The sequence below is a fragment of the Salmo trutta genome, chromosome 7 (assembly GCF_901001165.1).
Source record: "Salmo trutta chromosome 7, fSalTru1.1, whole genome shotgun sequence".
Lineage (NCBI taxonomy): Eukaryota > Metazoa > Chordata > Actinopteri > Salmoniformes > Salmonidae > Salmo > Salmo trutta.
Window position 1 is genome coordinate 56,926,927 of NC_042963.1, and position 67,057 is coordinate 56,993,983.

General features: G+C 39.7%; 1 protein-coding gene and 1 long non-coding RNA gene across 2 annotated transcripts; one reads left to right on the forward strand and one right to left on the reverse strand.

Moving 5' to 3' along the window:
* Positions 1–21,773: 21,773 nt before the first annotated feature.
* LOC115196601 (uncharacterized) lies at positions 21,774–23,415 on the reverse strand. Its single transcript, XR_003878882.1, has 2 exons — positions 23,331–23,415; positions 21,774–21,875 (listed from the first exon to the last, which is right to left on the reverse strand). It is a non-coding gene; the product is annotated as an uncharacterized LOC115196601 (long non-coding RNA).
* A 5,742-nt stretch (positions 23,416–29,157) lies between these two features.
* Positions 29,158–54,723, forward strand: LOC115196562 (mucin-5AC-like). Its single transcript, XM_029757397.1, has 29 exons — positions 29,158–29,310; positions 29,442–29,504; positions 29,632–29,834; positions 30,035–30,102; positions 30,745–30,859; positions 34,942–35,032; positions 35,249–35,352; positions 35,518–35,734; positions 36,083–36,208; positions 37,948–38,065; positions 38,323–38,461; positions 40,027–40,134; positions 40,492–40,561; positions 40,827–40,964; positions 41,236–41,400; positions 42,978–43,072; positions 43,344–43,470; positions 44,275–44,378; positions 44,750–44,901; positions 45,078–45,127; positions 45,247–45,347; positions 47,066–47,217; positions 47,315–47,453; positions 47,611–47,718; positions 51,171–51,350; positions 51,490–51,729; positions 54,045–54,201; positions 54,360–54,488; positions 54,646–54,723. The coding sequence occupies exons 1-29, from the start codon at positions 29,241–29,243 to the stop codon at positions 54,657–54,659; spliced, it is 3,543 nt and encodes a 1,180-aa protein (XP_029613257.1). The 5' UTR covers positions 29,158–29,240; the 3' UTR covers positions 54,660–54,723.
* Positions 54,724–67,057: the final 12,334 nt, after the last annotated feature.

Genomic DNA, 67,057 nt, shown 5'->3' on the forward strand with positions numbered 1-67,057 from the left:
GTTGAATGCAATCCCTCAGTTGGACTGATATGCCACAACAAGGATCAAGGCATCCCACCAATATGCTACAACTACGAGATCAGAGTCAGATGTTGTGTTGATGTTTGTAGCAATGTGACAACTACCACCTCAGAACGGCCCACAACAACCATTACAACTTATACCACTACCCCAACAACAACACGTACCACTACCCCCACAACAACTACTACCATTACCCCAACAGCTACGACAACTACCCCAACATCAAAACTTACCACTACCACAACAACTACTACAGCTACCCCAACAATAACTCCTACTACAACCCCAAAAACTACTACCACTACCCCAACAACAACTCCTACAACTACCCCAACATCAAAACTTACCACTACCACAACAACTACTACCACTACCCCAACAACAACTCCTACTACTACCCCAACAACAACCCCTACTACTACCCCAAAAACTACTACAACTCCACCAACAACAACTCCTACTACTACCACAAAAACTACTACAACTCCACCAACAACAACTCCTACTAATACCACAAAAACTACTACAACTCCACCAACAACAACTCCTACTAATACCACAAAAACTACTACAACTCCACCAACAACAACCCCTACTACTACCCCAAAAACTACTACCAAAACAACAACTCCTACTACTACCCCAAAAACTACTACCACAACAACAACTCCTACTACTACCCCAAAAACTACTACAACTCCACCAACAACAACCCCTACTAATACCACAAAAACTACTACCAAAACCTCAACAACAACCCCTACCATTACCCCAACTACTACCACAACAACAACTCCAACTCCTACTACTACCCCAAAAACTACTACCACTACCCCAACAACAACTCCTATTTCTACCCCAAAAACTACTACCACTCCACCAACACAAACCCCTACTACTACCCCCAAAACTACGACCACAACCCCAACAACAACTCCTACTACTACCCCAAAAACTACTACCACTACCCCAACAACAACTCCTACTACTACACCAAAAACTACTACAACTCCACCAACAACAACTCCTACTACTACCCCAAAAACTACTACCACTACCCCAACAACAACTCCTACTACTACACCAAAAACTACTACCACAACAACAATTACAACTCCTACTACTACACCAAAAACAACTACCACTACCCCAACAACAACTCCTACTACTACCCCAAAAACTACTACAACTCCACCAACAACAACCCCTACTAATACCACAAAAACTACTACCACAACAACAATTACAACTCCTACTACTACCCCAAAAACTACTACCACTACCCCAACTCCAACTCCTTCTACTACCCCAAAAAGTACTACCAATACCCCAACAACAACTCCTACTACTTCCCAAAAACCTACTACCACTCCCCCAACAACAACCCCTACTAATACCACAAAAACTACTACCACTACCCCAACAACAACTCCTATTTCTACCCCAAAAACTACTACCACTCCACCAACACAAACCCCTACTACTACCCCAAAAACTACGACCACAACCCCAACTACAACTCCTACAACTACCCCAAAAAGTACTACCACTACACCAACAACAACTCCTACTACTACCCTAAAAACTACTACCACTACCCCAACGACAACTCCTACTTCTACACCAAAAACTACTACCACTACCCAAACAACAACTTCTACTACTACCCCAAAAACTACTACAACTCCACCAACAACAACTCCTACTACTACCCCAAAAACTACTACAACTCCACCAACAACAACCCCTACTAATACCACAAAAACTACTACCACAACAACAACTACAACTCCTACTACTACCCCCAAAACTACTACCACTACCCAAACAACAACTCCTACTACTACCCCAAAAACTACTACAACTCCACCAACAACAACTCCTACTACTACCCCAAAAACTACTACCACAACAACAAGAACTCCTACCACTACCCCAAAAACTACTACCACTACCCCAACAACAACTCCTACTACTACACCAAAAACTACTACAACTCCACCAACAACAACTCCTACTACTACCCCAAAAACTACTACAACTCCACCAACAACAACTCCTACTACTACCCCAAAAACTACTACCTCTACCCAAACAACAACTCCTACTACTACCCCAAAAACTACTACAACTCCACCAACAACAACTCCTACTACTACCCCAAAAACTACTACCTCTACCCAAACAACAACCCCTACCATTACCCCAAAAACTACTACCACTCCCCCAACAACAACTCCTACTACTACACCAAAAAGTACTACCACTACCCCAACAACATATCCTACCACTACCCCAAAAACTACTGCCACTCCCCCAACAACAACTCCTACTACTACCCCAACTACTACCACAACAACAACAATTACAACTCCTACTACTACCCCAAAAACTACTACCACTCCACCAACAACAACCCCTACTAATACCACAAAATCTACTACCAAAACCCCAACAACAACCCCTACCATTACCCCAACTACTACCACAACAACAACTCCAACTCCTACTTCTACCCCAAAAAGTACTACCACTACACCATCAACAACTCCTAAAACTACCCTAAAAACTACTCCCACTACCCCAACGACAACTCCTACTTCTACACCAAAAACTACTACAACTCCCCAAACAACAACTCCTACTACTACCCCAAAAACTACTACAACTCCCCAAACAACAACTCCTACTACTACCCCAACTACTACCAAAACAACAATTACAACTCCTACTACTACACCAAAAACAGCTACCACTACCCCAACAACAACTCCTTTTACTACCCAAAAACCTACTACCACTACCCCAACAACAACTCCTACTTCTACCCCAAAAACTACTACCACTACCCCAACACAAACCCCTACTACTACCCCAAAAACTACTACCACAACAACAACAACTCCTACCACTACCCCAAAAAGTACTACCACTCCCCCAACAACAACTCCTACTACTACACCAAAAAGTACTACCACTACCCCAACAACAACTCCTACCACTACCCCAAAAACTACTACCACTACCCCAACAACAACTCCTACTACTACACCAAAAACTACTACCACAACAACAATTACAACTCCTACTACTACCCCAAAAACTACTACCACTACCCCAACAACAACTCCTACTACTTCCCAAAAACCTACTACCACTCCACGAACAACAACCCCTACTAATACCACAAAAACTACTACCAAAACCCCAACAACAACTCCTACTACTACACCAAAAACTACTACCACAACAACAATTACAACTCCTACTACTACACCAAAAACAACTACCACTACCCCAACAACAACTCCTACTACTTCCCAAAAACCTACTACCACCACCCCAACAACAACTCCTACTACTACCCCAAAAACTACTACAACTCCACCAACAACAACCCCTACTAATACCACAAAAACTACTACCACAACAACAACTACAACTCCTACTTCTACCCCAAAAACTACTACCACTCCACCAACAACAACTCCTACTACTACCCCAAAAACTACTACAACTCCACCAACAAAAACTCCTACTACTACCCCAAAAACTACTACCTCTACCCAAACAACAACCCCTACTACTACCCCAACTACTACCACAACAACAACTCCAACTCCTACTACTACCCCAAAAACTACTACCACTACCCCAACAACAACTCCTTTTACTACCCAAAAACCTACTACCACTACCCCAACAACAACTCCTATTTCTACCCCAAAAACTACTACCACTCCACCAACAAAAACCCCTACTACTACCGTAAAAACTACTACCACTACCCCAACAACAACCCCTACTACTACCCCAAAAAGTACTACCAATACCCCAACAACAACCCCTACTACTACCCCAACTACTACCACAACAACAATTACAACTCCTACTACTTCCCAAAAACCTACTACCACTCCACCAACAACAACCCCTACTACTACCCCAAAAACTACGACCACAACCCCAACTACAACTCCTACTACTACCCCAAAAAGTACTACCACTACCCCAACGACAACTCCTACTTCTACACCAAAAACTACTACCACTACCCAAACAACAACTCCTACTACTACCCCAAAAACTACTACCACTCCACCAACAACAACCCCTACTACTACCCCAACTACTACCACAACCCCAACTACAACTCCTACTACTACCCCAAAAAGTACTACCACTACCCCAACGACAACTCTTACTTCTACACCAAAAACTACTACCACTCCACCAACAACAACTCCTAATACTACCCCAAAAACTACTACCACTACCCCAACAACAACTCCTACTACTACCCCAAAAACTACTACCACTACCCCAACAACAACTCCTACTACTACCACAAAAACTACTACCACTCCACCAACAACAACTCCTACTACTACACCAAAAACTACTACCACTCCACCAACAACAACACCTAATACTACCCCAAAAACTACTACCACTACCCCAACAACAAGTCCTACTACTACCCCAAAAACTACTACCACTACCCCAACAACAAGTCCTACTAGTACCCCAAAATCTACTACCATTACCCCAACAACAAGTCCTACTACTACCCCAAAAACTACTACAACTCCACCAACAGCAACCCCTATTACTACCCCAAAAACTACTACCACTACCCCAACAACAACTGCTACTACTACCCCAAAAACTACTATAATTACCCCAACAGCTACTCCTACTACTACCCCAAAAACAACTACCACTACCCCAAAAACAACTACCACTGCCCCAAAAACTACTACCACCACCCAAACAACAACTCCTACTACTACCCCAAAAACTACTACAACTCCACCAACAACAACCCCTACTACTACCCCAAAAACTACTACCACTCCCCCTACCACTACCCCAACTACTACCACAACAACAACTCAGACAAGGACTACCTCTGAGGAAATGACAACAGCCACCACCAAAGTATCTACCACAACAACAGGCTTCACTGTAGTCACAAATCCACCGAAATCACCCGCACCTCAAGTGCAAGAAACAACTTTGACAATACAGACAGAAAAAACTACGACATCAAACCCTACAACAACCCCAACCACAAATCCTACCACATTATGTTTTTGCACATACAAAAATCTACATTTCCCTGCTGGTAAGTGATAGTTTCCTTCATTAAAATGATAAATTCTGACTACATAATGCATTCATACACTTCATTTAATATCTATTCATTACTAATAATATGTTTTTGTTTAGGTTCCTTGATATATAATGAGACTGACGGGGCAGGCTGGTGTTTCACCTCCTACTGTAACTCAAGTTGTATTGTTGAGAAACAAGCCAGACCATGTCCCTCTACGACCCCAACTACAGTCAGCACTGTCTCAACTACAGTCAGCACTGTCTCAACAACAACAGAAGCTACACATACTACACCATCTACATTGTCCCCGACTACACCTTACATGGGCTGTGAATATGTCATTCCACCAAGAAAGGTAATGAAATAAATTAAACAGAATAATTGTGTTTCTTAGTTCGTAGTGTTGTGTAGTACATAGTGTTGTGTAGTTCATAGTGTTGTGTAGTTCATAGTGTTGTGTAGTTTAAAGTGTTGTGTAGTACATAGTGTTGTGTAGTTTATAGTGTTGTGTAGTTATAGTGTTGTGTAGTTTATAGTGTTGTGTAGTTCATAGTGTTGTGTAGTTCATAGTGTTGTGTAGTTCATAGTGTTGTGTAGCTCATAGTGTTGTGTAGCTCATAGTGTTGTGTAGTTATAGTGTTGTGTAGTTATAGTGTTGTGTAGTTATAGTGTTGTGCAGTTCATAGTGTTGTGTAGTTCATAGTGTTGTGTAGTACGTAGTGTGTTTACTTTCAGGACTAAAACATACATTTTCAACTTTAGGATGGTGAGACTTGGAAGACAGACAACTGCACTACTCAAACTTGCCACAGCGGTGTAATTACCACAACGTATGTGGTCTGTGAGTCTGCAGAAAAGCCTGTGTGTGAAAATGGATTCCCACCAGCTAAAGTCTATGACGAATCAGGTTGCTGCTATCACTATGAATGTGAATGTAAGTTCAAAACTTAATGTTTTTATTTATCTTCTCTCCTTCTACAAATACTTATTTCTCCAAGTTTACTTGTTTTAAAGACGTCCTCCAGTGATTTTTGAACATTTCCTGTTGGAAAGTGATATCCCAAGTGTAAATACAGTAAAGAAATACAATATGTTTTGAACAAAATTGTGTTTTTTTTTGGACACAACTGCAAACTTCAAGGAGTTGGTCTGATCCAGGCGCGCAACTTTGGTTTTAGAAGTGGGGGGGACATAAGTATTATTATTATTATTTTCATCCAGTTGGATAAACACACCAAACAGCCTACTCGACCACTCAGAGGCATCCTCATGGTCCTAAAGCACAGTGTTGCCTTGTTTTGAAACACATTCCAATGATAAAACTTGGAGTGGAACAAAAATGCAATTTCAGAATGTGGGGGCGACATGCTCCCTGTAAACCCACCGTCCCCCCATCCCCAGTGAACGTTGCACCCTTGGTCTGATCTGATGGTGACATTGTGATGTTATCAGCTTGAGCCATTTCATGAGGATACCTAGACCACCTGTTGTGTTCAGTAAATCAGGTGTTAAATGAGGTGAAAAGGAGACTGGGGTAGGACATTAAACTCTTGTATTGATGAGTGATCTATCTATTTGCTACCTTTTTCTGTTCCATCTCTCAGGTATATGCTATGGATGGGGAGACCCTCATTACGTCACATTTGATGGCCAATATTACAGTTTCCAGGAAAACTGCACCTACGTTTTGATTAAAGAAATAGTTCCTCGACAGAACTTCAGTGTCAACATCGACAACTATAACTGCGATCCGTCTGGACATGCGACCTGCCCTCAGTCTCTGATTGTCTATTACAAGTCCTATAAAATTGTTCTTACTCCGAAGAGATTAAACGTGACAACAAATATGGTAATTATAACTGTGCTTTTGTACACATTTATACACTTTTATAAAAGTGCACTTTGATACAGACATTCTTTGATATAGACATTCTTTGATACAGACATTCTTTGATACAGACATTCTTTGAGATAGACATTCTTGGAGATAGACATTCTTGGAGATAGACATTCTTGGAGATAGACATTCTTGGAGATAGACATTCTTGGAGATAGACATTCTTTGATACAGACATTCTTTGATACAGACATTCTTTGATACAGACATTCTTTGAGAGAGACGTTCTCATACCACTTTAAGACTTACAATAATCTATCTTCATATTTTGAAATGTATTATTTACTTTTTGTAACGTGGGGGTATTGATTAATAGGAATATCTGATCTTGTCGACTATGACAAATGTAATTTTCAGTACTACACTTCAGTAGTTACAAATAGTTATTTAACAACATTACATATTGGTTAACCACTTTGATGATGCCATCACGTTAACTCAAAAACCATCATCAAGGTATCTGAAACAGTCCCATGACATTTCAAAGATTTTCATTTTATTGACAAAAGATTGACTGACTACCAACTCTTGTTGTGACTTCATTTAGTTCTGGAAACCATATCTTATCTACAGTATTGTAATGTTATTCTGTTCTCTATTCTCATTCATTATGTCATGTTTTTCCTCATCATTCACAAGGTTTACATCAATGGAAAACAGATCTTCCCGACCTTTTCTAATGAAGACCTCATGATCACCAGCACTGGGGTAGAGTTACTGTTGAAGATCCCTGCCATTAAAGCAACAGTGATGTTTAAGTCCCTTATGTTCAGTGTAACCCTGCCAAACTCCCTATTCCACAACAACACAGAGGGGCAGTGTGGTAAGTATGTAGGCATTGTCTACATCCCAAATGGTACGCTGTTCCCAATGTAGTGCACTCCTTTTAACCAGGGGGAATAGGGTTCCATTGTAGTGCACTCCTTTTAACCAGGGGGAATAGGGTTCCATTTGGAATGCACCCATAATGTAGACAATAAACACTTTAAGAATGAATCAGAAGAACAGCTTGTAGTACTCTGTGAGTAAACTGAACATTTGTTGCAATGATTTGATGTTATTTTGTTGCATGTTATTGCTTTTCCATGGCATTAAAAAGTTCACTGTACAGTTAGAATGATAGCATAACCAGTTAAAATATAGTGTAGGTAGGCTTAATGTTATAAGCGTTTCTAACATCAAAGAACTTGTGTTTATTCTCATTCCCATATTTATTTTACCTTTATAAAGGTACCTGTGACAATAACAGGAAAAACGATTGCAGATTACCGAATGCACAGATTCATCCATCATGTCCTGGGATGGCTCATGAATGGAAGATTCCTGATGATAAAAAACCCTACTGTGATCTGCAACGCCCTACCCCACCTACCCCTACGCCTACGCCTCCACCCTGCCCGTCAGGAAAGACATCAATCTGTGACATCATACTTAGCTCGTAAGACGTGCAACCTTGTAATAACACAGAGAGACAGCTATATTACAAAGGGAGTCTGATTGAGGTTGCTATGACACTGTATACATGCAAGTCTGTAAACTTTCCGGTAAAGGCATGGGTTGTTTTTCCAAAACTTAGTACCAAACTTATCTTGCAGACTTGTTATTCCATATAAAATATGTCATATTCTTAAGAACTTCATAGATGCTTCACAAATAATTTAACGTGTAAGGCATACAGTAATCAATATTTGTAAGAGATCTGTTGTGACATCTTATATGCCCCATTTGGGTTCGGCCTATATAATAACTTAAATGTGTTCTTTATTTTGGAAGGGTCTTTAAGCAATGCCATGACGTTATCCCACCACAACCCTTCTTCGAGGCCTGTAAATTTGATGTCTGCCACATGCCAAATATCTCAATCGGCTGCTCCAGCCTGGAAGCCTACGCCGTGAGGTGTGCAGCAGCTGGAGTCTGTATCGACTGGAGGAACTCAACTAATGGAAAATGTGGTAGGGAAGGACTTTCATATCAAATAAAGGTTGTGTCACAAATGGGATCCTATTCCCTACATAGTGCACTGCTTTTGACCAGAAAGCGGCCAAAAGTAGTGATCTATGTAGGGAATAGGATCCCATTTGGGATGCAGACAAGATCATAACACGGTTTTAAATAATTCTAATAACTTTAAGATTGATCAAAATTAATTGTATTTTGGCAACCTGCATTTACAAATTGAGTTCTTACTGTTTTGTCTTTCATTCCATCTTGACCATATTACAGAACTGACATGCCCTAAGACCAAAGTGTATAAGGCATGTGGCACTACTATCCAGCCAACATGCAATTCAAGGTATCCATCTCATTCCCATCTCATCTCATTCCCATCTCATTCCAATCTCATCTCATTCCCATCTCATCTCATTCCCATCTCATCTCATTCCCATCTCATTCCCATCTCATCTCATTCCCATCTCATCTCATTCCCATCTCATTATTTTACCACACGACCTAATGGACATACATTCTTAAAGGTTTCCATTATATTAAAAGTTTCTAGTCTGTAATGAATTGTTTTCTCTTGTCATAGATACAATGACAAATATGTGCATTCATGTCAGGGCGCACAAATGACCCGTGACTTTGTATGTGACTCATTCATGGAGGGCTGTTTCTGCCCTGAGGGTACCGTCTTGTTCAACACATTCTCTGACACCTGTGTTCGTGACTGTGGTAAGGATATGTCAGTTTGAGGAATACATTGTTTAATTGTGTCTCAAAGTACTACCATGTATGACTTCAAATCTTATTTTCCCTTCAAGGATGTACTGGACCTGATGGAAAACCCAAACAGGTAATAATGTGGATGTATACCACAATGAATCTGTCAGAATAAATAGTTCAACAGCTCACTTCACATTATAGCCCACAAAAACATTCTGTATAGAACCCCAATTATTTTAAGCAGTTTACTAGTTTCATTGGGGCTTGTTAGTGGTCCAAGCCCTGAAGAGGCTGGAGCCCTATTGTTATTATCAATCAATCAAATGTATTTGATAAAGCCCTTTTTTCATCAGCAGTGGTCACAAAGCGCTTTACAGATACCAAGCCTAAAACCTCAAAGAGCAGGCAATGCAGAGGCAGAAAGAGTGGCTAGGAAAAACTCCCTAGAATGCAGAATCGTAGGAATAAACCAAGAGAGGAACCAGGTTCTGAGGGGTTGCCAGTCCTCGTCTAAATAAGTTTGAAGTTTCTGCTAACAGTGTTTTTTGTCCCAACACAGTTTGGTGAGACTTGGTACAGTAACTGCCAGAAGTGCACGTGTAATGCTGACATAATGAGTGTCCAGTGTGAATCAGTGAAATGTCCGCCACAAGAAATTGTTACCTGTAAGAAGTACGGTGAGGTGTTGGTCAACGAGACGGTGGACTGCTGTCAGATAAATAAATGCGGTGAGTAGAGACAGGATTTGAGTTGAGACCAGATAGAGGCACCTTAACGTGCCAGCAGGTTAGCTGGGTACAAGTCTGTGTGTGCTAAATGTTTGGCATATGACAAGGAGTACAAGGAGTGGAATGTTAGCACAAAGCAGGTCTTCATTCTAGCTACTTCATAAAGCCTTCATAAGCACTACATAAATGTGTTACAAAGCATCTATAACATGCTTTATAAAGGGTTCATAAATGTGGCATAACTCTGTGACATAATCACCTGACTGTGAATAGTGTAGCTTGTCCCTGAGCTGGTTTCTTACCTCTCTTTCTGCTGGAGGTACTGCATGTTGATTCCAACCTTAAAAGTAACATGAAAGAAATTTAGCAGGTGTGTTAGGAAATGCCTTTGTCACACCAATTCAATTACATTTAAGGGCTTTATTGGCATGGGAAACAAATGTTAACATTGCCAAAGCAAGTGAAGTAGATAATAAACAAAAGTGAAATTAACTATAAAAATGAACAGTAAACATTACACTCATAGAAGTTCCAAAAGAATAAAGACCTTTCAAATGTCATATTGTGCCTATATACAGAACAGTGTTGTAAAGATGTGCAAATTATTTGAAATAACAATTGAGATAGCGACAATATGAAATCTAACTCAACACTTAACTACTATAATACAATAAATCTAGGTTAACTAACTTGTTTTTCGATCTCCAGTAGCAGCACAAGTTAAGAATTAGATTTGCGAAATCATTACATAATCAGCGTAGTACGTCTCATCAGCATCACTAAAAATAAGTACCTCCGGGTCAAGCAATATTGATACATTTCAAATTAAAAGTCCCCTACTTAATAGTAGAAAAGGGTCAATAACCATTCATGATATATGATACATTATTTTTTAAACATGAACTGATTCATATTTGTACATTTTTAAGAACATTTGTATAAAATGTCGGTTTTAAAACATTTTCCAAGGTGAAAGAAAATGCCCCCAAAGGAATATATATTGGCTTAAAGCAAGAACTAATCTGGGTGCAGCAGTAAAAATATTGTAGAGAACACTCAGTAGGGTCAGTAGTGTATGTAGAACGTAAAATATGGAGTCATTTCATGGGGCTCTGAATAATTCAGAGTATTGCTGGCCTTTTACTCCATTTCATTGCGGCTGACTCACATCACATGTGCCTTACTGCACTACAGAAAACCCTCTAACCAATCAACAGTGCAGGGCATGCTCACTGAATTAAAGGGCAACTAAGCTAAAAAATTGAAGCTTCTTAGATTTTTCCCAGACCTCAAAAGTCATCCCCTGATTTGGTTTAAGCATTGTTGTGAACACAGAAAATCACATTTAGTCATGTTTCTATTAAAATGGTGAGGAAAAAAAACTCATGTAAACCAGAAAAAAAATTGAAATCCGATACCTGGAAAAACAAAATCAAGAAAACAACAGCATTTTTCTGAAGTAGGCAAAAAATAAAAACTGCAGCATAGCATTTTGGGGGAATTTGAGGTCAGGTTCAATACTGACTATGCGAAGAGGGAAATAGTTTGGGCCATCCTAGAAATGTTTTAGAGTAATATAATATATACAATTTAGCAAATGCTTTTATCCAAAGCATGAATACATTTTTACGTATGGGTGGTCCTGGGAATCGGGCACAATATCCTGGTTTTGCAATACTCTATCTAGATGCATGACAGGGTAATACGTTGTCAGTTGAATTATTCATAAGGCCTTTATTAAGCAGTGTTGATGCCACCGTTTAGAAAGCACAGGTTTGTCTAATTTGACACAGTGGGTTATGTCATACAGTTATGTCACATTTATGAACCCTTTATAAAGCATGACATATGGTTATAGATGATTTGTAACACATTTCGGTAGTGTTTATGAAGCCTTTATACTGACCATGTCATTGGACCATGTCATTGGACCCTGTCATTGGACCATGATATTGGACCATGATATTGGACCCTGTCATTGGACCATGTCATTGGACCATGTCATTGGACCATTTCATTGGACCATGATATTGGACCCTGTCATTGGACCATGATATTGGACCATGTCATTGGACCCTGTCATTGGACCCTGTCATTGGACCCTGTCATTGGACCCTGATATTGGACCCTGTCATTGGACCATGTCATTGGACCATGTCATTGGACCATGTCATTGTACCATGTCATTGTACCATTTCATTGGACCATTTCATTGGACCATTTCATTGGACCATTTCATTGGACCCTGTCATTGGACCCTGTCATTGGACCCTGTCATTGGACCATGATATTGGACCCTGTCATTGGACCATGTCATTGGACCATTTCATTGGACCATGTCATTGGACCATGTTATTGGACCATGTTATTAGACCATGTCATTGTACCATGTCATTGTACCATGTCATTGTACCATGTCATTGGACCATGTCATTGGACCATGTCATTGGACCATCTCATTAGACCATCACGCACCATAATTTCAAAACTGTGTATAGTGATAAAACAGTGACTTAATATTTCATGGTGCAGGTGTCATGATGGTAACGTGGTGCAGGTGTCATGATGGTAACATGGTGCAGGTGTCGTGATGGTAACGTGGTGCAGGAATTGTGACTAACTTAACTGTTCAACAACTGTTATGTCTCAACCATTGTCTGACTCTTTTATTGTGTCTTCTCTCAGTACCCAAACCTGTTTGTGTCTACAATAATACTGAATACATGGTGAGAAGTAACACGTTTTTGATATCACTCTGCACAAATATATTTTTGCAGGCAGAACAGAGCAGTATTACAATAAATCATTTGTAAATTGTGTATAAAATAAACCTAAATATTGATGTGTCAATCACAGATTGCCCCTTTAAGTAATCCTGAGAGCCACTGTGGCCCCAAGCTTAATTTTTGCTTCAGTACATGATACTAACTCTTGCTTGCACTCTCCAGCTTGGTGAAAATGTTCCCAGCGGCACCTGTGAGGAGTGCAAGTGTGGCCCTAATAAGGATCCAGTTTCCAAGCTGTATGTTGTAGACTGTGTCCAAATCAACTGTTCCACCACCTGCCAAACGGTACTGTACTTGGGATAATTGCAAACTCGGTTTAACATAAGTGAAACATTTTGCATGGTAGGCTATACAGTATAATATTCCAGGTATATATGAAGGAAATCCACTAATGATGTCACCTTGTTGATTCTCCTCCAGGGTTATGAGTATGAAGTCGTACCTGAGAAATGTTGTGGAACGTGTGTCCAGAAGGACTGTGTTGTAGTTCTCCCAGATGCCACATCTCACATCATTCAGGTGACGTTGATTAGATAATGCACCCAAATTAGATTATTTTTAATATCAGATATCTTTGTGATATCTCAATGGGACGAATTATATCACTAATGAGATCATTTAAATGCTTACAAATGTTCATAAATGCTTCTTAAATGATCATAAATGTTAAAGGTGTAAATACTTAAGAATTGTACTGCTTGTTTACATTTTCAAATAATGAAGAAATTATTTCTGAAAGTTTATAAATGATTTATCAATGCTTATTTATTGAAGTTTTTATAATGTACAGTATTAAATTACCAACATTTCTTTTGTTGCTACTTGACAGCTTGGGAAGTTTTGGTCGCCCCCTAGTGACCGTTGTGTGAAGTATGACTGCTCAAAAACAAAAAAACAGCTCATCGTTGTGAAATCCAAATTGGAATGCCCAGTGTTCCGTCCAGAGGACTGCGTCCCTGTAAGTAGATGAGGAAACTGGTTGAATGTGTTTGTTTGAAGTAAAGTAACTATACCTAAATATACTGGTTGCTTCATTTGATAGTAACTTTTAAGTTATATTGAATTTACACCCGAGTAGCATATTCATAGATGATCATAGTTTTCCATTATAACATCTATACTGTGTTCTCTAGCTCAGTAGACTGTAACTAGTCATATCCAAATTGAGCTGAACGCTATTCTTTTTGACAGGGAACTGAGAAAACTGATGCAAATGGATGTTGCACAACCTGTAAGTTAAAACAATATACTGATTCATTTATAAATATTCATGATTGTGTGAAGTTGTATTTTTTGTTTATACATCAGATCTACTAGTCAAATATAACCTCTTATGAACCTGACCTCTTATGAACCTCTTATGAACATAACCTCTTATGAACATAACCTCTTATGAACAACCTCTTATGAACATAACCTCTCATGACTTAATAAATCAATGTTCAGTTTCTGTCGATGAAACTGAATACAGTTATGATGTGATATACTTTTTCAAGTTGCTCAAAGTCTGTGCACTTTACATAGTAAGGGGGAAACTCACCACTTTAAAATTCCCTCCTTAACTCTGTCTACCTAAACAGGCACTTTACGTAGTCACTGTGATGTGACTAACACCACCACCTACCTAGAGGTGAATAACTGCAGGTCTACTGTGCCGGTGGAAATCTCAGCCTGCGGGGGATCCTGTGGAACGTCTTCTATGTGAGTATAAACTCTAAGAACACACACGCCAAAAAAGCACATAGAAACAAATGCAACATGCATTTGGGTCTTGCATAAATTTGTACTTGGGGAATTGGATTGAAGGGTGAGAAATCAGTGGGAGCTGACCTATAGCAGAATAAATGTAATACTGTTTCTAACAGTGTTGTTTGTGTGTCCTGTTTGCTAGGTACTCTGCAGAGAAAAACACCTTGATGCACTCCTGCTCCTGCTGTCAGGAGATGTCTACCAGTGAGAGGAAGGTGCAGATGCTCTGCCCTGACGGGAAGAAGATCATGCAGAACTACATTTACATTGATAAGTGCGGCTGCCATGACTCTGAGTGTGACAAGAAGAACCACGTAGATTAGGCCTTGAAGAATGAAGTCTTTTGATTTGTTCTTATTTACATTAACTGCATGGAATATTAAATACTTTTATCTAAAGGGAACCAATAGGGGCTGTCTAATTATCATATAGGCTACTTTCATGAACTGTATGTCCTTTCTCTCTACACTATCATAGACATTATGCAAACTTATTAAACTGATGAAGAAGCATGAAGTCATTATCTTGTTTTATTTCATATTGTCAAGTGCATCAATGTGTGACTAGGTAAAAAGTACACATAGTATTTAATAAAGAACACATTCATTACATAACTGTTACTATTATAAGGGGCAATCTGCAATTCAAACAACAACAAAGTGGCCAACCTGCCACTTTTTTGGCAAAAAGCTGAAGGATGGGGCTGGAGAAATGTAGCCACTCTCAAATTCATAGAGAGGGCCATGGATGCAAGGACTGACCGTCCATGATATCAACATTATAGTGGAAACTATGTTGAATTAACCAGTGTGTGCTCAGTGGGTAATATATTATTAGAAAAACAATTAGGGTACACAATATGCATGCAGTCACTGACAACTTACCATGAGCTGTTTTCTAAATGAATGTGATTGAATGTAACAAACTGGCTACCTATCTGTCATTTCCAGAGATCCTCTCACTGATAGAAATAACATACATCTGTCTTTTTTAATTCTATCTCAATGAATGTATATGTCATTTCAAGATGTAGCTAATATTCACATAAATATTTGTTTACTTATTGACATTTAGATGATATTTTTAGCCAGAGAGAAAGTTTAAAGCAAGTTGAACATTTGATTTAACCTATATGGTCCCACCCCTGGTACACCCTATCAACAGCAGGTGAAAAATCAAGGGCGCCAAATTTGAAAACAATTAAATGTCATAATTCAAATTTCTCAAACATACAACTATCTTACACCCTTTGAAAGATAAACATCTCCTTAACCTCTCTAGGGTAGGTGGCACCAAATCGTCCCACCTACGTAACAGCCAGTGGAATCCTGTGGCGCGTTATTCAAATACCTTAGAAATGCTATTACTTCAATTTCTCAAACATATGACTATTTTACAGCATTTTAAAGACAAGACTCTCGTTAGTCTAACCACACTGTCCGATTTCAAAAAGGCTTTACAACGAAAGCAAAACATTAGACTATGTAAGCAGAGTACCCAGCCAGAAATAATCAGACACCCGTTTTTCAAGCTAGCATATAATGTCACAAAAACCCAGAAGACACCTAAATGCAGCACTAACCTTTGATGATCTTGATCAGATGACACACCTAGGACATTATGTTATACAATACATGCATGTTTTGTTCAATCAAGTTCATATTTATATCAAAAAACAGCTTTTTACATTAGCATGTGACGTTCAGAACTAGCATACCCCCCGCAAACTTCCGGCGAATTTACTAACAATTTACTAAATTACTCACGATAAACGTTCACAAAAAGCATAACAATTATTTTAAGAATTATAGATACAGGACTCCTCTATGCACTCGATATGTCCGATTTTAAAATAGCTTTTTGGTGAAAGCACATTTTGCAATATTCTAAGTAGATAGCCCGGCATCACAGGGCTAGCTATTTAGACACCCAACAAGTTTAGCCTTCACCAAACTCCGATTTACTATTAGAAAAGTTTGATTACCTTTGGTGTTCTTCGGCAGAATGCACTCCCAGGACTTCTACTTCAATAACAAATGTTGGTTTGGTCCCAAATAATCCATAGTTATGTTCAAACAGAGGCGTTTTGTTCGTGCGTTCAAGACACTATCCGAATGGTAAATAAGGGTTACGAGCACGGCGCATTTCGTGACAAAAAAATTGTAAATATTCCATTACCGTACTTCGAAGCATGTCAACCGCTGTTTAAAATAAATTTTTATGCAATTTTTCTCGTAAAAAAGTGATAGTATTCTGACCGGGAATCTGCGTTTAGGTAAATAGACGACAGAAAATAAAGCACGGGATCGACTTGTGCACGCGCCTAAGCCCATTATCCTATCGGCCACTTGCCAAAAGCGCAAATGTGTTTCAGCCTGGGGCTGGAATGCCATCATTCAGCTTTTTCCCGGGCTCTGAGAGCCTATGGGAGCCGTAGGAAGTGTCACGTTACAGCAAAGATCCTCAGTCTTCAATAAACAGAGACAAGAACAACAAGATCTTGTCAGAGAGGGCACTTCCTTTAAGGAATCTTCTCAGGTTTTTGCCTGCCATATGAGTTCTGTTATACTCACAGACAACATTCAAACAGTTTTAGAAACTTTAGGGTGTTTTCTATCCAAAGCCAATAATTATATGCATATTCTAGTTACTGGGTAGGAGTAGTAACCAGATTAAATCGGGTACGTTTTTAATCCGGCCGTGTAAATACTGCCCCCTAGCCCTAACAGGTTAATCTAACCACGTTGTCCGATTTCAAAAAGGCTTTACGGCGAAAGCATAAAGTTAGATTATGTTAGGAAAGTACATTGAAAATAGCTGTGTGTAATGTTTTGTCAATGCAAAGACAGGCGTCACCAAAAGCAGAAAACCAGCTAAAATTATGCACTAACCTTTGACAATCTTCATCAGATGACACTCCTAGGACATTATGTTAGACAACACATGCATATTTTGTTCTATCAAGTTCATATTTATATCCAAAACAGCATTTTACAATGGCGTTGATGTTGAGAAAATATTTTCCCTCCAATACCGCCAGTCAATTAGCACAACAAATTAAATAATTACTATACGAAACCATTGGTAAAATATTATATTGTCATTCAAAGAATTATAGATTAACATCTCGTGAACGCAACCGCATTGCCAGATTTAAAAATAACTTTACTGGGAAATCACACTTTGCAATAATCTGAGTACTGCGCTCAGAAAAATAGGCTTGGCGATACAGACTAGGCGCCACGTTGGAGAGATCTAAAATCAAAAATACTATGTAAATATTCCCTTACCTTTGATTATCTTCATCAGAAGGCACTTCCAGGAATCCCAAGTCCATAACAAATGTAGTTTTGTTCGAAAAAGCTCATAATTTATGTCCAAAAAGCTCCGTGTTGTTAGCGCGTCCTGTAGGCTACTCAAAAACATGAATGTCGCCCGCTGGACTTGTCTTCACCAAACATGCACTCGCGCGCCAGAGTAGTATTGGCCATCCGCTTATGACCAACGTTCCAAGTCTCTTGTTCGGTCAGTTTTCACAGTAGAAGACTCAAACTACTTTGTAAAGACTGGTGACATCTAGTGGATGGCGTAGGAAGTGCTCAATGATTAATAAGTCCCTGTGTGTTTCAATGGCATAGGCTTAAATGTAATTCAACAAATCAGGTATCCACTTCCTGTCAGAATTTGTCTCAGGGTTTTGACTGCCATATGAGTTCTGTTATACTTACAGACACCATTCAAACAGTTTTAGAAAATTCTGAGTGTTTTCTATCCAAATCTAGTAATATGCATATCCTAGCTTCTGAGTTGGTGTAGGAGGCAGTTAAAAATGGGCACATATTTTTTTCAAAATGCTCAATACTGCCCCCTAGACCCAACAGGTTAACGGAGGCGAGCTGAGCTGTTGACCCTGTCACGATTGACCGAGGTAGGAGCAGTTGGAACTGTGAATCCAATTAGGTTGACGTCTGCTAAAAAAAATTGATTGGGAAGTGGTTGATGCTAAAGTGTTAGGAGATGGGAGCTTGATGTATGTAAGGACATGGAGCAGGAAGGTGGGAGCTTGCTGGTGTTCTATAAGGACATGGTACAGAGGGATGAAGCCAAGAAAATAGGGAGGTATAAGGTGTTGAGAAGCGTGCCTGAACAAGCAGGGTAGTATAACATGTTGTCGAGTTGTCTGGGTGTTCACAGTGTAGTGTATGGAGGGTGTATGGTGGGTGTGAGGCAATGAAGCAGACAGTGGAGGTGCAACAACTGAGAGTGGAGGCAGTGAGGGTGGTCCAAGACCAGGGAGATCCAGGATCAAGGTAGAGAAGACAGTGAGAATGGTCCAGGACCAGGGAGATACAAGATCAAGGTAGAGAAATGTGGTGGAATTATTGTAAACAAAATAAGAGACTTTTAGAATTCTTCAAAACAATCAAACTTTATTATGTATTACTGCAGTAATGGAGCTGGTCAGTAATCACCCCTGGAGGTGATCACTGAGAACTCAATCAGCTGGTTTGAGCCACAGCATTTTATATCACCCCTGGAGGTGATCACTGAGAACTCAACCAGCTGGTTTGAGCCACAGCATTTTATATCACCCCTGGAGGTGATCACTGAGAACTCAACCAGCTGGTTTGAGCCATAGAATTTTATATCACCCCTGGAGGTGATCACTGCCACAGCATTTTTATAGCAAAGTCCATCCTCCTGGATGTTCATGACAAACAACAGATGTATGGAATGGGCCACAAGGTTACTAATAATTCACAGTAAACAGTATCTGCTGTAAATACTTTCCTCATTGTGTAGAGACCAGGGTCTGGCCCCCCAACTCCATACTGGAACCATCTCCCCCTGGTACCCCAGTACAGAAACATTAACCGATGCTATGGATTGCGGTATCACCCAAAGACATCGTAAATCTCCTGTCAGTGTTAAATCTCCCAGAGGCCCACGTTCAGTTCACACAGACACAATAGAGTTATAAGAACCCTCTATTCTGTTGCATTAAACAACCATTTGATGAAATTACAGTATTATAACATAATCAGTAGACAGTGAGAATGGTCCAGGACCAGGATCAAGGTGGAGAATAATTAACGATTGCATTATAGCCATTAAAATCATCTAAAATCTCGGTGCCGTTCTTGTATTTATAACACTGGTACTCATCAGGAATTAACCTCTCAGGGCGTCCCACTCTATTCAACAGCCAGTGGAATCGTGTGGCGCAAAATACAAATACCTCAAAAATGGTATAACTTCATTTTCTTAAACATATGACTATTTTACACCATTTTAAAGACAAGACTCTCATGAATCTAACCACATTGTCCAATTTCAAAAAGGCTTTACAGCGAAAGCAAAACATTAGATTATGTCAGGAGAGTACCCTGCCAAAAATAATCACACAGCCATTTTCAAAGCATGCATATATGTCACAAAAACCAAACCACAGCTAAATGCAGAACTAACCTTTGATGATCTTCATCAGATGACACTCCTAGGACATTATGTTATACAATACATGCATGTTTTGTTCAATCAAGTTCATATTTATATCAAAAACCAGCTTTTTACATTAGCATGTGACGTTCAGAACTAGCATACCCAAAATACATAACAATTATTTTAAGAACTATAGATACTGAACTCCTTTATGTAACCGCTAAGTCAGATTTTAAAATAGCTTTTCAGCGAAAGCACATTTTGCAATATTCTGAGTACATAGCTCAGCCATCACAAGCTACCTATTCAGACACCCGCCAATGTCGGGGCAACCTAAACTCAGAATTGCTATTAGAAAAATTGGATTACCTTTGCTGTTCTTCGTCAGAATCCACTCCCAGGACTTCTACTTCAACAAAAACTGTTCTTTTGGTTCCAAGTAATCCATAGTTATATCCAAATACCTCCGTTTTGTTCGTGCGTTCAGGTCACTATCCAAAGGGTAACGCGCCAGCGCATTTCGTGACAAAATATCAAAATATTCCATTACCGTACTTAGAAGCATGTCCTTGCTTGGCGATGGTCTTAAGAGTGTGCTCCTAATCTCAGCTCGTTACCTGTATAAAAGACACCTGGGAGTCAGAAATCTTTCTGATTGAGAGGGGGTCAAATACTTATTTCCCTCATTAAAATGCGAATCAAATTATAACATTTCTGACATGCGTTTTTCTGAATATTTTTGTTGTTATTCTGTCTCTCACTGTTCAAGTAAACCTACCATTAAAATTATAGACAGATCCTTTCTTTGTCAGTGGGCAAACGTACAAAATCAGCAGGGGATCAAATACTTTTTCCCCCCAATGTACATCTTCTTATCTTCTTTGACACTTTATTCTATAAGTCACTCATCATTGTATTATTTAGTTTATCTTTTACTTCTTCTCAATGACAACGGTGTCATATAATTAGTATCGGAAGGTGGTGGATCTGGATATATCAGAAAGGTTACCAAGACTATGATTTTGCTCAGAGTCCCTACTCTTCCCAAAAACCGCCAACCCTCTCCTGCCCTTAGTCGATCTACTAGGTACTGCCCCATACTCACACCTCTAGGAGCACACACAGTGATGAACGGTCGGGATAGGGACTCTTTGTTAAGGAGGTAACCCCCGGACCCTGTTAGTACTCGGTTCTTCTCCTAACTCTGTGTGTGATCAGCAGTGCTCATATGTATAGATACCTTCTTGCAGTGGATAACGTGGACCCAAGTGACTCTCTCAGCTTTTCTAATGGCAAAGGCAGTGGTTTAACAGAACCTGGTATGGGCCTTCCCAATGGGGCTGCTTCCAGTCTTTTCTCCTCAGGGAATGGATCCACACCCAGTCTCCTGGTTGGATTGAGTGAATCACCTTCTCCTGCAATTCACCTGTTGTACACACAATCTTGGACATATGGGTTTGGTTAACCTGTTTGGTATAGGGGGCAGTATTGAGAATTTTGGAAAAAATATGTTCCCATTTTTAACTGCCTCCTACACCAACTCAGAAGCTAGAATATGCATATTATTGTTCAGGTTTGGATAGAAAACACTCTGAATTTTCTAAAACTGTTTGAATGGTGTCTGTGAGTATAACAGAACTCCTATGGCAGGCAAAAACCTGACAAGGCTTCAAGCAGGAAGTACCCTGTCTGACAAGGAGTCGTGCGTCTTACCTCTTTTTATTGAAAAGTAAGGATCTTAGCTGTAACGTGACAATTCCCAGGGCTCCAATAGGCTCTCAGAGCCCGCGAAATAACTGAAGGTTTACGAGGGAACCTCAGGTTGAAATATATTATCGCCTTTTGTAAGTGGATGCTCGGAGGACCTTTCAATGATGCGCGTGCATGAGTCGCTTCTGAGGAGAAATTTTATTCGGCTGTTTAGGCTCAATGCATACTCCCGGTCGGAATATTAACACTTCTCTATGACATAAATGGCATAAAAATTGGTTTTAAACAGCGGTTGACATGCTTCGAAGTACGGTAATGGAATATTTAGACATTTTTGACACGCCAATGCGCCATGCGCGACACCGCGAAGAAGCATTCTAGAACTCACGAACAAAACGTCGCTGTTTGGATATAACGATGGATTATTTGGGACCAAACCAACATTTGTTATTGAAGTAGAAGTCCTGGCAGTGTATTCTGATGAAGAACAAGCAAGGTAAGAACATCTTTCTTATAGGAAATGTGATTTTGGTGGATGCTGACCTGGGTGGGTATCTAAATAGCTAGCCCTGTAATGCCGGGCTATGTACTTAGATTATTGCAAAATGTGCTTCATCCGAAAAGCTATTTTAAAATCGGACATATCGAGTGCATAGAGGGGTAATGTATCTATAATTCTTAAAATAATTGTTATGCTTTTTGTGAACGTTTATCGTGAGTAATTTAGCAAACTGTTAGTAAATTCACCGGAAGTTTGCGGTGGTTATGCTTTTTCTGAACGTCACATGCTAATGTAAAAAGCTGGTTTTTGATATAAATATGAACTTGATTGAACAGACATGCATGTATTGTATAACACAATGTCCTAGGTGTGTCATCTGATGAAGATTATAAAAGGTTAGTGCTGCATTTAGCTGTGGTTTGGGTTTATGTGACATGATATGCTAGCTTGAAAAATGGGTGTCAGATTTTTTCTGGCTGGGCACTCTGCTGACATAATCTAATGTTTTGCTTTTGTTGTAAAGCCTTTTTGAAATCGGACAGTGGGGTTAGATTAACGAGATTCTTGTCTTTAAATAGCTGTGAAATAGTCATATGTTTGAGAAATTGAAGTTATAGCATTTCTAACGATTCAAAAATCGCGCCACTGGATTTCAGTGGCTGTTACGTAGGTGGGACGAGTTCGTCCCACATGTACTAGAGAGGTTAACAAACAGTCTTCACATGTGCTCTGCTCGTATTTCTTCAGCTTCTATGTCTACCTGTTCTGGTCTCTCTAACTCTGGCATTCTACTTGTTCAACCTGATTAGCTAAAATGTCATCCATCATTTAAAGAGATAGATCCTAGTAAACCAACTCCAGGGATAATATCTTGACCTAATATTTTAGCTACCATAATCATGTCCACCAAGTAAGTTGGGAACGCTTCTACCCATTTGCTATACTAGTCAATTATTGTTAAACACCCCTTCTTCCCTTCTCTTTTGAGTAGTTCAATAAGGACCATTTCCAAATGTTGGAGTGGATATTCTACAATTAAAAAAAAGTAATTATCCTCTCTGCCATTAACCTCGAGGCCACCACTCTTTCCTAACCTGCAGTGTTTCCTAACCTGTTCTATCACCTGCTCTACCATCATTCCCCCCTGTTGATACATGGCTATGCCTGTGTATCAATATTGCTGCATATCTAAACAATGTCTTTGATAATATTAGTAAATTATCCTTATGTCAGACCTTATCTTGTAGGACTGCAACTTTCATTTTCCACATGCCCAATTCTTCCTGGGGCATTTGTTCTCGGCTATCCTGTAACAATTCTCTGTCAAGTGTCTTATCTGCTTTAACCTGTCTGGGCTAGGGGGCAGTATTTTCACAGCTGGATAAAAAACGTACCCGATTTAATTTGTTTACTACTCTTGCCCAGAAATGAGAATATGCATAATATTAGTATATTTTGATAGAAAACACTCTGAAGTTTCTAAAACTGTTTGAATGGTGTCTGTGAGTATAACAGAACTCATATGGCAGGCAAAAACCTGAGACAATTCCCAGCAGGAAGTGGCCTGTCTGAGAATTTGTATTTTTCTTTTGATTCTCTATCGAAACTACAGTATCTGTGGGGTTACGTTGCAGTTTCTAAGGCTTCCATTGGCTCTCTAAAGCCTTCAGAAAGTGGAATGAGGCATCTTCTGTCTCTGGGCAGAGTATGGTAGCTCAGTTTCTCAGTGGTCTGCCTGGTGACAAAGAGATTGGATATGCGCGGTCACATGAGCACGCTGTTTCTTCTTTTCCTCTTTGAATGAATACACTATTGTCCGGTTGGAATATTATTGCTATTTTACAAGAAAAATACCATAAAAATTGATCTTAAACAGCGTTTGACATGCTTCTAAGTACGGTAATGGATCATTTTGAATTTCTTTGTCTCAAAATGCGCTCGCGCGTTACCCTTTGGATATTGACCTGAACGCACATACAAAACGGAGGTATTTGGACATAACTATGGATTATTTGGAACATAAACAACATTTCTTGTGGAAATAGGAGTCCTGGGAATGCATTCTGGCGAAGATCAGCAAAGGTAATACAATTTGTCTAATACTAATTCTGAGTTTAGTGTGCTCCGAACTTGGCAGGTGTCAAAATAGCTAGCCGTAATGGCTGAGCTATGTACTCAGAATATTGCAAAATGAGCTTTTGCTGAAAAGCTATTTTAAAATCTGACATAGCGATTGCATAAAGGAGTTCTGTATCTATAATTCTTAAAATAATTGTAATGTATTTTGTGAACGTTAATCGTGAGTAATTTAGTAAATTCACCGGAAGTTTGCGGTGGGTATGCTAGTTCTGAACATCACATGCTAATGTAAAAAGCTGGTTTTTGATATAAATATGAACTTGATTGAACAAAACATGCATGTATTGTATAACATAATGTCCTAGGAGTGTCATCTGATGAAGATCATCAAAGGTTAGTGCTGAATTTAGCTGTGGTTTTGGTTTTTGTGACATATATGCATGCTTTGAAAATGGCTGTGTGATTATTTTTGGCAGAGTACTCTCCTGACATAATCTAATGTTTTGCTTTCATTGTAAAGCCTTTTTGAAATTGGACAGTGTGGTTAGATTAACGAAAGTCTTGTCTTTAAAATGGTGTAAAATAGTCATATGTTTGAGAAATTGAAGTTATAGCATTTATGAAGTATTTGTATTTCGCGCCACATGATTCCACTGGCTGTTGACTAGGTGGGACGCAAATGTCCCACCTTGCCCAGGGAGGTTAAGGTGTCAAAACCGCCCCATCCTTCTCCTCTTCTGTTGTTAAGAGGGTCTGGTAGTTGTCAGCTTTTTACCAACCCGATGTGAGGCCTTTTATCCTCACCCAGGAGAGTCATGACAGTGCCCCTCTGGTGGGTTCAACCTTGGAAGGATTCTGCAAGTTGCAACCCACAATAAAAGTGACCACGGGATGTCCCGGTTGTGGATCATCGTTGCGGTCCCCCTCTGGAGGTTTACCCTGGTAGGATTTCTGCAGTGGTAGAAAAAGTACTAAATTGTCATACTTGAGTAAAAGTAAAGATACCTCAAACGAAAATGAGTCAAGTAAAAGTAAAAGTCACCTTGTAAAATACTGCTTGAGTAAAAGTCTAAAAGTATTTGGTTTTAAAAATATTTAAGTATCAAAAGTAAATGTAATTGCTCAAATGTACTTAAGTATCAAAAGTAAAATTAAAAGAAAATATCTGTCACGTCCTGGCCAGTATATAAGGTTAATTGTTTTGTAGTTTGGTCAGGGCGTGACAGAGGGTATTTGTTTTATGTGGTTCAGGGTGGTGTGTTTTGTTAAAAGGGTGTTTGTTTTAGTAATTCCGGGTGTTGGTTTATGTTTAGGTATTTCTATGGGGAGTCTAGTGAATGTATGTCTATGTTTGGTTAATTGGGGTTGGGACTCTCAGTTGAAGGCAGGTGTTGTCTATCTGCCTTTGATTGAGAGTCTCATATAGTAGGGTGTGTTTGTGTTTGGGATTTGTGGGTGATTGTTCTGTGTTAAGCTTAGCTTGGCCAGACTGTTTTGTTGTTCGTTCGTTTTCGTGGTTTGTTTGTTTTGGAGTATTATTTTGAAAGTTAATAAATCTAAAAATGAGCATACACGTACCTGCTGCATTTTGGTCCTCATTCACCGACGACAACCGTGACAATATTTTATCAAATTCCTTATTTTAAGCAAACCAGACAGCACAATTTTATTTTTTATTTATTTACGGATAGCCAGGGGCACTCTCCAAAACTCAGACATTATTTACAAATGAAGCATTTGTGGATAGTGAGTCTGCCAGATCAGATGCAGTAGGGATGACCAGGGATGTTCTCTTGATAAGTGTGCGAATTGGAGAATTTTCCCGTCAAAATGTAACGAGTACTTTTGGGTGTCATGGAAAATGTACGCAGTAAAAAGTACATAATTTTATTTCAGAATTTAGAGAAGTAAAAGCAAAAGTTGCAAAAAATATAAATCCTAAAGTAAAGTACAGATACCCCCCCAAAATACTTTAGTACTATAAAGTATTTTTACATAAGTACTTTACACCAATGGTATGTATAATGATGTGTTTCCCTACAATAGCAGATTTTTTTTATGGTATTTTGTGATGATGATGAATAAGGGTGTGCAAGGGAAGGGGATACCTAGTCAATAGCAAAACTGAATGGATTCAACCAAAAAGTGTCTTCTGCACGTTATGCAGAACCAAAGAGTTGGTGTCCTTAATCGACGTCCGGGGAGCAATTGTTGTTGGTACCCTGCATCGAAGAGCTGTTATTTAGCTAACAGATTAAATGGCTGATATTTAAAATGTAGAAATATAGAAACTTGTGCTTGCTTATTTAATTAAAATGCAACTTTCAAAAACCTATTCCCCTTGTTTGGCTTACTGTAGAAGTGCACAAATAACGTCTTTAAAAGAATCGTTTTAAAAAGATGTACCCCCTACTCTGTTATATCTGAAGAATCACTACTCTGTTCTATTTTAAGTATCACTGTTCTATCTGAAGTATCACTACTCTGTTCTATCTGAAGTAGAAATACTCTGTTTTTTTAAGTGTCATTGCTCTATCTGAAGTATCATTACTATATTTTATCTGAAGTAGTACTGCTCTGCTCTATCTGAAGTATCACTACTGTGTTCTAACACAACAGACATCCTGTTAGTACAAGTATAGCTCTGAAATATGTCAGTGAATTATAATTGAGCTGAGCTTGACACCTCATCTTCTACTGCGTGACTGTGTAGTGTGTTCACCAAGAGCTGATGATGAATTGTAAATAAGTTGCTAAGTCAATATTTAGTCATGTCCTGTTAATGCTTCATTAGCGATCTGAGAACTTAGAAATGACTGAGCGGTTGAGTTGATGTTACAACGTTTCCTCCAACCAAAAACAAATAATCTGTAGACACAACCCAACGCTTGAACAACTGTAGGACATCTATGATGCGTCCCAAGTGACACCCTTTTCCCTATATGGTGCACTACTTCTGACCAGAACACTATGGGGGCTAGTGAGTAGGGTGCTATTTGGGATTGATCCTACAACTTTGTGGTCCAGTGGTGAGGCTTGGCTGTGAAGCAGGCTGTGTCCCTAATAAGACTAACACAAACTTTCATCCCTCTTTTTCCAAGAACAGGTCATGAAACATGACAAGTAGTAAACCACAATTGAAGTTTTAAAGGTTTATTTGAACATCTTTGTACATATGCAGAACATACATAAAATGTGATGTCATACAATATATTAAAAAAACAGGTAAAACCTTAAAATCAGCATAAACAGATGGACAGCGCATCATCAATTAGTCATACAAAGGCCCACTCCTTCATTTGAAAATTAAATAAACGGCAGCCCCGTCACTTGGTTTGCTATTAAAGCTGAGGGATGGGGCTGGAGAAATGTAGCCGCTCAACCACGTCTATGGTATAAATGGCTGTAAATATCACAGACTGGCCCTTTAAAGATTAATGAAAAAAATCTAAGATTCTGTAGAATGTTGATGAGTCTGTGCTATTAAAGCTGAGGGATAGGGCTGGAGAAATGTTGCCACTCAACCACGTCTATGGTATAAATGGCTGTAAATATCACAGACTGGCCCTTTAAAGATTAATGAAAAAAAATCTAAGATTCTGTAGAATGTTGATGAGTCTGTCCATTCATCACAGTTTAGATAAGGGTTAACTGTAATCAATATGGGCCCAAATGGCACCCTATACCCTATACCATACACGAGGACTCTGTTCAAAGGTAGTGCACTATACACTGAGTGTACAAAACATTCCTAATATATAGTTGCACACCACCTTTTTGCTTTCAGAACAGCCTCAAATCGTCAGGCCATGTACTCTACAAGGTGTCGAAAGCGTTCCACAGGGATGCTGGCCCATGTCGACCCCAATGCTTCCCACAGTTGTGTCAAGTTGGCTGGATGTCCTTTGGGTGGTGGATTATTCTTGATACACACGGGAAACTGTTGAGTGTGAAAAACCCAGCAGCGTTGCAGTTCTTGACACAAGCCGGTGCCCTGGCACCTACTACCATACCCCGTTCAAAGGCACTTAAATCTTTTGTCTTGCCCATTCATCCTCGGAATGGCACACATACACAATCCATGTCTCAATTGTCTCAAGGCTTAAAAATCTTTCTTTAACCTGTCTCCTTCCCTTCATCTACACTGGTGGAAGAGGATTTAACAGGTGACATCAATCAGGGATCATAGCTTTCACAAGGAGTCTTAATATTCTGTACACTCATTGTATAGGGAACACTTTTGGGATGTACCCTACTTATCAGGAATATCGATAGTTACCTAGGGATTATTATGATTAATACATTACACAATGTCAATTACAGGTAATCCTACCACTGACAGACAGACAAACAGAACAATGCTAACACCTAAAGTTTGATCAGTCCCCTCCTTAGATACAGAATCAACTATCCCAGCATCATCAAGGTACTTCCTTGAGTGTAGTAGTTTAAAAGCAGGCAACTGGTGCCTCACAGTATCAGTAGGAACAGGAAGAGTACCTGTTCAGGTGGACCAGGAGGACTCGTTAGAAGAACCATCATGGCACTCCAATGGGTGAAGCCGTGGATCGCTCTCGTCTTCGGACTATCTGCTGCACATTCTAACACTGGTAAAAAAAGACAAGACAAGATATGATGAAATACAATTTATCACTTTAGGATAACCCATGTAGCATAGTTTAGGAACTAAAGAAGAGCTGGATTAGAAGCAAAATAAGACTTGTTCCCTGTCTATTTCCAGTTATGATTCCAGATAGGACTTCCATTGGGAGTCTATATGATGCCAAACTGCAAATCTTATCAGGTAATTTGTGTTGTTGAATATATGTCACCTAATATTCAAATATCTATATTCTACTGTGCTGTTATATTATACATCTTATATTCAGAGATGGATGGTGCAACTATACTGTACATTTCCCCCCATGCAGCAGGAGTGAGTCCAGCTCATAATGGGCAGGTCTGCAGCACATGGGGTAACTACCACTACAAAACCTACGATGGAGACTTCTTCCAGCTGCCCTACACCTGTAACTACGTGCTGTCGTCGTTGTGTAAGAGCAGCAGTGGCTACGAGGCCTTTAACATTCAGCTGCAGCGCGGGGAGGTAGATGGGCTGCCCACCATCACCAAGGTATTCCTTTGTGATCAGTCGTTTATTATTTTAAAATTTCACTGTTGATTAATTGTTTTTAAATTTCACTATTGATTAATTGTTTTAAATTTCACTATTGATTAATTGTGTTTAATGCTCTATGATCTTAATGTAAGGTGACCTTGAGGGTCCTGAAAGGCGTCTGTCAAATAAAATGTCCTACTGTTGTTATTATTAAGGTTTCTTTGAAGCTGGATGGAACCTTCGTGGAGCTGGCCAACGGTAACGTCAGCGTCAACGGATTAAAGTGAGTTCCCAGTCTAGTCAACAATGGATCTCAGATGTGTAAAACCATTGGCTCTTAGATGTGTAAAATAAATAGTAATACAGGAAGTAAATGATACGGGGGTTTGTTATCACTTTACTACATCCAATGGGATTCATTTTATTCAGAGATCCATCTTTTTTTAGTTTTGTCCACTTGCATTTATCAAATGTAAGGGGAAAAAAGAATGGAAAGTAATTTATTTTTCACTTCAGTTGCTACTTTTGTATGAAGACTTGAGGTAAAATTCAGAATTAAAAAAAAATGGATGCAGTGCTGCATCATCATTTAACTCATCTTGAGATCAACTTTTTGCTGTTTTAACAATCTACATAATGTCAGTTTCAACGAGCAACAGTGAGTTCATCAGCGATCTAAAATAATTCATTGTACAGCATTCAGAGGTAAAACTCATATTCTGAAGTTTAGTTGATGTGCATTTACAGATGAACGTTATCAAGCTGAAATTCCATTTGATGAAATCCTAATGTATACAGACATGTTTACCTAGTACAGTCTCAATAGGGGAGGAAGAAAAATACAAAGAAAATACTTTAAAGGACAATTTCGACCCTTGTTGAAATACCGACTCTCCTCTCTGATTGTTTTGTTTTGTCCCCCTAGGGTCACCATACCATTTGGTCAGTTTAACATCTTCATTGAGAGGACTGTTTCATATGTGAAGATCACAGCCAAGCTGGGGTTAGTCGTCATGTGGAATGAAGATGATTCCCTCTGGGTATGTGTTCAGTATGCTTTCTCATTTCCATACGTCTTCTGTTACACTACAGTGATATGTGGTTGTTTCACCTGCTTTGGTTCAATACACTGACTGTAAATCACTCTGGATGAGAGTGTCTGCTAAATGTCAAATGTAAATGTGATGCTTTTCTGCAATATTCTGGTCCTGATGAAAACGGTCTGTAGTTAGCTAGTGACTGTTGAGAACATCAGTGTTAGAGGAACTGATGGGAACATCAGTGATAGAGGAACTGTTGGGAACATCAGTGTTAGAGGAACTGTTGGGAACATCAGTGTTAGAGGAACTGTTGGGAACATCAGTGTTAGAGGAACTGTTGGGAACATCCGTGTTAGAGGAACTGTTGGGAACATCAGTGTTAGTGGAACTGAAAGGAACATCAGTGTTAGAGGAACTGTTGGGAACATCAGTGTTAGCGGAACTGTTGGGAACATCAGTGTTAGAGGAACTGTTGGGAACATCCGTGTTAGAGGAACTGTTGGGAACATCAGTGTTAGTGGAACTGAAAGGAACATCAGTGTTAGAGGAACTGTTGGGAACATCAGTGATAGAGGAACTGTTGGGAACATCAGTGTTAGAGGAACTGTTGGGAACATCAGTGTTAGAGGAACTGTTGGGAACATCAGTGTTAGAGGAACTGTTGGGAACATCAGTGTTAGAGGAACTGTTGGGAACATCAGTGATAGAGGAACTGTTGGGAACATCAGTGTTAGAGGAACTGTTGGGAACATCAGTGTTAGAGGAACTGTTGGGAACATCAGTGTTAGAGGAACTGTTGGGAACATCAGTGATAGAGGAACTGTTGGGAACATCAGTGTTAGAGGAACTGTTGGGAACATCAGTGTTAGAGGAACTGTTGGGAACATCAGTGTTAGAGGAACTGTTGGGAACATCAGTGTTAGAGGAACTGTTGGGAATATCAGTGTTAGAGGAACTGTTGGGAACATCAGTGTTAGAGGAACTGTTGGGAACATCAGTGTTAGAGGAACTGTTGGGAACATCAGTGTTAGAGGAACTGTTGGGAACATCAGTGTTAGAGGAACTGTTGGGAACATCCGTGTTAGAGGAACTGTTGGGAACATCAGTGTTAGTGGAACTGAAAGGAACATCAGTGTTAGAGGAACTGTTGGGAACATCAGTGTTAGAGGAACTGTTGGGAACATCAGTGTTAGAGGAACTGTTGGGAACATCCGTGTTAGAGGAACTGTTGGGAACATCAGTGTTAGTGGAACTGAAAGGAACATCAGTGTTAGAGGAACTGTTGGGAACATCAGTGATAGAGGAACTGTTGGGAACATCAGTGTTAGAGGAACTGTTGGGAACATCAGTGTTAGAGGAACTGTTGGGAACATCAGTGTTAGAGGAACTGTTGGGAACATCAGTGTTAGAGGAACTGTTGGGAACATCAGTGATAGAGGAACTGTTGGGAACATCAGTGTTAGAGGAACTGTTGGGAACATCAGTGTTAGAGGAACTGTTGGGAACATCAGTGTTAGAGGAACTGTTGGGAACATCAGTGATAGAGGAACTGTTGGGAACATCAGTGTTAGAGGAACTGTTGGGAACATCAGTGTTAGAGGAACTGTTGGGAACATCAGTGTTAGAGGAACTGTTGGGAACATCAGTGTTAGAGGAACTGTTGGGAATATCAGTGTTAGAGGAACTGTTGGGAACATCAGTGTTAGAGGAACTGTTGGGAACATCAGTGTTAGAGGAACTGTTGGGAACATCAGTGTTAGAGGAACTGTTGGGAACATCAGTGTTAGAGGAACTGTTGGGAACATCAGTGTTAGAGGAACTGTTGGGAACATCAGTGTTAGAGGAACTGTTGGGAACATCAGTGATAGAGGAACTGTTGGGAACATCAGTGTTAGAGGAACTGTTGGGAACATCAGTGTTAGAGGAACTGTTGGGAACATCAGTGTTAGAGGAACTGTTGGGAACATCAGTGTTAGAGGAACTGTTGGGAACATCAGTGTTAGAGGAACTGTTGGGAACATCAGTGTTAGAGGAACTGTTGGGAACATCAGTGTTAGAGGAACTGTTGGGAACATCAGTGTTAGAGGAACTGTTGGGAACATCAGTGTTAGAGGAACTGTTGGGAACATCAGTGTTAGAGGAACTGTTGGGAACATCAATGATCATTCCAACAGTTGTGGTCTCTTTAGTAGGGCCACAGATTGGCAGGTAAAGTGATATTAGAATAGTCTTTGCTCCAATCAAGGATGTGGACCAATGTACTTCCTCCACCAACCCCTTTCATCATCTAGGCTTCAGTGAAAACACTCAGAAAAGCGTTGTCCTAAATGGCACCCTATTCCCTTTATAGTGCACTACTTTGGATTAGGGCCCATAAGGCTCTTGTTGAAAGTCGTGTACTATATAGGGTATAGGGTGCCATTTGGTGGGGACAATATGGAAGAACGTATTAGTTTAATCAGTTCCAGAGTGTGATTAGATCAGAAGTCACGATATTGTCTCAATATCTATTGACATTGTTGTGAGTAAATACTGTAGGTATCATCGTTCCCCTTCGTGTGTATGTAAATAATCCCAGTGTACTCAAACATCATAACCTCAGACTGAAACATATTTGCACAGCAGACAGACCAGTTTTCAGACAACTCACATTCAATTTAATGAGGAAAACATCATGAATATGATGCTTCATTTTATTATTATTCTAAATGCACGCAAGAAAATACAAAACATGATGAGAGTTTAAAAGGTTTTAACAAATGATGAGAGTTTAAAAGGTTTTAACAACATGATGAGAGTTTAAAAGGTTTTAACAACATGATGAGAGTTTAAAAGGTTTTAACAACATGATGAGAGTTTAAAAGGTTTTAACAACATGATGAGAGTTTAAAAGGTTTTAAAGGGAAGAGTGCATGTACAGGAGAGGTAAAAACAGAGGGGATTGTAAGACACCTCCCCTTTCAGATGTTTATAGAACACAAACCAACAAAAAGTAGAATCCTGATTATTAAAACGGAGAAACAAATAGTTGGGAAGATTCATACAGTGAATGTATTTGGTATTGTTGTTAGATCCTATCCGTTTCATGTCAGACCAGAATAAAACTACAGTGAAACAGGTTTCCTATTGTAGATATATTGTAGACATGATCCCTAATCCACATAATTCACTTTAATGAATAACCACTTGGGTATACAATACATTAAACATTAAACAATATTAGCAAAGTCCTGGGCACACATTTGTATTTGTTTTAGGTAGCCTAATGCTCTGTGTTGATTCTATCTGTACATACCTAACCTGAAACACAATGCCTGTTTTGTGCTCACATCCCACTCCTTGTACTCAGCATCATATGCCAAACATAGGTATATCAAATCAAATCCTACTGGTCGCATACACATATTTAACAGATATTATTGTGGAAGTAGCGAAATGCTTGTAACACAGGTACAAGTAGTGGAATGTTAGCATAAACAGACTGGTACCCAGGCTAGAACAAGGAGTGGAATGTTAGCATAAACAGACTGGTACCCAGGCTAGAACAAGAAGTGGAATGTTAGCATAAACAGACTGGTACCCAGGCTAGAACAAGGAGTGGAATGTTAGCATAAACAGACTGGTACCCAGGCTAGAACAAGGAGTGGAATGTTAGCATAAACAGAATGGTACCCAGGCTAGAACAAGTAGTGGAATGTTAGCATAAACAGACTGGTACCCAGGCTAGAACCAGGATTGGAATGTTAGCATAAAGAGACTGGTACCCAGGCTAGAACAAGTAGTGGAATGTTAGCATAAACAGACTGGTACCCAGGCTAGAACAAGGAGTGGAATGTTAGCATAAACAGAATGGTACCCAGGCTAGAACAAGTAGTGGAATGTTAGCATAAACAGACTGGTACCCAGGCTAGAACCAGGATTGGAATGTTAGCATAAACAGACTGGTACCCAGGCTAGAACAGATGAAGCATGTGAAATTTCAGTACATATAAACTGCTGTAGCTGCATGGCCAGCTAGCTGTATGTGAAATGTACATATTTGCGATGCATTAACCCTCAGTTATCTTCCATTGGTTTTATAGGTGGAGCTGGACTCAAAGTTCCAGAATCAGACTTGTGGGCTGTGTGGAGACTTCAACGGAGTCCAGATTTACAACGAGTTCATTAGGAATGGTAAACAAAATCACCAAATGTCTTAGAGGGGCGGATTACGCTCCTGTTCTGTTTATGAATGTATAGGTTCAATCTATGGGTTAGGAAGGGGTTATAAAGTATTTTTCAAGGTACCATTTTAAGAAAGGGTTATCAAAAACACAAAACACATGATGACAGAGACTGTTTGTTAGGGGAAATAACAGGTAAGATAAAACTATGTTTATTTTCTTACAGATGATCATCTGAAGACAATCGACTATGGTGATATTTGGAAGATGAATGGCCCAACAGAGACCTGTACAGAAATCCCTGGTCACACTGAGCAGTGTGAAGAACAGGTATTTACAAGCCTAGATCTGAGCTGAACATTTAAGATTTCTAATTCATTACATTTAAACATGACTGTTAGTTTAAAATATCAACATCATCATGGCTGACATTTGATCAATACATAATCCCTCTATGTTGTCTTTAGTAATTCTTCTTGTTCTTCATCCTTTCAGACCGAACTTTGTGAGCAGCTTCTCACCAGTCTTGCCTTCAGTAGCTGTAAGGACCTGATTGCCACAGACTCCTTCATCAAGGCCTGTGCAGAAGACATGTGTCACTGTGGCAACAGCAGCAGCAGTGCCTGCGCCTGCCCCACCATGTCAGAGTACTCCCGCCAGTGTGCTCACGCAGGGGGGAAACCCCAAGAGTGGAAGACCGACCAGTTCTGCAGTAAGGGAATCTTTTTTTTTTTATCCTTTTTGTTTTTATTTTGGATTGTTTGTTTGTATTTCTCTGTTGGTAGTTTTGATGTGGGAGGGGAAAAAAATCCTCAGCCAGAGCTTTGTTGTAACTCAAAGTAAACACTTTTGACATGCAATAATGCTTTGCCTTAGGTAACCTATAGTGTCTTCTTCTTTGACATGCTAGTATTTACATTTATGTGACTGAAAACTGAGGAGCAAATTCTAATTTTCACTTAGTCTTCCAATGATTTCAATAGAAGAATATGTGAAAATGTGAAATAATGAAGACTCAGAAACAGATTTGTGACCAGGGTTATTTGTCTGTGTTGAGCAGTGAAGACGTGTCCTTTAAGCATGCAGTACCAGGAGTGTGGTAGTCCCTGCACTGATACCTGCTCCAACCCAAAGAGGAACCAGCATTGTGAGGAACACTGCACCGACGGATGCTTCTGCCCTGCTGGTACATGCACTAATTTACTGAATACAACATTATATGTCAGCTATGTAACTATTTTAAAGTAGCTGGACACAACATTATATGTCAGCTGTGTAACTATTTTAAAGTAGCTGAGTACAACATCATATGTCAGCTATGTAACTATTTTAAAGTAGCTGAATTCAACATTATATGTCAGCTGTGTAACTATTTTAAAGTAGCTGAACACAACATTAAATGTCAGCTGTGTAACTATTTTAAAGTAGCTGAGTACAACATTAAATGTCAGCTATGTAACTATTTTAAAGTAGCTGAGTACAACATTATATGTCAGCTATGTAACTATTTTAAAGTAGCTGAGTACAACATTAAATGTCAGCTGTGTAACTATTTTAAAGTAGCTGAGTACAACATTAAATGTCAGCTATGTAACTATTTTAAAGTAGCTGAGTACAACATTATATGTCAGCTGTGTAACTATTTTAAAGTAGCTGAATTCAACATTATATGTCAGCTGTGTAACTATTTTAAAGTAGCTGAGTACAACATTAAATGTCAGCTATGTAACTATTTTAAAGTAGCTGAGTACAACATTATATGTCAGCTATGTAACTATTTTAAAGTAGCTGAGTACAACATTAAATATCAGCTGTGTAACTATTTTAAAGTAGCTGAGTACAACATCATATGTCAGCTGTGTAACTATTTTAAAGTAGCTGAGTACAACATTAAATGTCAGCTGTGTAACTATTTTAAAGTAGCTGAGTACAACATCATATGTCAGCTGTGTAACTATTTTAAAGTTGCATTAAAAATAAACAAATGCAATCTCACCGACGGAGGTTCTGCTCTGCCGGTACTGCACACTCACTGATTTTAACAGAGATGAAACCAAGTCTCAATTTTTCAAGTCCTAAGCAAGTCTCAAGTCTTATTTTTCGAGTTAAGAGTCAAGTCCCAAGTAATAGTGGGTAAGTACCAAGTAAAGTTCAGTGATTTTGGCCCCACATTTTACAAACTGCACCCCCCCCCCCCCCCCAGACAGGTTTACATGCGCAAGATGACAAATCGAGTCATACAGCTCAAGTCCAAGTTAAATTAGCTCAAGTCAAAGTATAGTGGGAAGTGTTTTACTTTTTGTCAAGTCTCAAGTTGCAACATGACTGGAGTCCACATCCCTGGATTTTAAACCAGGAAGACTGTATTAAAACTCATAATGGTTATGTGGCTATTTAAACCAGGAAGGCTGTATAAACCCTGATATCAGTTATGTGGCTATTTAAACCAGGAAGACTGTATAAAACCCTGATATCACTTATGTGGCTCTTTAAACCAGGAAGGCTGTATAAAACCCTGATATCAGTTATGTGGCTATTTAAACCAGGAAGGCTGTATAAAACCCTGATATCAGTTATGTGGCCATTTAAACCAGTAACAGGTTAAAGGTTACATAGATTGGAAGAGTAGCCTTATTGTAGGACTGGAGATTTCATTATTTGACAAAAGTTCTGCAACAGATGTCCCGTAGTAATTAATATACTGAACTACATGGATCAATGTATTTTATGAGATAAGGAAGTACTAAATTCATTGAATGTCATTTATGGGATCAGGTGACTAAATATATTTAATGTAATTTATGGGATCAGATGACTAAATGTAATGTATTAAATGTAATTCATGGGATCAGGTGACTAAATGTAATGTATTGAATGTAATTTACGGGATCAGGTGACTAAATGTGTTGAATGCCTTTCTCATAGGAACTGTGTTTGATGACATCACTCATAAAGGCTGTGTAGCTGTGAACCAGTGCTCTTGTCTCCACAACGGACAATCTTACCAGCCTGGACAATCATTCTCAAGAACATGCCATGAATGGTAAGAGCTGCATTGTGTTTATATACACTGAATGATTGTGTGTGTTGAGGTGGATGTGTTGAGCTGGATGTGTTGAAGCTAAACTGGATGTGTTGAGAGCTGCATTGTGATGAGCTGGATGTGTTGAAGCTAAACTGACTGTGTTGAGCTGGATGTGTTGAGGCTAAACTGGCTGTGTTGAGCTGGATGTGTTGAGGCTAAACTGGATGTGTTGAGCCAGGTGTGTTGAAGCTAAACTGACTGTCTCTCTCCGTTAGTACCTGTATCCAAGGCCAGTGGAGTTGTGTGGATCTAGATTGCCCAGCTACCTGCTCCATAGTGGGAGGTTCCCACATCACCACCTACGATGGGAAAACCTACACCTTCCATGGAGACTGCTCATATGTCCTGTCCAAGGTAGGGATCTAACCTACTGTATGGAGAAATACTGAATAAAAATGTGATTTTTTTCATACAAATTCACAGTGATTCAATTCAGATTCCATGTCAGTTGGCAGTAATATGACTCCATGCTGACACGTACTGTATGTTTAGTAGACTTAACTCCTAACTCGCTAGCGAACATGTACTGGCCCACGAACGGGCCACATCAAGCATCGGTTGCGGCTGACAGCTGGCAGCCACTTGCATTGGAGGTGCTTATAGATACCATTGCTATCACTATCCATATTAATCTCATAAATAACATCAGACTTTTCAATCAAGTTCAATCATAATGTACAGTGCCTTCAGAAGGTATTTACACTCCTTGAAATTTTCCACATTTTGTTGTGTAACAAACACTAAACAAGGAACAACTACCCACACCCCTCTTAAATAGGACCTTCAATTAGAAGCAACGAGGAGCAGCTGCCTCCTATTGAAGGTCCACCCAATAAACATCACATAGAAATAGACATACTAGAACTAACATAGAAATAGACTAACAAAGAACATAGCCCAACAAACCCGGAAACACTCTAAACAAACACCCCTCTTAAATATGAACATAGCCCAACAAACCCCGAAACACTCTAAACAAACACCCCCTGCCACGTCCTGACCAAACTACATTAACAAATAACCCCATATACTGGTCAGGACGTGACACAAATACAATACAAGACATTACTGAGTACCACTCTTCATATTTTCAAGCATTGTGGTGGCTGCATCATGTTATGGCTGCTTCATGTTATGAGTATGCTTGTAATCGTTAAAGACTGGGGAGTTTTTCAGGATAAAAGATAAACAGAATGGAGTTAAGCACAGACAAAATCCTAGAGGAAACCTAGTTCAGTCTGCTTTCCATCAGACACTGGGAGACAAATTCACCATTCAGTTGGACGATAACCTAAAACACAAGGCCAAGTATACACTGGAGTTGCTTACCAAGATGATATTGAATGTTCCTGAGTGGCCTAGTTACAGTTTGAACATAAATCAGTTTTAAAATCTATGGCAAGACTTGAAAATCGCTGTCTATCAATGATCAACATCCAACTTGACAGAGCTTGAAGAATGTACAAAAATAAATAATTGCAAATAGTGTAGAATCCAGGAGTGCAAATCTCTTAGAAACTTACCCAGAAACACACACAGCTGTAATCACCGCCAAAGGTGATTCTAACATGTATTGACTCAGGGGATGAATACTAATGTAAATAAGATATTTCTGTATTTCATTTTCAATAAATTAGCAAAAGTTTCTAAAAACATGTTTTCACTTTGTCATTATTGGGTATTGTGTGAAAAAACATATATTTAATACATTTTAAATTCAGGCTGTAACACAACAACATGTGGAATAAGTAAAGGGGTGTGAATACTTCCTGAAGGAACTGTAATTCCCTAGAACCGAAAGTAGGCAAGTAGTAAGTAGTGTGTTACAAAAAACGTGTTCCCTTATCCTTACTGTCATGCCTTAACTTTACTATCATTCCATAACTTTTTCTGTCATACCGTGTACCAATTGTCCCCAGCAAACCAACAAGACTGCTTTCACAGTCCTGGGTGACATAGTGAAATGTGGGAAGACAGACATTGAGACCTGCCTAAGATCTGTAACCCTGGTGACTCCAGAGTCCATGGTAAGTTAGCCTTTCTGCAGTGACACACCCACCTGATAGTGTCATATTAAAATATATCAACATCAAACCATGTTGTATATGTTCAGGGGAAAAAAACTCAATGTTGAGACTTCTGCTGCTGTCAGTGACTCGTATCACCACTTCAGGGTTGGAGTAAATTCCATTTAAATTCCAGTCAGTTCAGGCAGTCCACTGAAATTCCAATTCCAATGCTCTTCATTGTTTTTTCAGTGAGGAACATTTGGAATTGGAATTAGGTTTACTCTCTGAATTGACTGGAATTGACTCCAACCGTGTTCCACACTCCTTATCACCTGGGGAGTCGTTTTTATTCAAGTTGTAATTTGTCACTTGCAGATTATCGTCATCGAGGCCAGTGGAAGGGTTTTTGTCGACAAGATGTTTTCTCAGTTGCCGCTTTTCATGGGTGAGTGACTGATTGATGGCTGCTTGAGAAAAGGGATACAGAAATGTGATATCTGTCTATTTTTTTGTAGTTATTAATCAGTATAAACGTATGTTTGTAACCCTTCCCGTGTAGAACGTACTGTACCAGAAGTTGTCTCTTTTTATCGTCTTTCTTTCCTTGTCTAGCAGCATGTAACACCATAAGCATCCCACAATAGGGAAGTGGGAGCTAAAAGTTCATGCTAAACTAGATTGTGACTAGAACTTGTGTATATTTTCCACAGCGGATGTAAAGATCTTTCAGCCCTCTACGTTCTACATCGTCGTGCATACCTCTTATGGGCTCCGACTAGAGGTGCAGATAACACCTATAATGCAGGTCTACATCGTAGCTAGCAGTTCACACAAAGAAAAAACCCAGGGTATGTTTCTCTCTGTTCATTTAACGTCTTTGTGAAAAGATAAGCGTTTTTGGGTCTATAATAATAATCTCATGCATTATTATTATTATAAAAGCTGATTGGTTATCAAACTATTGTTATTGTAACGTGTGTCACTATACCACTTGTTTGAGGGGTTCGGTCAGACCTCACCTGAAACAATTATTAATAAACTAATGATACTTGATGCATTGCATCTTCAGTCAATGTTAGTTCAAACCACCTGTTATAATGTTTTGTATCTCTTATCCAGGTCTTTGCGGAGACTTTAACAGCGTCCAAGCTGATGACTTCAGAACCATCAATGGACTGGTGGAAGGAACCGCTGTGACATTCGCCAACACGTGGAAGAACAAAGCAAGCTGTCCTGATGTGGCACAGAGCTTTGAGATCCCATGCAGTCTGAGTGTAGAGAATGGTACTCCTTCAACCTCTTTATAACCTCTCTGGGGTATGTGGGACGTGACCGTCCCACCTGCGGGACACACTATTCAACAGCCAGTGAAATAGCAGGGCGCCAAATTCAAAACAACAAAAATCTCATCATTCAATTTTCTCACACATACAAGTACTATACACCATTTTAAAGATAATGTTCTCGTTAATCCAACCACAGTGTCTGATTTCAAAAAGGCTTTACGGCGAAAGCATAGCATTAGATTATGTTAGGACATCACCTTGACAAGAAAAACCACACAGCCATTTTCCAAGCAAGGAGAGGCGTCACAAAAACCAGAAATACAGCTAAAATTAATCACTAACCTTTGATGATCTTCATCAGATGGCACTTATAGGACTTCATGTTACACAATACATGTATGTTTTGCTCGATAAAGTTCATATTTATATCCAAAAACCCCATTTTACATTGGCGTGTAATGTTCAGAAATGTTTTGCCTCCCAAAACTTCCGATGAATGAGCACATCAATTTACAGAAATACTCATCATAAACGTTGATAAAATATTAAACTGTCATTCAAAGAATTATAGATACACTTCTCCTTAATGCAACCGCTGTGTCAGATTTCAAAAAAACTTTACAGCAAAAGCACACTTTGCAATAATCTGAGTACAGCGTTCAGACACAAAACCAAACTCGTCATTTTGTGGAGTCAATAAAACTCAGAAATAATATTATAAATATTCACTTACCTTTGATGATCTTCATCAGAATGCACTCAGGAATCCCATGTCCACAATAAATGTTTGTTTTGTTCAATAAAGTCCATCATTTATGTCCAAATCCCTCTTTTTTGTTCGCGTGTTCAGTCCACTACTCCAAATGCAGGAAGCGCGCGATAATGTTACGACGAAAAGTCAAAAAAAGTTCTATTTACATTTGTAGAAATATGTCAAACGATGTATAGCATCAATCTTTAGGACGTTTTTAACATAAATCTTTAGTAATATTACAACCGGACAATTCCAATGTCTTCAGAAAAGAAAAGGAACACAGCTCACACTCACGTGAGCGTGCACCTCTGAGCTCATGTCATTTCTCGCTCATCTGACTCCAGGCCCTCTTGTTCGCTCCATATTCACAGTAGAAGCATGAAACAACGTTCTAAAGACTGTTGACATCTAGTGGAAGCCTTAGGAAGTACAAAATGAACCCTAAGTCACTGTGTACTGGATAGGGAATCACTTGAAAAACCACAAGCCTCAGATTTCCACACTTCCTGGTTGGATTTTTCTCAGGTTTTTGCCTGCTATATGAGTTCTGTTATACTCACAGACATCATTCAAACAGTTTTAGAAACGTCAGTGTTTTCTATCCAAATAGTCACAGAAAAAGGATCACTCTGTTCATAGATCTGAGTTTATTTTCTAACTAACCATTTAAATTGTTTCATAATGTTTCGGCATAGAGAGCCTTTATCAGAGCCTTGGAATACTTATTGGAGATTACACTTGCGTATGTCTACTGAGATGCACAGTAAAGCCTAGATAAAAACTCTTTGTACTTTGTGAAATGTTGCTAAAATGTTTTACAGAGAGATATGCCAAGCACTGGTGCTCGATGCTGTCAGATCGTGCAGGAATATTTTCCCAATGCCACACTGAGATCGACCCAAATTACTACAAGGAAGTAAGTATGATGATTTTAATTTGTCAAATGCTCTTTAACTACAGAGTTATCCCAAAGCTCTAAGAATATATATATTTTTAAACAATCATTTAAGAAGTTCTATATCAAAATGATATAATATTAATTTAATTTATCTCAAAACATCTAATCAGATTTCTATAATACTATTGTCCTGTGCTTGTGTGTGATTTCAGAAAACAGTAGTTTTCTTCATTAACACATCTCATAACTGAACCTTCTTCTTCTTCTGTTTCTTCTTCTCTCCCTATAGATCTGCCTATATGACAGCTGTAACTGTGAGAGGAGTGAGGAGTGCATGTGTGCTGCGGTCTCCTCCTACGTCCATGCATGTGCTGCTGCAGGCGTCCTGCTCAGTGGATGGAGAAACACCACCTGTGGTAAGATAAACATCAGAGACACTGAATTTAATTATTTATTTATTAATTAAAGAAGGGTTTCCCCTTCTATTAACCCACAGTCTCCAGGGTTTACCCTCCTATTTACCCACGGTGTCCAGGGTTTCCCCTCCTATTAACCCACGGTGTTCAGGGTTTACCCTCCTATTAACCCACGGTGTCCAGGGTTTACCCTCCTATTAACCCACGGTGTCCAGGGTTTACCCTCCTATTAACCCACGGTATCCAGGGTTTACCCTCCTATTTACCCACGGTGTCCAGGGTTTGCCCTCCTATTTACCCACGGTGTCCAGGGTTTACCCTCCTATTTACCCACAGTGCCCAGGGTTTACCCTCCTATTTACCCACGGTGTCCAGGGTTTACCCTCCTATTTACCCACAGTGTCCAGGGTTTTCCCTCCTATTTACCCACGGTGTCCAGGGTTTACCCTCCTATTAACCCATGGTGTTCAGGGTTTACCCTCCTATTTACCCACGGTGTTCAGGGTTTACCCTCCTATTTACCCATGGTGTTCAGGGTTTACCCTCCTATTTACCCACGGTGTCCAGGGTTTACCCTCCTATTTACCCACGGTGTCCAGGGTTTACCCTCCTATTTACCCATGGTGTCCAGGGTCTACCCTCCTATTTACCCACGGTGTTCAGGGTTTACCCTCCTATTTACCCATGGTGTTCAGGGTTTACCCTCCTATTAACCCACGGTGTTCAGGGTTTACCCTCTTATTTAAAAACAAGAAACCCCAAACATGTAAATTAAATGTTGAATCACCATACTGTTTTCCACAGGGAAGTACTCCTCTAGCTGCCCTGACACGATGGTCTATGACTACACCATGACCAGCTGTGACCGCACCTGTCGTTCACTGAGCCAGCCAGACTTTACCTGCCAGGTACATTTACATGGACATCTCATTTCTATTAATATTATTTATTTAATATTATTATTGTTATTATTATTCATTTTATTAATGTCTTGTTGTCGTTTTCTTGTTGTTGCTGTTTTGTTGTTGTTGCGTATGTTGTAGTTGTCTTTGTTGTTGTTGTTGTTGTCTTGTATCTTCTTGTTGTTGTGGATGTTGTTGTTGTCTTTGTTGTTGTTGTTGTTGTCTTGTATCTTCTTGTTGTTGTGGATGTTGTTGTTGTCTTTGTTGTTGTTGTTGTTGTTGTCTTTTATCTTCTTGTTGTTGTGGATGTTGTTGTTGGAGGCAAGCCCAAAGTAATTTCCCATCATGGATAAAACATTTTTAATTTAATTGAACAGTTAGACCATGTGTCTGTGGACGGCTGTGGCTGTGCCGAGGGAACCTACCTGAACGACCAGGGAGAGTGTGTCCCTGCCTCACGCTGCTCCTGCTACCATGGAGGCACAGTAGTACCCCCTGGAGAGGTCACAAGGATCTATGGGGTTACTTGGTGAGGACTTGGTTGGCATGTGAAAGAAAATCTCTGAAACTCTGATGGTTTTCTCTGTTGTGGATCTACTAAAATATTTAGAAATCGACTGTCTTCTTCTGAAGTCTTGGTTTACTTCAAGAGGCATGTTAAACCATGCTTAACCCCCTCCTCTTGTATCCCTCTTAACCACCCAGCTCTTGCAGACAAGGGAAATTAAGCTGTGCTGGAGAACCAAAACAATTATGTGAGTACTCTGAAATTCAGAAAACATCTTTATTTGCCAAATACAGCAAATCACTTCACAACCAAGACTCTGTACTTTAGTCCCTACAAACCTATAAAGCCTACTTTTGTTCCCTACAGCCTGTGAAGAACCAATGGGTTTCTTCAACTGTTCAAGTGCAGGGCCCGGAGCCAAGGGCTCAGAGTGTCAGAAGAGCTGTCAAACACTAGACAGTCACTGTGTAAGTCTACAAATGGGACATGCCTTACAACACGTTAAAAACATGCCTTACAACATGCTAATAAAAACATGCCTTACAACACGTTAATAAAAACATTCCTTACAACACGTCAATAAAAACATGCCTTACAACACGTTAATGAAAACATGCCTTACAACACGTTAATAAAAACATGCCTTACAACATGCTAAAAAAACATGCCTTACAACATGTTAATAAAAACATGCCTTACAACACGTTAATGAAAACATGCCTTACAACACGTTAATAAAAACATGCCTTACAACATGCTAATAAAAACATGCCTTACAACACGTTTTAATAAAAACAGGCCTTACAACACGTTAATAAAAACATGCCTTACAACATTTTAATAAAAACATGCATTACAACACGTTAATAAAAACATGCCTTACAACACGTTAATAAAAACATGCCTTACAACACGTCAATGAAAACATGCCTTACAACACGTTAATAAAAACATGCCTTACAACACGTCAATAAAAACATGCCTTACAACACGTTAATAAAAACATGCCTTACAACACGTTAATAAAAACATGCATTACAACACGTTAATAAAAACATGCCTTACAACACGTTAATAAAAACATGCCTTACAACACGTTAATAAAAACATGCCTTACAACACGTCAATAAAAACATGCCTTACAACACGTTAATAAAAACATGCCTTACAACACGTTAATAAAAACATGCCTTACTACATGTTAATTAAAACATGCCTTACAACACATTAATAAAAACATGCCTTACAACACGTCAATAAAAACATGCCTTACTTCATGTTAATTAAAACATGCCTTACAACACGTTAATTAAAACATGCCTGTGGGGTGTTGATAGAGAATCAAAAGAAGATCTACAATTCTCAGACTTTCCACTTCCTGCTTGAATTTTTCTCAGGTTTTTGCCTGCCATATGCGTTCTGTTATACTCACAGACACCATTCAAACAGTTTTAGAAACTTCAGAGTGTTTTCTATCCAAATCTACTAATAATATGCATATTCTAGTTCCTGGGCCAGAGTACTAACCTGTTTAAATTGCGTACGTTTTTCATCCGGCCGTGAAAATACTGCCACCTAGCCCAGACAGGTTAATAAAAACATGCCTTACAACACGTTAATAAAAACATGCCTTACAACACGTTAATAATAACATGCATTACAACACGTTAATAAAAACATGCCTTACAACACGTTAATAAAAACATGCCTTACAACACGTTAATAAAAACATGCCTTACAACACGTTAATAAAAACATGCCTTACAACATGTCAATAAAAACATGCCTTACAACACGTTAATAAAAACATGCCTTACAACATGTTAATAAAAACATACCTTACAACACGTCAATAAAAACATACAAGGACAATGTTATTTTTACACAGTGTCAGATTGATCAAATGATTTATTACCTTAGACATAGCTATGCCCAGGATCCAAACTTTCATCTTATACCCTGGAGGGTGGAGGGACATACAGACACATAATATCCACATCTTATACCCTGGAGGGTGGAGGGACATACAGGCACATAATGTCCACATATTATACCCTGGAGGGTGGAGGGACATACAGGCACATAATGTCCACATATTATACCCTGGAGGGTGGAGGGACATACAGGCACATAATGCCCAACTTAAATTCATGTCAGTCCTTCCCTATTTCATTGTGTGTTATAGATCAGTTCAGAGTGTGTGTCGGGCTGTGTATGTCCTGATGGTCTGCTGTCTGATGGAAACGGAGGATGCATCAAGGAAGACCTATGTCCCTGTTCTCACAATGGAGTCTACTACCAACCTGGACATGTGCTCAAAGTAGACTGCAACACCTGGTAAAATCAACTTCTATCACTCTTCTTCTTCTTCTTTGGATATGTCAAATGCTTCCCTCTAAAATCTTGCCATGTGATTATGTTTGCATCATTGTAGCACCTGCGAAGGCAGAAAATGGCAGTGTACCAATAAGGAGTGTGATGGGATGTGTGCCATATATGGAGATGGGCATTTCATCACTTTTGATGAGAAAAGGTTCACTTTCAATGGAGATTGTGAATACACTCTTACTCAGGTAGGGCATTAATCATTTGTATTTCTGATTTTATTTGTATTTTAATAAAACCCCTACTTTATGTATGATGCACAAATTTTCTATTTATGATTAAGATGAAGTAAAGACAACTAAGAGGCCAAGGTTTTCTGACTGTGTATTTTAATACATCCTGCAGGACTACTGCAGCAACAATCCAAACGGTACCTTTAGAGTGATCACAGAGAACATTCCCTGTGGAACCACCGGCACCACCTGTTCCAAGACCATCAAGCTCTTCTTGGGGGTAGGAACTACTGTTTATAAACGGCTTCATAAATACATTAAAGGTACAATGGACAAGTCTGGACATTTGATACAATGTCGACACCGGTGACTGTGATGGGAATTGCATGCTGAACTCTGGATGCACTTATCTCGTCCCCCCATACGTTTTGTTAGCAGATTGACAGGGCTGTCTGACGGAGTGTCTGCTTAGAATTATTGTCGGGCAGATTTAATAGCAGCACAAACATCACCCCTATGTATTAGGGTTAGCTATGTATTAGGGTTAGGGTTAGCTATGTATTAGGGTTAGGGTTAGCTATGTATTAGGGCTAGGGTTAGCTATGTATTAGGGTTAGCTATGTATTAGGGTTAGCTATGTATTTGGGTTAGGGTTAGCTATGTATTAGGGTTAGCTATGTATTTGGGTTAGGGTTAGCTATGTATTAGGGTTAGCTATGTATTAGGGTTAGCTATGTATTAGGGTTAGGGTTAGCTATGTATTAGGGTTAGCTATGTATTAGGGTTAGCTCTGTATTAGGGTTAGGGTTAGCTATGTATTTGGGTAACGGTTAGCTATGTATTAGGGTTAGGGTTAGCTATGTATTTGGGTTAGGGTTAGGGTTAGCTATGTATTAGGGTTAGGGTTAGCGATGTGTTAGGGTTAGGGTTAGCTATGTATTAGGGTTAGGGTTAGCTATGTATCTGAGTTAGGGTTAGCTATGTATTTGGGTTAGGGTTAGGGTTAGCTATGTATTTGGGTTAGGGTTAGCTATGTAACTGGGTTAGGGTTAGCTATGTATTAGGGTTAGGGTTAGCTATGTATTAGGGTTAGGGTTAGCTATGTATTGTGGGTTAGTGTTAGCTATGTATTAGGGTTAGGGTTAGCTATGTATCAGGGTTATTGTTAGGGTTAGCTATGTATTAGGGTTAGCTATGTATTTGGGTTAGTGTTAGCTATGTATTTGGGTTAGGGTTAGGGTTATTTTTGTATTAGGGTTAATGTTAGCTATGTATTTGGGTTAAGGTTAGCTATGTATTAGGGTTAGTATTAGCTTTGTATTAGGGTTAGGGTTAGCTATGTATTTGTGTTAGGGTTAGATATGTATTTGGGTTAGGGTTAGCTATGTAATTTGGGCTAGTGTTAGCTATGTATTAGGGTTAGGGTTAGCTATGTATTTGGGTTAGGGTTAGCTATGTATTAGGGTTAGGGTTAGCTATGTATTGTGGGTTAGTGTTAGCTATGTATTAGGGTTAGGGTTAGCTATGTATCAGGGTTATTGTTAGGGTTAGCTATGTATTAGGGTTAGGGTTAGCTATGTATTTGGGTTAGTGTTAGCTATGTATTAGGGTTAGTGTTAGCTATGTATTTGGGTTATGGTTAGCTATGTATTTGGGTTAGGGTTAGCTATGTATTAGGGTTAGGGTTAGCTATGTATTAGCGTTAGGGTTAACTATGTATTTGGGTTAGTGTTAGCTATGTATTTGGGTTAGGTTTGGCTATGTATAAGCTTCGGGTTAGCTATGTATTAGGGTTAGTGTTAGCTATGTATTAGGGTTAGGGTTAGCTATGTATTAGGGTTAGGGTTAGCTATGTATTTGGGTTAGGCTTAGGGTTAGCTATGTATTAGGGTTAGGGTTAGCTATGTATTAGGGTGAGCTATGTTTTTTGGTTAGTGTTAGCTATGTATTAGGGTTAGGGTTAGCTATGTATTTGGTTTAGGGTTAGCTATGTATTAGGGTTAGGGTTAGCTATGTATTTGGGTTAGGGTTAGGGTTAGCTATGTATTAGGGCTAGGGTTAGCTATGTATTAGGGTTAGTGTTAGCTATGTATTCGGGTTAGGATTAGCTATGTATTAGGGTTAGTGTTAGCTATGTATTAGGGTTAGGGTTAGCTATGTATTTGGGTTAGGGTTAGGGTTAGCTATGTATTAGGGTTAGGGTTAGCTATGTATCTGAGTTAGGGTTAGCTATGTATTTGGGTTAGGGTTAGGGTTAGCTATGTATTTGGGTTAGGGTTAGCTATGTAACTGGGTTAGGGTTAGCTATATATTTGAGTTAGGGTTAGCTATGTATTAGGGTTAGGGTTAGCTATGTATTAGGGTTAGGGTTAGGTATGTAACTGGGTTAGGGTTAGCTATGTATCTGAGTTAGGGTTAGCTATGTATTTGGGTTAGGGTTAGGGTTAGCTTTGTATTAGGGTTAATGTTAGCTATGTATTTGGGTTAGGGTTAGCAATGTATTTTGGGCTAGTGTTAGCTATGTATAAGGGTTAGGCTTAGCTATGTATTTGGGTTAGGGTTAGCTATGTATTAGGGTTAGGGTTAGCTATGTATTGTGGGTTAGTGTTAGCTATGTATTAGGGTTAGGCTTATCTATATATTAGGGTTAGTATTAGCTATGTATCAGGGTTAGGGTTAGCTATGTATTTGGGTTAGGGTTAGCTATGTATTTGGGTTAGGGTTAGCTATGTATTTTGGGCTAGTGTTAGCTATGTATTAGGGTTAGGCTTAGCTATGTATTTGGGTTAGGGTTAGCTATGTATTAGGGTTAGGGTTAGCTAGGTATTTGGGTTAGTGTTAGCTATGTATTTGGGTTAGGGTTAGCTAGGTATTTGAGTTAGTGTTAGCTATGTATTAGGGTTAGGGTTAGCTATGTATTAGGGTTAGGGTTAGCTATGTATTAGGGTTAGGGTTAGCTATGTATTTGGGTTAGGGTTAGCTATGTATTTGGACAGTAGAATTTCAAATCGTCATGTGGTATCTGTACAAACTGAATAGTGTAAAACCCATCACCACCACAGTGTAACCCTGGATAGTGTAAATCCCAGCACCACCACAGTATAAACCCAGCACCACCACAGTATAAGCCCAGCACCACCGTAGTGTAACCCTGGATAATGTAAATCCCAGCACAACCACAGTGTAACCCTGGATAGTGTAAATCCCAGCACCACCACAGTATAAACCCAGCACCACTACAGTATAAACCCAGCACCACCACAGTATAAACCCAGCACCACCACAGTATAAGCCCAGCACCACCACAGTGTAAACCCAGCACCACCACAGTGTAAACCCAGCACCACCACAGTGTAAACCCAGCACCACCACAGTATAAACCCAGCACCACCACAGTATTAACCCAGCACCACCACAGTATAAACCCAGCACCACCATAGTATAAACCCAGCACCACCACAGTGTAAACCCAGCACCACCACAGTGTAAACCCAGCACCACCACAGTATAAACCCAGCACCACCACAGTGTAAACCCAGCACCACCACAGTGTAAACCCAGCACCACCACAGTATAAACCCAGCACCACCACAGTGTAAACCCAGCACCACCACAGTATAAACCCAGCACCACCACAGTATAAACCCAGCACCACCACAGTATAAACCCAGCACCACCACAGTGTAAACCTGTCTACATTAGCAATGAACACTTTCTGTATCTTTCTTTCAGAGAAATGAGATCATACTAGCAGATGAATCTGTAAAAGTGATCAAACAAGAGAACGGGGTAGACGTGCCATACCAGGTCCACTCTATCGGTCTCTATGTTGTTGTTGAGGCTGAAAATGGCCTGATCCTCATGTGGGATAAGAAGAATAGCCTGTTCATCAAACTCAGCTCTACCTTCCAGGTGAGTGACTAGAATAGGACATTTTGAACCAGTGATTGCACTGTATCTTTGTTTAGCAATTGCATTGGCATACCATTTTTTAAAATTGTTTTATTAGCTACTTCAAGTTATTCTTTTTAAATGTTTAATTTTCTTCCAGGGCAGAGTGTGTGGTCTGTGTGGAAACTACGACGGTAATGGAAAGAATGACTTCACGTCCAGAAACCAGGAAGTGGTTGTTGAAGCTCTGGAGTTTGGGAACAGCTGGAAAGTGTCACCCAGTTGCCCCAATGCTGATGTCATAAAAAACCCATGCACTTTAAGATCATACAGGCAGTCCTGGTCTCTGAAACGCTGCAGCATCATCACCAGTAAGGTTTTCTCAGCCTGCCACTCACAGGTACAGTACACAGCAGATACTATTCAATATAGATTCAATACTTTATTGCCATACCAACCGACGTTGTTAGGAAGTTGACGTAGTGCAGCTGATATAAACCAAGACAAAAAGACACACGTATAAATACTTTCATTTGCGTAACCTACACATTCAATAGAGAGTAGAGCAGATACATTCAATAGACAGTACAGCAGATACATTCAATAGAGACTACAGCAGAAACATTCAATAGAGACTACAGCCAATACATTCAATAGACAGTACAGCAGGTTCATTCAATAGACAGTACAGCAGATACATGCAGTCGGCAGGTTAAAACAAGCTGAACAGAGGCTATCGCTTATGTATCTTGGGTACATTGGTATTTACGTTTGGTGAAAATTGTAATTTTCTCGTAAAAGTCTAAGTAGTTGGGGGGGATTACATATGGAATTGTTTAAGATACCATTGATAATTTAAATATTTCATTTATAATTTTAGGACCCCTTTATGTTTCAAAAATACATATATGAGAAAGAAAAACATTTAAAATATTGAATTTGGCATTTACTACTACAGGCCGTAACAACACATTCATAAATGGCAAAAAAGACAGTCAAAAATAAATCATAACGAATATGATTTTAAAGTATCTGTCGTATATCTAGGAGATTTAAGAAAGCTCAGGAATAAACTTTTTTTGGGGGGGGACATATTTAACCCCTTATTTTTGTTGCCACAAAGCTACCTCCATACTTCCATTCGTTTGTATGGGTTTCTTCCACCATCTTGTTCACAGGAGTCTCCCCTTTCATAACAGTTTCTAGGCCAAACCATTTGGGCGCTACAGACGTTTCTGTGAAAAGACAGATTTTTGGGACGTCTCGTGGTCTATAGCTCAGCCACCGTTCACCGCAGATGTGGAAGGCCGATGTAGGATTGAGAAGCAGGCCAGGCAAAAACCTGATATCTCTAGCTTAAATTGACAGATTGTGATTGGGATTTTTTTATGATGTTAATTAGATGGACACACAGGTGCGTCAATATACTCTTTTTAAGGATTAATAGCCTAAATCACTCTGGTTGTTGGAGCTATCTGTTGTATGAGGAACTTGGCCTTCATCAAGGTTTATTTGTGAGTAAATCTGGCTTTGATAATAACCAGTTGTTACCCAGCCACTGACCTCTCTGCACGTTACTGCAGTATAGGTAGTAGAAAAGTTCATCTGCAATATAAATATGGACCTGAGATGTGAGTCAGGAGACTGAGGGCTCAACTCTAAAAGGGCTAGATTCCCTTTTCAGCTATCCACCTTTAAAAAGCTATATTTCCGTGTTCGTGGAGACCACATTCATGGTAAACGCTGCATTTGTTGGCTCAATCGCACTATAACATGGATTGAATCTAGGCCTTAAAGGCCTTATTTACATTTCCTAACAACCTAATACTGATTTTCTTTTTATAGCCAATATTTTTTTCTGACTGTCCACGCTTAGTTTTACATGTGGCCCATATCAGATTGGTTCATTCACACTCTTGTAGGCTCTGAAGAAGCATACCGATGCAATGCTCATTTCCTGTCCTTTACATTTTGGGGTGGTTGTCATGGTACTGGCAGGTTGTCATGGTAGTGGCAGGTTGTCATGGTAATGGCAGGTTGTCATGGTAATGGCAGGTCATGTGCAAAACAAACACAGAGCAAAAGCATCAGATCTGAGCATCCAGACAGAGATCACATGGAGAATAGGATTTGAATCAGGATTGAGATCCACATATGGAAGTGGTATAAATCAGACCTCAAAAGATCAGATTCCATGTGTTTTTTGTTTGCTGTTTACACATTAAGGACAAGATCAGATAGGTATTAAATATGAAAATTATTGGTAAAAGATCTGAATTGGACTGCCTGTGTAAACGCAGCCAAAGTGGAAGTGCGCAAGTACAAGAATATTGGTTAAGGCAGCAACAAGAGTTAATTTACCTCACAGCTTCAGGGTCATAATAACAGTGGAATTTATAACAACCGATAATTTTGTGGCACAGTCTTGGGCTAACAGGTTTTCTATAAGGCCACACAATGACAAGCAGAGTTGCATGATGGAAAAATTACAATCTTTCTAATAAAATTGGTTTGTCAATTATCATGTGAATGTCCACACAGTCACCATAAAAGACAACAGCCAACATCAAAAGTAGTACTGAAACAGAAAACAAAACATAAAGTCAACCATCCAACCCAATAATAATCATCGTCAATAGTTCATCTGTAGTCTGTTTAACAAGCTGAGAAATGCATTGAATAAATAAATGGTGGCTTAATGCATCTTCCTAAAAGGTGGACCCCACGCCATTCCATGATGCCTGTGTGAGGGACTCGTGTGCCTGTGACACTGGGGGAGACTGCGAGTGTTTCTGTACAGCTGTAGCAGCCTACGCCCAGGCCTGTAATGAGGCAGGGGCTTGTATCAAGTGGAGAACACCAGACATCTGCCGTGAGTCATTTGCTTTGAGTGGGACAATTGATTGATGGATAGCTGGGATTGTTTTGCTATAGGGACAAAATTCTAATTTATGATTTGTACGTGTAACTTTTCAATCAATCCTCTTTTGGGACCCTGGTTAAAATGTGACATGTTTTTAATTTCACCAGCTCTGTTCTGTGATTTCTACAACCCTATTGGTGAGTGTGAGTGGCATTATAATCCGTGTGGATATCCATGTATGAAGACCTGCAAGAATCCCTCAGGAACATGCTCCAGTCAGATCCCTGCACTGGAAGGTAACTAATAGCCCTTCATAACAGCTTGGTCGTTTGATTTTGACAATTTACATTCCAAGTTGTTAAACAAATGTACAGTATAAAATATGTAATTCCCTCCCTTGTCCATTTATACTGAAAACGAAATACAAATATTGAAATATCATATCCATTACAGCTTTGGTGAACTAGATACCATGAGGATGATCTAATCTGTGCAGGTGTTCTGGATTAAATGGACTGTTTATATCTTAAAGGTTGCTATCCAAAATGTCCTTCGGCCAAGCCTTATTTGGAAGAAAGTTCCATGAAGTGTGTCCCTATCGTGGACTGTGGTTGCTACGATGGAGATGGAACTCATTACAGCGAGGGAGAGGTTATACCTTCCAAGGAGAACTGTCAGAGATGGTATGTTTTCAGATCAACATTTTGATATATACATAGATACTGTATTTACATTACATAGGATTTAATATGGTTGGTATAAGTTCAAGGTAGCCTGTATTTCTGGTGAGATAAGGCAATGTCAATAGTCCCCCTACAAAGAGGTTTTCCTACCATTCAATTGATTTTGCTTTTCAAAGATTGTGTTTTGACCTGTTAAAACTTTATTGTGTTTTGACCTGTTAATACCTTCTTGGGATTTGACCTGTTAAAACCATGTTGTGATTTCTCCTGTTTATTCCTTATTGTGAATATAACATATAACATTGTTTTGTACTTCATAACAAACAGCTCTTAATATTTTATTTGACTTTGAAAGGTACTGTAACCTTCTTTCTTTTTCTAGTCGTTGCTCATCAACTAAGGTCAGATGCAGCTATGATGTCCAAGGTAAGGAAAACCACTACAAACTGAAACATTAGCCTACATTATTACCAAGAAGGTAACATAACAAGATGATTACATGATAATAACTTGTGTTCCCTGTGAAAATCCTATTGCAGCTTGCTATTGTTTATACGACGGCAGAACATACCCGTATGGAGCGACCATATATCACACATCTGACGGTGATGAGACCTGTATTACTGCCACCTGCAAAGAGAACGGAACCATTGTCCGGATTATGAACCACTGTCCCAGCACCACAACTCCACCAACTACACCAAGTGTTACAACAAAACAGATATCCACCCAAGCACCGACCACAACAGTATTTGTTTTCTCAACTCCTACCGCTACCCCCACAACAACCCCTACCACCTACACAACCCCTACCACTACCCCCACAACAACCCCTACCACTACCCCCACAACAACCCCTACCCCCACAACAACCACTACCACTACCCCCACAACAACCACTACCCCCACAACAACCACTACCCCCACAACAACCCCTACCACTACCCCCACAACAACCACTACCCCCACAACAACCCCTACCACTACCCCCACAACAACCCCTACCACTACCCCCACAACAACCCCTACCACTACCCCCACAACAACCCCTACCACTACCCCCACAACAACCCCTACCCCCACAACAACCCCTACCACTACCCCCACAACAACCCCTACCACTACCCCCACAACAACCCCTACCACTACCCCCACAACAACTCCTACCCCTACCCCCACAACAACCCCTACCACTACCCCCACAACAACCCCTACCCCCACAACAACCCCTACCACTACCCCCACAACAACCCCTACCACTACCCCCACAACAACCCCTACCACTACCCCCACAACAACCCCTACCACTACCCCCACAACAACCCCTACCACTACCCCCACAACAACTCCTACCACTACCCCCACAACAACCCCTACCACTACCCCCACAACAACCCCTACCACTACCCCCACAACAACCCCTACCACTACCCCCACAACAACTCCTACCACTACCCCCACAACAACTCCTACTTCACCAACAACCACTTTACCCACTACTACTCCACACTGCCTGATCAAGACTGTCTGTGATTGGTCAGGCTGGATTGACAGTCACTATCCTACTATAGAAAAAGGAGGAGATTATGAAACCATAGAAAATATAAGGAAATCTGGTATTGATATTTGTAGCCAACCTAAGGAAGTAGAATGCAGATCCAAAGAAAACATCGATGTTCCTTTGGCCGAACTAGGTCAAAATGTTGAATGCAATCCCTCAGTTGGACTGATATGCCACAACAAGGATCAAGGCATCCCACCAATATGCTACAACTACGAGATCAGAGTCAGATGTTGTGTTGATGTTTGTAGCAATGAGACAACTACCACCTCAGAACGGCCCACAACAACCATTACAACTTCTACCACTACCCCAACAACAACACGTACCACTACCCCCACAAAAACTACTACAACTACCCCAACAGCTACGACAACTACCCCAACAGCAACAACAACAACAACAGAAAGTCCAACAACTACTACCCCAACAACAACAACAACAACAACCACCACAGAAAGTCCAACAACAACAACAACTACCCCAACAACAACAACAGAAAGTCCAACAACAACACCAGAAAGTCCATCAACCACAACTAAGTCAACAACTCCATCCACAACAACAACAGAAAGTCCAACAACCATAATTAAGTCAACAACTCCATCCACAACAACACAAGTAACAGAGGAAGTTACAACTGGTCCAGAATCAACAACACCTACTACCCCAACAACAACAACAGAACGTCCAACAACAACATCAGAAAGTCCATCAACCACAACTAAGTCAACAACTCCATCCACAACAACAACAGAAAGTCCAACAACCATAATTAAGTCAACAACTCCATCCACAACAACACAAGTAACAGAGGAAGTTACAACTGGTCCAGAATCAACAACACCTACTACCACTACCACAACAACAACAACCACCACAGGAAGTCCATCAACCACAGTAACGTCTGAGACAACAACATATTCCACAACAAGCGAAACAACAGAGGAAATTACAACTGGTCCTGAATCAACAACACCCACAACAACCATTACACCACCAACAACAACAGAAAGTCCAACATCAACAACCCTCCCAACAACAACAACAACAACAACAGAAAGTCCAACATCAACAACTACCCCAACAACAACAACCACAACAACAGAAAGTTCAACAACAACATCAGAAAGTCCATCAACCACAACTAAGTCAACAACTCCATCCACAACAACAACAGAAAGTCCAACAACCATAATTAAGTCAACAACTCCATCCACAACAACACAAGTAACAGAGGAAGTTACAACTGGTCCAGAATCAACAACACCTACTACCACTACCAAAACAACAACAACCACCACAGGAAGTCCATCAACCACAGTAACGTCTGAGACAACAACATATTCCACAACAAGCGAAACAACAGGGGAAATTACAACTGGTCCAGAATCAACAATACCCACAACAACCTCTACTACTACCCCAACTACTACCACAACAACGACTCAGACAAGGACTACCTCTGAGGAAACGACAACAGCCACCACCAAATCATCTATCACAACAACAGAGTTCACTGTTGTCACAAATCCACCATACACAAAAGCAACTGAAAAGCAAATCTCAACTTTGACAATACAGACAGAAGAAACTACTACATCAAACCCAACCACAACCCCTACCATTACCCCAACAACAACCCCTACCATTACCCCAACAACAACCCCTACCATTACCCCAACAACAACCCCTACCATTACACCAACAACAACCCCTACCATTACCTCAACAACAACAACAACAACAGAAAGTCCAACAATAACAACAGAAAGTCCAACATCAACCACAACAACTATGTCAACTAAATATTCCACAACAAGAGAAACAACAGAGGAAATTACAACTGGTCCAGAATCAACAACAACGACAACAACCATTACACCCTCAACAACCCCTTCCACTACCCCCACAACAACCCCTACCACTACCCCCACAACAACCCCTACCATTGCCCCAGCCACAACCCCTTCCACTACCCCCACAACAACCCCTACCACTACCCCCACAACAACCCCTACCACTACCCCCACAACAACCCCTACCACTACCCCCACAACAACCCCTACCACTACCCCCACAACAACCCCTACCACTACCCCCACAACAACTCCTACCACTACCCCCACAACAACTCCTACTTCACCAACAACCACTTCACCCACTACTACTCCACACTGCCTGATCAAGACTGTCTGTGATTGGTCAGACTGGATTAGCAAATACTATCCCTCTGTAGGACCAGAAGGAGGAGATTATGAAACCATAGAAAATATAAGGAAATCTGGTATTGATATTTGTAGCCAACCTAAGGAAGTAGAATGCAGATCCAAAGAAAACATCGATGTTCCTTTGGCCGAACTAGGTCAAAATGTTGAATGCAATCCCTCAGTTGGACTGATATGCCACAACAAGGATCAAGGCATCCCACCAATATGCTACAACTACGAGATCAGAGTCAGATGTTGTGTTGATGTTTGTAGCAATGAGACAACTACCACCTCAGAATGGCCCACAACAACCATTACAACTTCTACCACTACCCCAACAACAACACGTACCACTACCCCAACAACAACTACTACAACAACAACAACAACAACAACAACCACCACAGAAAGTCCAACAACAACTACCCCAACAACAACAACAACAGAAAGTCCAACAACAACACCAGAAAGTCCATCAACCACAACTAAGTCAACAACTCCATCCACAACAACAACAGAAAGTCCAACAACCATAATTAAGTCAACAACTCCATCCACAACAACACAAGTAACAGAGGAAGTTACAACTGGTCCAGAATCAACAACACCTACTACCCCAACAACAACAACAGAACGTCCAACAACAACACCAGAAAGTCCGTCAACCACAACTAAGTCAACAACTCCATCCACAACAACACAAGTAACAGAGGAAGTTACAACTGGTCCAGAATCAACAACACCTACTACCACTACCACAACAACAACAACCACCACAGGAAGTCCATCAACCACAGTAACGTCTGAGACAACAACATATTCCACAACAAGCGAAACAACAGAGGAAATTACAACTGGTCCTGAATCAACAACACCCACAACAACCATTACACCACCACCAACAACAACAACAACAACAACAGAAAGTCCAACAACAACAACTACCCCAACAACAACAACAACAACAACAACAGAAAGTCCAACAACAACAACCCTCCCAACAACAACAACAACAACAGAAAGTCCAACATCAACAACCCTCCCAACAACAACAACAACAACAGAAAGTCCAACAACAACAACTACCCCAACAACAACAACAACAACAACAGAAAGTTCAACAACAACAACTACCCCAACAACAACAACAACAACTATCACAACAACAACAACAACAAAAGAAAGTCCAACATCAACAACCCTCCCAACAACAATAACAACAACAGAAAGTCCAACAACAACAAATACCCCAACAACAACCACAACAACAGAACGTCCAACAACAACAACAGAAAGTCCAACAACCACAACTATGTCAACAACTCCATCCACAACAACGACAATAACAGAGGAAGTTACAACTGGTCCAGAATCAACAACACCTACCACCACTACCACAACAACAACAACCACCACAGGAAGTCCATCAACCACAGTAACGTCTAAGACAACAACATATTCCACAACAAGTGAAACAACAGAGGAAATTACAACTGGTCCTGAATCAACAACACCAACAACAACAACTACCCCAACAACAACAACAACAACTACCCAAACAACAACAACAACAACAACAACAACAGAAAGTCCAACAACAACTACCCCAACAACAGCAACAACAACTACCCCAACAACAACAACTACCCCAACAACAACAACAACAACTACCCAAACAACAACAACAACAACAGAAAGTCCAACAACAACTACGCAAACAACAACAACAGAAAGTCCAACAACCACAACTACGTCAACAACTGCATCCACAACAATAAAAGTAACAGAGGAAATTACAACTGGTCCTGAATCAACGATACCCACAACAACCCCTACCATTACCCCAGCCACAACCCCTACCATTACCCCAGCCACAACCCCTACCATTACCCCAACAACAACCCCTACCACTACCCCTACCACTACCCCAACAACAACCCCTACCACTACCCCTACCCCTACCACATTATGTTTTTGCACATACAAAAATCTACATTTCCCTGCTGGTAAGTGATAGTTTCCTTCATTAAAATGATAAATTCTGACTACATAATGCATTCATTCACTTCATTTAATATCTATTCATTACTAATAATATGTTTTTGTTTAGGTTCCTTGATATATAATGAGACTGACGGGGCAGGCTGGTGTTTCACCTCCTACTGTAACTCAAGTTGTATTGTTGAGAAACAAGCCAGACCATGTCCCTCTACGACCCCAGCTACAGTCAGCACTGTCTCAACTACAGTCAGCACTGTCTCAGCAACAACAGAAGCTACACATTCTACACCATCTACATTGTCCCCGACTACACCTTACATGGGCTGTGAATATGCCATTCCACCAAGAAAGGTAATGAAATAAATTAAACAGAATATTTGTGTTTCTTAGTTCATATTGTTGTGTAGTTCATAGTGTTGTGTAGTTCATAGTGTTGTGTAGTTCATAGTGTTGTGTAGTTCATAGTGTTGTGTAGTTCATAGTGTTGCGTAGTTCATAGTGTTGCGTAGTTCATAGTGTTGTGTAGTTCATAGTGTTGCGTAGTTCATAGTGTTGTGTAGTTCATAGTGTTGTGTAGTTCATAGTTTGTTTCTTAGTTCGTAGTGTTGTGTAGTTCATAGTGTTGTGTAGTTCATAGTTTGTTTCTTAGTTCGTAGTGTTGTGTAGTTCATAATGTTGTGTAGTTCATAGTTTGTTTCTTAGTTCATAGTGTTGTGTAGTTCATAGTGTTGTGTAGTTCATAGTGTTGTGTAGTTCATAGTGTTGTGTAGCTCATAGTGTTGTGTAGCTCATAGTGTTGTGTAGTTATAGTGTTGTGTAGTTATAGTGTTGTGTAGTTATAGTGTTGTGCAGTTCATAGTGTTGTGTAGTTCATAGTGTTGTGTAGTACGTAGTGTGTTTACTTTCAGGACTAAAACATACATTTTCAACTTTAGGATGGTGAGACTTGGAAGACAGACAACTGCACTACTCAAACTTGCCACAGCGGTGTAATTACCACAACGTATGTGGTCTGTGAGTCTGCAGAAAAGCCTGTGTGTGAAAATGGATTCCCACCAGCTAAAGTCTATGACGAATCAGGTTGCTGCTATCACTATGAATGTGAATGTAAGTTCAAAACTTAATGTTTTTATTTATCTTCTCTCCTTCTACAAATACTTATTTCTCCAAGTTTACTTGTTTTAAAGACGTCCTCCAGTGATTTTTGAACATTTCCTGTTGGAAAGTGATATCCCAAGTGTAAATACAGTAAAGAAATACAATATGTTTTGAACAAAATTGTGTTTTTTTTTGGACACAACTGCAAACTTCAAGGAGTTGGTCTGATCCAGGCGCGCAACTTTGGTTTTAGAAGTGGGGGGGACATAAGTATTATTATTATTATTTTCATCCAGTTGGATAAACACACCAAACAGCCTACTCGACCACTCAGAGGCATCCTCATGGTCCTAAAGCACAGTGTTGCCTTGTTTTGAAACACATTCCAATGATAAAACTTGGAGTGGAACAAAAATGCAATTTCAGAATGTGGGGGCGACATGCTCCCTGTAAACCCACCGTCCCCCCATCCCCAGTGAACGTTGCACCCTTGGTCTGATCTGATGGTGACATTGTGATGTTATCAGCTTGAGCCATTTCATGAGGATACCTAGACCACCTGTTGTGTTCAGTAAATCAGGTGTTAAATGAGGTGAAAAGGAGACTGGGGTAGGACATTAAACTCTTGTATTGATGAGTGATCTATCTATTTGCTACCTTTTTCTGTTCCATCTCTCAGGTATATGCTATGGATGGGGAGACCCTCATTACGTCACATTTGATGGCCAATATTACAGTTTCCAGGAAAACTGCACCTACGTTTTGATTAAAGAAATAGTTCCTCGACAGAACTTCAGTGTCAACATCGACAACTATAACTGCGATCCGTCTGGACATGCGACCTGCCCTCAGTCTCTGATTGTCTATTACAAGTCCTATAAAATTGTTCTTACTCCGAAGAGATTAAACGTGACAACAAATATGGTAATTATAACTGTGCTTTTGTACACATTTATACACTTTTATAAAAGTGCACTTTGATACAGACATTCTTTGATATAGACATTCTTTGATACAGACATTCTTTGATACAGACATTCTTTGAGATAGACATTCTTGGAGATAGACATTCTTGGAGATAGACATTCTTGGAGATAGACATTCTTGGAGATAGACATTCTTGGAGATAGACATTCTTTGATACAGACATTCTTTGATACAGACATTCTTTGATACAGACATTCTTTGAGAGAGACGTTCTCATACCACTTTAAGACTTACAATAATCTATCTTCATATTTTGAAATGTATTATTTACTTTTTGTAACGTGGGGGTATTGATTAATAGGAATATCTGATCTTGTCGACTATGACAAATGTAATTTTCAGTACTACACTTCAGTAGTTACAAATAGTTATTTAACAACATTACATATTGGTTAACCACTTTGATGATGCCATCACGTTAACTCAAAAACCATCATCAAGGTATCTGAAACAGTCCCATGACATTTCAAAGATTTTCATTTTATTGACAAAAGATTGACTGACTACCAACTCTTGTTGTGACTTCATTTAGTTCTGGAAACCATATCTTATCTACAGTATTGTAATGTTATTCTGTTCTCTATTCTCATTCATTATGTCATGTTTTTCCTCATCATTCACAAGGTTTACATCAATGGAAAACAGATCTTCCCGACCTTTTCTAATGAAGACCTCATGATCACCAGCACTGGGGTAGAGTTACTGTTGAAGATCCCTGCCATTAAAGCAACAGTGATGTTTAAGTCCCTTATGTTCAGTGTAACCCTGCCAAACTCCCTATTCCACAACAACACAGAGGGGCAGTGTGGTAAGTATGTAGGCATTGTCTACATCCCAAATGGTACGCTGTTCCCAATGTAGTGCACTCCTTTTAACCAGGGGGAATAGGGTTCCATTGTAGTGCACTCCTTTTAACCAGGGGGAATAGGGTTCCATTTGGAATGCACCCATAATGTAGACAATAAACACTTTAAGAATGAATCAGAAGAACAGCTTGTAGTACTCTGTGAGTAAACTGAACATTTGTTGCAATGATTTGATGTTATTTTGTTGCATGTTATTGCTTTTCCATGGCATTAAAAAGTTCACTGTACAGTTAGAATGATAGCATAACCAGTTAAAATATAGTGTAGGTAGGCTTAATGTTATAAGCGTTTCTAACATCAAAGAACTTGTGTTTATTCTCATTCCCATATTTATTTTACCTTTATAAAGGTACCTGTGACAATAACAGGAAAAACGATTGCAGATTACCGAATGCACAGATTCATCCATCATGTCCTGGGATGGCTCATGAATGGAAGATTCCTGATGATAAAAAACCCTACTGTGATCTGCAACGCCCTACCCCACCTACCCCTACGCCTACGCCTCCACCCTGCCCGTCAGGAAAGACATCAATCTGTGACATCATACTTAGCTCGTAAGACGTGCAACCTTGTAATAACACAGAGAGACAGCTATATTACAAAGGGAGTCTGATTGAGGTTGCTATGACACTGTATACATGCAAGTCTGTAAACTTTCCGGTAAAGGCATGGGTTGTTTTTCCAAAACTTAGTACCAAACTTATCTTGCAGACTTGTTATTCCATATAAAATATGTCATATTCTTAAGAACTTCATAGATGCTTCACAAATAATTTAACGTGTAAGGCATACAGTAATCAATATTTGTAAGAGATCTGTTGTGACATCTTATATGCCCCATTTGGGTTCGGCCTATATAATAACTTAAATGTGTTCTTTATTTTGGAAGGGTCTTTAAGCAATGCCATGACGTTATCCCACCACAACCCTTCTTCGAGGCCTGTAAATTTGATGTCTGCCACATGCCAAATATCTCAATCGGCTGCTCCAGCCTGGAAGCCTACGCCGTGAGGTGTGCAGCAGCTGGAGTCTGTATCGACTGGAGGAACTCAACTAATGGAAAATGTGGTAGGGAAGGACTTTCATATCAAATAAAGGTTGTGTCACAAATGGGATCCTATTCCCTACATAGTGCACTGCTTTTGACCAGAAAGCGGCCAAAAGTAGTGATCTATGTAGGGAATAGGATCCCATTTGGGATGCAGACAAGATCATAACACGGTTTTAAATAATTCTAATAACTTTAAGATTGATCAAAATTAATTGTATTTTGGCAACCTGCATTTACAAATTGAGTTCTTACTGTTTTGTCTTTCATTCCATCTTGACCATATTACAGAACTGACATGCCCTAAGACCAAAGTGTATAAGGCATGTGGCTCTACTATCCAGCCAACATGCAATTCAAGGTATCCATCTCATTCTCATCTCATCTCATCTCATTCCCATCTCATTCTCATCTCATCTCATTCCCATCTCATTCTCATCTCATTCCCATCTCATTCCCATCTCATCTCATTCCAAACTCATCTCATTCCCATCTCATCTCATTCCCATCTCATTATTTTACCACACAACCTAATGGACATACATTCTTAAAGGTTTCCATTATATTAAAAGTTTCTAGTCTGTAATGAATTGTTTTCTCTTGTCATAGATACAATGACAAATATGTGCATTCATGTCAGGGAGCACAAATGACCCGTGACTTTGTATGTGACTCATTCATGGAGGGCTGTTTCTGCCCTGAGGGTACCGTCTTGTTCAACACATTCTCTGACACCTGTGTTCGTGACTGTGGTAAGGATATGTCAGTTTGAGGAATACATTGTTTAATTGTGTCTCAAAGTACTACCATGTATGACTTCAAATCTTATTTTCCCTTCAAGGATGTACTGGACCTGATGGAAAACCCAAACAGGTAATAATGTGGATGTATACTACAATGAATCTGTCAGAATAAATAGTTCAACAGCTCACTTCACATTATAGCCCACAAAAACATTCTGTATAGAACCCCAATTATTTTAAGCAGTTTACTAGTTTCATTGGGGCTTGTTAGTGGTCCAAGCCCTGAAGAGGCTGGAGCCCTATTGTTATTATCAATCAATCAAATGTATTTGATAAAGCCCTTTTTTCATCAGCAGTGGTCACAAAGCGCTTTACAGATACCCAGCCTAAAACCTCAAAGAGCAGGCAATGCAGAGGCAGAAAGACAGTGGCTAGGAAAAACTCCCTAGAATGCAGAATCGTAGGAATAAACCAAGAGAGGAACCAGGTTCTGAGGGGTTGCCAGTCCTCGTCTTAATAAGTTTGAAGTTTCTGCTAACAGTGTTTTTTGTCCCAACACAGTTTGGTGAGACTTGGTACAGTAACTGCCAGAAGTGCACGTGTAATGCTGACATAATGAGTGTCCAGTGTGAATCAGTGAAATGTCCGCCACAAGAAATTGTTACCTGTAAGAAGTACGGTGAGGTGTTGGTCAACGAGACGGTGGACTGCTGTCAGATAAATAAATGCGGTGAGTAGAGACAGGATTTGAGTTTAGACCAGATAGAGGCACCTTAACGTGCCAGCAGCTTAGCTGGGTACAAGTCTGTGTGTGCTAAATGTTTGGCATATGACAAGGAGTACAAGGAGTGGAATGTTTGCACAAAACAGGTCTTCATTCTAGCTACTTCATAAAGCCTTCATAAGCACTACATAAATGTGTTACAAAGCATCTATAACATGCTTTATAAAGGGTTCATAAATGTGGCATAACTCTGTGACATAATCACCTGACTGTGAATAGTGTAGCTTGTCCCTGAGCTGGTTTCTTACCTCTCTTTCTGCTGGAGGTACTGCATGTTGATTCCAAAGAAATTTAGCAGGTGTGTTAGGAAATGCCTTTGTCACACCAATTCAATTAAATTTAAGGGCTTTATTGGCATGGGAAACAAATGTTAACATTGCCAAAGCAAGTGAAGTAGATAATAAACAAAAGTGAAATTAACTATAAAAATGAACAGTAAACATTACACTCATAGAAGTTCCAAAAGAATAAAGACCTTTCAAATGTCATATTGTGCCTATATACAGAACAGTGTTGTAAAGATGTGCAAATTATTTGAAATAACAATTGAGATAGCGACAATATGAAATCTAACTCAACACTTAACTACTATAATACAATAAATCTAGGTTAACTAACTTGTTTTTCGATCTCCAGTAGCAGCACAAGTTAAGAATTAGATTTGCGAAATCATTACATAATCAGCGTAGTACGTCTCATCAGCATCACTAAAAATAAGTACCTCCGGGTCAAGCAATATTGATACATTTCAAATTAAAAGTCCCCTACTTAATAGTGGAAAAGGGTCAATAGCCATTCATGATATATGATACATTATTTTTTAAACATGAACTGATTCATATTTCTACATTTTTAAGAAAATTTGTATAAAATGTCGGTTT

What these genes read in the sequence shown, in the direction of transcription:
- LOC115196562 (XM_029757397.1), top strand. Translation starts at nt 29,241, where the DNA reads ATGGCACTCCAATGGGTGAAGCCGTGGATCGCTCTCGTCTTCGGACTA. An exon ending in ATGGAGAAACACCACCTGTG is followed by an intron (nt 43,471 to 44,274) that starts GTAAGATAAACA and finishes TGTTTTCCACAG; the next exon opens with GGAAGTACTCCTCTAGCTGC. An exon ending in AAACACTAGACAGTCACTGT is followed by an intron (nt 45,348 to 47,065) that starts GTAAGTCTACAA and finishes TGTGTGTTATAG; the next exon opens with ATCAGTTCAGAGTGTGTGTC.